This window comes from Myotis yumanensis, unplaced genomic scaffold (assembly GCF_028538775.1).
Source record: "Myotis yumanensis isolate MYYU_CA2020_CCGP unplaced genomic scaffold, mMyoYum1.0.hap1 SCAF_25, whole genome shotgun sequence".
Classification (NCBI taxonomy): Eukaryota; Metazoa; Chordata; class Mammalia; order Chiroptera; family Vespertilionidae; genus Myotis; species Myotis yumanensis.
In genome coordinates, this window is record NW_027223776.1 from 2,024,631 (window position 1) to 2,096,719 (window position 72,089).

The following is a 72,089-nucleotide window of genomic DNA, read 5'->3' on the forward strand; positions in this document are numbered from 1 at the left end:
ATTTTGATATCATAGCCATTGTGATGTCTGAGCCATTGCAACGTCAGAGTTACTATAAAGTCATGGCCACGCTGATGGCATAGCCATTGTAGCTAGATAACCACTGTGATCTCACGGCCATTGGAATGTCATAGCCACTATGATGTCATAGAAACTGTGATGTCATAGCCATTGTGACATCGCAGCGACTATAACATCATATCTACCGTAAGGTCAAAGCCACTGTAGTTTCATAGACATTGTTATGTCATCGCCGTTGACTTCATAACCATCATGAAGTCAGAGACATTGTGATGGCATAGCCACTATAATGTCACGGCCATCGTAACGTGATAGGCCCCACAATGTCATAGAGATAGTATAGTCATTTCCACTGTCCCGTAAGAGCCATTGTGACGTCATAGCCATTGTTATGTCATAGGCATTCTGACGTCATAGCCATTGAAACCTCATAGCCACATTAATGTCATCGCCATTGAAACGGCGTCACCTTTGTAATATCATATACATTGTAAAGTCATCGCATTTGTAATATCCTAGCCATTGGGTCGGCATACTCATTGTCATCATAGCCATCGTCATCATGGCCATGAAAACATCAGACCTGTGGTAACGTCATAGCTACTATGACGTCATAACCACAATAATGTCATAGCCTTTGTAAAGTCATAGTCACAATAACATCACAGACATTGTACCGTTATAGCCATTGTGTCCTCATTGCCATTGTGACATCATAGCCACCGTAACATCATAGCCCTTGTGATGTCATAGTCATTGTGAAGTCATGCCATTTGTGACTTCATAGCAATTGCGATGTCATTGCCATCATCACGTTACAGCAACCGTGACGTCCTGGCCACGATAATGTCACAGCCAATGTAATATCTTTGGCACTACCATGCAATAGACATAGTAAAGTCATTCCCACTGTGTTGTCATAGCCATTGTGACGTCCTAGCCATTGTGATGTCACAGCAATTGGAACATCGGAGCCCTTGTGATATCATAGGCATTGTGAAGGCCTGTCAATTGTGACTTCATACCATTTGTGATGTCATAGCCACTAGCACATCATATCTACTGGAAAGTCATGGCTCTTGCAATATCATAGCTACTGTAGTGTCATAGGCAATGAAACCTCGGATCCATAGTAATGGCCTGGCCACTCTAGTGCCATATCCATTGTGCCTTCAGACCCATTGTGATATCAGAGCCATTGTAACCTCATAGCCACTATCCCGTCACAGCCATTGAGACGGCGTAGCATGTGTAAGGTCACAGACATCGGAAAGTAATAATATTTGTAATATCGTAGCCATTGTGTCGGCGTAGCCATTTTCAATATAGCCATCGTCACGTCGTAGCCATCATAACATCAGAGCCAAAGTAACTTCGTAGCCACTGGGACGTCCTACCCACTATAATGTCATAGCTTTTATAACGTCATAGTCATGATACTATCACAGCCATTGCAACGCCATAGGAATTGAGACGTTGTAGCAGTTGTGACATAGCAATTTTAACATCATGGCTGTTGTGACATCACATAAACGTGAAGCCATATCAAGTGTGACTTCGTAGCAATTGTGATTTCACGGCCATTATCAAGTCATAGCCATAGTGATGGCGGCGCCATTGTGACGTCATACCCACTTTAATTTCATAGCCATTGAAAAGTCACAGCTACTACAATGCCACAGGAATTGCATCGTCATAGCCACGGTCATGTCCCAGCCATTGTGACGTCACGGGCACCTTAATGACACAGACATATATAAGTCATTGCAAATTTAACGCCATAGCCATTTTGATGTCATAGCCGTTGTGATGTCTGAGCCATTGCAACGTCAGAGTCACTATAAAGTCATGGCCACGCTGATGGCATAGCCATTGTAGCTAGATAGCCACTGTGATCTCACGGCCATTGGAATGTCATAGCCACTGTGATGTCATAGAAACTGTGATGTCATAGCCATTGTGACATCACAGCGACTATAACATCATATCTACCGTAAGGTCAAAGCCACTGTAGTTTCATAGACATTGTTATGTCATCGCCGTTGACTTCATAACCATCATGAAGTCAGAGACATTGTGATGGCATAGCCACTATAATGTCACGGCCATCGTAATGTGATAGGCCCCACAATGCCATAGAGATAGTATAGTCATTTCCACTGTCCCGTAAGAGCCATTGTGACGTCATAGCCATTGTTATGTCATAGGCATTGTGACGTCATAGCCAATGAAACCTCATAGCCACATTAATGTCATCGCCATTGAAACGGCGTCACCTTTGTAATGTCATATACATTGTAAAGTCATCGCATTTGTAATATCCCAGCCATTGGGTCGGCATACTCATTGTCATCATAGCCATCGTCATCATGGCCATGTAAACATCAGAGCCGTGGTAACGTCATCGCTACTATGACGTCATAACCACAATAATGTCATAGCCTTTGTAAAGTCATAGTCACAATAACATCACAGACATTGTACCGTTATAGCCATTGTGTCCTCATTGCCATTGTGACATCATAGCCACCGTAACATCATAGCCCTTGTGATGTCATAGTCATTGTGAAGTCATGCCATTTGTGACTTCATAGCGATTGCGATGTCATTGCCATCATCACGTTACAGCAACCGTGACGTCCTGGCCACTATAATGTCACAGCCAATGTAATATCTTTGGCACTACCATGCAATAGACATAGTAAAGTCATTCCCACTGTGTTGTCATAGCCATTGTGACGTCCTAGCCATTGTGATGTCACAGCAATTGGAACATCGGAGCCCTTGTGATATCATAGGCATTGTGAAGGCCTGTCAGTTGTCACTTCATACCATTTGTGATGTCATAGCCACTAGCACATCATATCTACTGGAAAGTCATGGCTCTTGCAATATCATAGCTACTGTAGTGTCATAGGCAATGAAACCTCGGATCCATAGTAATGGCTTAGCCACTCTAGTGCCATATCCATTGTGCCTTCAGACCCATTGTGATATCAGAGCCATTGTAACCTCATAGCCACTATCCCGTCACAGCCATTGAGACGGCGTAGCATTTGTAAGGTCACAGACATCGGAAAGTAATAATATTTGTAATATCGTAGCCATTGTGTCGGCGTAGCCATTTTCAATATAGCCATCGTCACGTCGTAGCCATCATAACATCAGAGCCAAAGTAAATTCGTAGCCACTGGGACGTCCTACCCACTATAATGTCATAGCTTTTATAACGTCATAGTCATGATACTATCACAGCCATTGCAACGCCATAGGAATTGAGACGTTGTAGCAGTTGTGACATAGCAATTTTAACATCATGGCTGTTGTGACATCACATAAACGTGAAGCCATATCAAGTGTGACTTCGTAGCAATTGTGATGTCACGGCCATTATCAAGTCATAGCCATAGTGATGGCGGCGCCATTGTGACGTCATACCCACTTTAATTTCATAGCCATTGAAAAGTCACAGCTACTACAATGCCACAGGAATTGCATCGTCATAGCCACGGTCATGTCCCAGCCATTGTGACGTCACGGGCACCTTAATGACACAGACATATATAAGTCATTGCAAATTTAACGCCATAGCCATTTTGATGCCATAGCCATTTTGATATCATAGCCATTGTGATGTCTGAGCCATTGCAACGTCAGAGTTACTATAAAGTCATGGCCACGCTGATGGCATAGCCATTGTAGCTAGATAGCCACTGTGATCTCACGGCCATTGGAATGTCATAGCCACTATGATGTCATAGAAACTGTGATGTCATAGCCATTGTGACATCGCAGCGACTATAACATCATATCTACCGTAAGGTCAAAGCCACTGTAGTTTCATAGACATTGTTATGTCATCGCCGTTGACTTCATAACCATCATGAAGTCAGAGACATTGTGATGGCATAGCCACTATAATGTCACGGCCATCGTAACGTGATAGGCCCCACAATGTCATAGAGATAGTATAGTCATTTCCACTGTCCCGTAAGAGCCATTGTGACGTCATAGCCATTGTTATGTCATAGGCATTGTGACGTCATAGCCAATGAAACCTCATAGCCACATTAATGTCATCGCCATTGAAACGGCGTCACCTTTGTAATGTCATATACATTGTAAAGTCATCGCATTTGTAATATCCCAGCCATTGGGTCGGCATACTCATTGTCATCATAGCCATCGTCATCATGGCCATGTAAACATCAGAGCCGTGGTAACGTCATCGCTACTATGACGTCATAACCACAATAATGTCATAGCCTTTGTAAAGTCATAGTCACAATAACATCACAGACATTGTACCGTTATAGCCATTGTGTCCTCATTGCCATTGTGACATCATAGCCACCGTAACATCATAGCCCTTGTGATGTCATAGTCATTGTGAAGTCATGCCATTTGTGACTTCATAGCAATTGCGATGTCATTGCCATCATCACGTTACAGCAACCGTGACGTCCTGGCCACGATAATGTCACAGCCAATGTAATATCTTTGGCACTACCATGCAATAGACATAGTAAAGTCATTCCCACTGTGTTGTCATAGCCATTGTGACGTCCTAGCCATTGTGATGTCACAGCAATTGGAACATCGGAGCCCTTGTGATATCATAGGCATTGTGAAGGCCTGTCAATTGTGACTTCATACCATTTGTGATGTCATAGCCACTAGCACATCATATCTACTGGAAAGTCATGGCTCTTGCAATATCATAGCTACTGTAGTGTCATAGGCAATGAAACCTCGGATCCATAGTAATGGCCTGGCCACTCTAGTGCCATATCCATTGTGCCTTCAGACCCATTGTGATATCAGAGCCATTGTAACCTCATAGCCACTATCCCGTCACAGCCATTGAGACGGCGTAGCATGTGTAAGGTCACAGACATCGGAAAGTAATAATATTTGTAATATCGTAGCCATTGTGTCGGCGTAGCCATTTTCAATATAGCCATCGTCACGTCGTAGCCATCATAACATCAGAGCCAAAGTAACTTCGTAGCCACTGGGACGTCCTACCCACTATAATGTCATAGCTTTTATAACGTCATAGTCATGATAATATCACAGCCATTGCAACGCCATAGGAATTGTGACATTGTAGCAGTTGTGACATAGCAATTTTAACATCATGGCTGTTGTGACATCACATAAACGTGAAGCCATATCAAGTGTGACTTCGTAGCAATTGTGATGTCACGGCCATTATCAAGTCATAGCCATAGTGATGACGGCGCCATTGTGACGTCATACCCACTTTAATTTCATAGCCATTGAAAAGTCACAGCTACTACAATGCCACAGGAATTGCATCGTCATAGCCACGGTCATGTCCCAGCCATTGTGACGTCACGGGCACCTTAATGACACAGACATATATAAGTCATTGCAAATTTAACGCCATAGCCATTTTGATGTCATAGCCGTTGTGATGTCTGAGCCATTGCAACGTCAGAGTCACTATAAAGTCATGGCCACGCTGATGGCATAGCCATTGTAGCTAGATAGCCACTGTGATCTCACGGCCATTGGAATGTCATAGCCACTGTGATGTCATAGAAACTGTGATGTCATAGCCATTGTGACATCACAGCGACTATAACATCATATCTACCGTAAGGTCAAAGCCACTGTAGTTTCATTGACATTGTTATGTCATCGCTGTTGACTTCATAACCATCATGATGTCAGAGACATTGTGATGGCATAGCCACTATAATGTCACGGCTATCGTAACGTGATAGGCCGTACAATGTCATAGAGATAGTATTGTCATTTCCACTGTCCCGTAAGAGCCATTGTGACGTCATAGCCATTGTTATGTCATAGGCATTGTGACGTCATAGCCATTGAAACCTCATAGCCACATTAATGTCATCGCCATTGAAACGGCGTCACCTTTGTAATATCATATACATTGTAAAGTCATCGCATTTGTAATATCCTAGCCATTGGGTCGGCATACTCATTGTCATCATAGCCATCGTCATCATGGCCATGAAAACATCAGAGCCGTGGTAACGTCATAGCTACTATGACGTCATAACCACAATAATGTCATAGCCTTTGTAAAGTCATAGTCACAATAACATCACAGACATTGTACCGTTATAGCCATTGTGTCCTCATTGCCATTGTGACATCATAGCCACCGTAACATCATAGCCCTTGTGATGTCATAGTCATTGTGAAGTCATGCCATTTGTGACTTCATAGCAATTGCGATGTCATTGCCATCATGACGTTACAGCAACCGTGACGTCCTGGCCACGATAATGTCACAGCCAATGTAATATCTTAGGCACTACCATGCAATAGACATAGTAAAGTCATTCCCACTGTATTGTCATTGCCATTGTGACGTCCTAGCCATTGTGACGTCATACCCACTTTAATTTCATTGCCATTGAACAGTGCCACAGGAATTGCATCGTCATAGCCACGATAACGTCGCAGCCATTGTAATGTCATAGGCATTTTGATGCCATAGCCATTGTTACATCAGAGTCATTTTAACATCATTGCCTCTGAAAGCCTAAATGATGCGAGAACTCCAGGGACAACACAGGCGGATTCATTTTCTATTTTTCTCTTTTTTTGTTTTTGGAATTGAATGTGTTTGAGGAGACATCGGTTAATAAAACAGAATGTAATGCAAAGGATAAAATGGAAGGTGTAAATTCATAAGAAGCTTTGTTTTGTGGATAAAAAGGTTCCGCATGCTAACCTGACCCACTCCCGGAAAGCCAGGCCTGGCCTTTCAAACTCAGACAACTAAAGTGATCAACCAGGATGTTGTGAAATTAAAAAGTCTTTTTAAAGTAGAAAGCAGGGTATAGTGAGTGGGTTGTCACGCCCTGGGCCGGGTGTCTTTCCTCAGAGAGATCATCTTTGAACTTACTGGTATCTGAGCCTATTGTCTTTCTATGCCTCTAGGATCACATTTCTTTGGACTCGTGAAAGCCATGGTAACAAGTCACTTTCCTTTTCCCAATGCCCTCAGGGCACAGCCCAAGGTCCCAGGGTAGAGTCCATAAATTCCGTCATTCCTAGTGTTGTATATTAAAAAAAAAAAAAAAGTAAGGGACACATGAATAAACAAGTGGAAAATCAATTTTCTCCTTCTCCGTCTCCCTCTCCCTTCCCCTCTCTTTTTAAACAACAACAGCAAAATGGCCCTAACTGGTTTTGCTCAGTGCTTAGAGTGTTAGCCTGTGGACCACGAAGCCTCCCGGGTTCGATTTGGGTCAAGGGCACATGCCTGGGTTGCGGGCTAGATCCCCAGTTTGGGACTGCAGGATGCAGCTGACCGGTGATTCTCTCTCATCGTGGATGTTCTATCACTCTCTCCTTCTCCCTTCTTCTCTGAAATCAATAAAGATATATTTAAAAACACACACACACACACACACACACACACACACCAAAAACACAAAGGTATTGATCCACCTCTGTATAGTAAAAAGTGTACTGGTACAATGTTTTGTACTTGCATTTTGTGCTATCCAAATGGGGAAGTTAACATGCCGGATTTGTGGTGGCGGGGAGAGTATAAAAGAGAGGGATTGACCTTTGCCATTTCAAAATGGCGGCTGCCGCCCTAACTGGTTTGGCTCAGTGGACAGAGCACCATCCTGCGGACTAAAGGGTCCCAGGTTCGATTCCGGTCAAGGGCATATACCTTGGTTGTGGGCACATCCCCAGTAGGAGGGGTGCTCGAGGCAGCTGATTGAGGTTTCTCTATCTTTGAGGTTTCTAATTTTCTATCCCTCTCCCTTCCACTCTATTAAAAAATCAATCAATAATATTTAAGAAACAAAATGGCGGCTGCCAAGTTACTGGAGCCAAAAGAGCAGGAAGTATGCCACGGTCACCCCCATCACGGGACAGTGCATGAACACTAAGGTAGAGATCCACCTCATGCACCGAATCCACCTGCCAGATAGTGAGATCGTCCACAACTTCAACGAGCTCTCCAGCATGGTCCAATTGATTGATGAGCAGATGATCTGGGAGCAGCAGCAGCAGCAGCAGCAGCAGCAGCAGCAAGAACACGGGACTGAGAAGAGCCAGGGCCATGGCTGGCAGGGCCCTGCCCAGCCCTGTGTCAGGGAGTCCAGGGCTGCAGCTTCAGAGGAGTAGCCTGTTCCATCTGTTCTGTGTGAGGGCGTGGGCTCAAGAAATCAGTTAAAAAAAAAAAAAAAAACCGGAGTCAACCAAGATGGCGGCGTAGGTAAACACCGGAGACCGCTGCCGCAAACAACCATTTCAAAAATACAACTAAAAGACTGAACGGACATCACCCAGAACCACAGGAAGGCTGGCTGAAGAGAGACTCTACAACTAGAAGGAAAGAGAACAGCAAATCGAGGCTCAGAGGCGGCGCAGTGTGGAAAATACAAAGGTACCGAGGTGCGCGCGAAAGCGGGCTGGTGGCTGAGGGCGCGGTTGTCGTTTTCTGTCGGGAGTGAGTCTCAGACTCTGGGCTCCAGATCCGGGCGAGTCTCTAGGGACCCAGACTCAAACGGGAGAAGCGGGATTACCCGGCATCAGTTGGAACCTGAGGGCAGCTTTCTCTCCGAGGTTTGCAGCGGCTGCCGGGGTTCTGAGAAGCAGAGCCTCTGGGAACGGGACTGAGCGTGGCCATAACTGCTCCCTCCGCCCGCCCTGTTGATCCCGCCCCGCCCAAAGCCTGCGCACAGCCATTTGCCGATCGCCTCAGGCAAAGGCTGGATTAGCGCCTCCCCAGAAGACAGACGTTTTCCGCACAGCTGATTCCTATAGCCAGTCGGCCTGAGGGTCAAATCCCCCTAGTGTTAACTACAACAATTAAGGCTTGGCTAGAACAAGACTGCGCACAGAGACCACAAGGGGGTGCACCAAGAAAGCATAAAAGATGCGGAGACAAAAAAACATGACAGAAATGGAGGATATGGAGCTAAGAATCGCAATTTTGAGGGCTTGCCATAAATTTGTGCAGAACCTCACGAAAACTAATGAGACCCTCGATGCTACGATAAAGAAATTAGAAAGTAAGCATACACGGACTGAAATAAAGAATATTATACCCAATAGCAGACCAGAGGAGTACAATAATCAAACCAAAGATTCGACAAAAAACACCCAATTGGAAAAGCAAAATGAAAAAAGAATCCGAAAGTGTGAAGATAGTGTAAGGAGCCTCTGGGACAGCTTTAAGCGGTCTAATATCAGAGTCATTGGAGTGCCAGAAGATGAGAGACAGCAAGATATTGAAAACCTATTTCAAGAAATAATGGCAGAAAACTTCCCCCACCTGGTGAAAGAAATGGACTTACAGGTCCAAGAAGCGCAGAGAACCCCAAACAAAAGGAATCCAAAGAGGACCACACCAAGACACATCATCATTAAAATGCCAAGAGCAAAAGACAAAGAGAAAATCTTAAAAGCAGCAAGAGAAAGAGGCTCAATTACCTACAAGGGAATACCCATACGACTGTCAGCTGATTTCTCAACAGAAACTTTGCAGGCCAGAAGGGAATGGCAAGAAATTTTCAAAGTGCTGAATACCAAGAACCTACAACCAAGATTACTTTATCCAGCAAAGCTATCATTCAGAATTGAAGGTCAGATAAAGAGCTTCACAGATAAGGAAAAGCTAAAGGAGTTCATCACCGCCAAACCAGTATTATATGAAATGCTGAAAGGTATCCTTTAAGAAGAGGAAGAAGAAGAAAAAGGTAAAGATACAAATTATGAACAACAAACATGCATCTATCAACAAATGAATCTAAGAATCAAGTGAATAAATAACCTGATGTACAGAATGAACTGGTGATTATAATAGAATCAGGGACATAGAAAGGGAATAGACTGACTATTCTTGGGGGAAAAAGGGGTGTGGGAGATGCGGGAAGTGACTGGACAAAAATCATGCACCTATGGATGAACACAGTGGGTGGGGAGTGAGGGTGGAGGGTGGGGTGGGAGCTGGAAGGAGGGGAGTTATGGGGGGAAAAAAGAGGAACAAATGTAATAATCTGAACAATAAAGATTTAATTTAAAAAAAAAAAAAAAAAAAAAAAAAAAACCTCCTTAGAAATGTCATTGATACAGCAGCGCAGGGGAGTGGGCCTTCTATGTGCCACATTTCCCCCACTCCAACCTGCAGCATGTGTTTCTATAGCGTGGAAACTATTACTGTTAACTTACCTATCTTCGTCTTCGCCAGTCGCCGCCCTGGAGTCTCCATCCTGTTCAATGAGAACCACTTCGTGTTCATCTGGCTGGAGGCAAAATACGTCATCCTGTTCGGCAGAGTCCAGAACACCTTCCAGAATGTGGAGGCACCATCCCCACAGGCCTTCCTGGAGATGCTATTGAACATACAGTCTGGACCTCCGGGGAGGAGCAGCTTGCATGCACTTTGAAGATTTGACCTTCTGACCTGGTTTAAAAAAAAAAAAAAACTCCTTAGAAATGACATTGATACAATAGTCTGGGGAGTGGCCCTTCTGTATGCCACATTTCCCGCACCCCACAGCTGGGCGGGGATTCTGCACTGTGCTCTTCCCTGTTCACTCACTGTTACTGAGGGAATCCTGGTTAGTTTTTTTTCCTCTGCTAGTATGCTTAAATTCATCGTGTCGCCAGGTCTGATCTGAGGTCATGTCTAGGAAGGGGCGCACGCACACACACTCCATGGGGAGAGCAGCTTCCCCAGAAGAGACTGGTGAGAGGAACCCTTACCTGCACGCATGGGGGACACCATGCACGATATGTCCCGCCTCTGCCTCTCTGCCTTGCCTTACCCTGAGGACTGGGCGAGGCGAGGAGGGGGTCTCACGGACAGGAGCTCAAGCTGGCAGGAGAAGGGGTGGCCTTTTGCCAGCAGAGGGGGTGTGAGTTTGGTGGTGGTCTCCGGGTGGGGCAGGTGGATGCATGGGCCAAGATGACGCCGTAGCCCCACAAAGAACACAAACCCACCCCAGACACACTCACACACCCAATGGGCCTGTCAACACATGACACGGCGCAGCCACAGCCCAGGTTGTGGAGCGCTTGGCTGGGGAGAACACTGTGGAGTCCCGAGTGGCACCACCAGGGCATGTGTCCCCATGGCGCGACCCCACCCATGACTTGGCCTTGGCTCAAGCCACAACCCAGGCAAAGCCGGAGTGGGGAAGGGGACACTGTCACTACAATGGGCCCCACGACCACAACTCTCTTTTCCCGTTGGCCGCGTGCGGCGCGAGGAAGCTCCTGAGAGAGAAAACCATTGCTTCGGGGCCTCTCCCTTCTCTCAAGGGGAGCACAGACACCGTCGTCTACACTTCTGTGGACGCAGGGCCCTAGGAACAGCCCTTCGAGGAAACCCCAGCCGCGCAAGACACCCCGGGATGCGTTTGATTGGCAAGCGATGCTCCCACAGGCATAGCCCCGGTAGGAATCCTGGCCCGCAAGTGCGTTTAAAGTGTGTAGATAATCAATGTGTCCTGCAATTCACATTAATTCTCGCAGCTAGCTGCGTTCTTCATCGGTGCACATCCCAAGTGATCCACCGCTAAGAGTCGTAACGTTTTGGTTTTTGGTTTTCACTCCCTGGCATGGCAACCTTCTCTTCTCCACCCCCCATCCCACTGGTGGGGGGCGGGGGCGCCTCAGGCAGCCGTCTAAGAATGAGACAAACAAGATCAGACTCTGCAGGTAGGGAAGGAATGACCATGGGGTGGTCCGAAGCCACGGCCCCCAAGGGGCCCGGGAGTAGGGGAGGGAAAAGGGGGGGAAAGGGCACGGGGACGTTTCCCCTGACCCTCCCCATGGGCTGAAAGCCCCTGACCCAAGGCGGACGGGCGATCCCCAGGGGTCTTTAAACCTCCGCACCCGTACGTACGTGCTAGGTACCTGGAATAGGGGGAGCGAACGGGGTGGGGAACCAAGTTCCAATGTGCGCCTCCACCCCGGATGCCTCGACCCTTCACCCAATGGTTTCCGCAACCTGCACACAGGTGGGTACAGAGCCCTGACGGGGCCTGCCCATGACTTGGCCGCCCGCTGACCTGGCAACGTGGATCATCCCCCCCAACGCCCCTTCAGCGCCGACCAACCACCGTCGTTTCCACCACCTGGCGGACGCCAACCCGGGAAACTCCACACGACACATGTCAACACGCTCCCGGGGCCGAACCCCCCTTCTCTCCCTCCACCACAGCGTCCCGTCCCCGCACCCCTGGCCCAGGCCCCTCGCCACCTTGGGGTGAGGGGCTGCGACAGGAAGCGGGGTGCAGGCTGGGGCACGGGGCATGGCCTGTGGGGCGGGGGAAGCAGGACACCCTGAACGCGCGTGCGCACACCCGTCCGCACTGCGGGTGGTGGATGGCGGACGAGAGACACGGGGCAGATGGTTGTGCTCCTGACGGGAAAGACAGGATGACCCGCGCCCAGGGCAGGCGGTGGGAAGGGGCCACTGTGGCCCCGTTCCCGAGACGAGCCTGGGGGGGAACATCCACAATGCGTGCCCTTGTCTTCTTGCGGCCAGGGGTGAGGGCGAAAATGAACCACAAGGTGGAGGGCATGGGCAACGGGGGCACCCCAAGGCCCCCTCCGAGTCCCTGCTCGCTCCTTCTCTCATGACCTGTGGGAGCCAGGCAGCAGCCGGCGCCGCCCTGAACCAGCCTGGGCCTCAAAAACCACAGGGGTTAAGCCAGAGGACAGCGACCCAACTGACCAAACACGTAAGGACTTAGGCTCAGTCGCCCCTTTCTCCGTTAATGATCCTTCCACAGGTTCACCTATGGAAACCTTGTTACGACTTTTACTTCCTCTAGAGAGTCAGGTTCCACCGCCTTCTCAGCACTCCACCAGGGCCGTGGGCCGACCCCCGCCGGGCCCATCCGCGGGCTTCACTAAACCATCCAATTGGTAGTGGCAACGGGCGGTGTGTACAAAGGGCAGGGACTTGATCAACGCAAGCTTATGACCCGCACTTACTGGGAATTCCTCATTCATGGGGAATAATTGCAATCCCCGCTCCCCATCACAAATGGGGTTCAACGGTAACCCGCGCCTGCCAGCATAGGGTAGGCACATACTGAGCCAGTCAGTGTAGAGCCGTGCAGGCGGGACATCTAAGGGCATCACAAACCAGTTATTGCTCAATCTCGGGTGGCTGAACACCACTTGTCCCTCTAAGAAGTTGGGGGACGCCGACCGCTCGGGGGTCGTGTAACTAGTTAGCATGCCAGAGTCTCGTTCGTTATGGGAATTAACCAGACAAATCGCTCCACCAACTAAGAACGGCCATGCACCACCACCCACGGAATCGAGAAAGAGCTCTCAATCTGTCAATCCTGTCTGAGTCCGGGCTGGGTGAAGTTTCCCGTGTTGAGTCAAATTAAGCCGCAGGCTCCACTCCTGCTGGTGCCCTTCCGTCAATTCCTTTAAGTTTCAGCTTTGCAACCATACACCCCCCAGAACCCAAAGACTTTGGTTTCCCGGAAGCTGCCCGGAGGGTCATGGGAATAACGCCGCCACATCGCCAGTCGGCATGGTTTATGGTCGGAACTATGACGGTATCTGATCGTGTTCAACCTCTGACTTTAGTTCTTGATTAATGAAAACATTCTTGGCAAATGCTTTCGCTCTGGTGCATCTTGCGCCAGTCCAATTTCACCTCCAGTGGCACAATACGAATGCCCCCAGCCGTCCCTCTTAATCATGGCCTCACTTCTGAAAACCAACAAAATAGAACCGCGGTCCTATTCCATTATTCCTAGCTGCGGTATGCAGGCAGCTCGGGCCTGCTTTGAACACTCTAATTTTTTCCAAGTAAACACTTCAGGCCCCCCAGGACACTCAGCTAAGAGCATCCAGGGAGCTCCAAGAGGCAAAGGGGCAGGGACAGGCAGTGGCTTGCTTGGCGAAAGACCGCCCACCCGCTCGCTCCCAAGATCCAACTACGAGATTTTAAACTGCATCAACTTTAATATACGCTATTGCAGCTGGAATTACCGCGGCTGCTGGCGACAGACTTGCCCTCCATTGGATCCTCGTTAAAGGATTTAAAGTGGACTCATTCCAATTACAGGGCCTTGGAAGACTCCTGTATTGTTATTTTTCGTCACTACCTCCCCGGGTCGGGAGTGGGTATTTTGCGTGCCTGCTGCCTTCCATGGATGTGGTACCTGTTTCTCAGGGTCCCTCTCTGGAATCAAACTCTGAATCCCCATCACCCGTGGTCACCATGGTAGGCATGGCGACTACCATCGAAAGTTGATAGGGCAGACGTTCAAATGGGCAGTCACTGCCACAGAGGCGGGGCAGGGGGTGCGATCAGCCCAAGGTTATCTAGATTCAGCAAAGACGCCCGCACCCACCCCCACGGCCCTCGAGGGACAGAGGGGAGGCTGTCCGGGTTGGTTTTGATCTGATAACTGCACGCACCTCCTCCCTCGAGGGGGGTCAGCACCCATCAGCATGTATTAGCTCTAGAATTACCAGTTATCCACGTAGGAGAGGAGCAAGTGACCAAAGAAACCATAACGGATTTAATGAGCCATTTGCAGTTTCACTGTACCGGCGTGCGTACTTAGACATGCATGGCTTAGTCTTTGAGACAAGCATATGGTCCTGGCAGGGTCAACCAGGTAGGAGAGCGCGGGGAGCCAGAAGACCGTGCCCCCGCGGTGCGTTTTCCAGGCGCAGACGGACGTGCAGAGTGCTGGAGGAAGCGAGCAATAGCGAGTGAGCGGGTGAGGGCTTGCAGAGCCTTGGGCAACAAGGTGAGAGGTGGGGCCCGCTCCACAGGGTACCAAACCGAGCAAGGGGCAGACCACTTCCCAGCGGCAGCGAGGTGAAAGCACCACCTGCACCCCTGGATGAGGGCGCAGCGCATGCAGCAGCGCCATGGAGGGGCACAGGTGCGGGGCATCCCCCCGGAGGGCCCAATGGCGGGCGAGAGTGGTGCTGGACATGGCACCCAGGCAGACACACCTGACAGCCGGGACACGCACACACGGACAAGGGACATCCCGGGCCAGAGCCTGGGGGCCCCTCCCAGGGTGGCGCGTGGACGGAGATCACGATGGCTGGTTGTGACTCGGTCAGCACTCGGGCATGCCCTTCTGAACTGGGCCGCGCAGCGGGAGACGGACCCTCGCGCGCCCACACAATGATGATGCCACAACAGCGGGAGGTGGCGGGCACAGAGCAGGGCAGCGGCCGGCCCAGGAGGCGACACGCGACTGCAGGCATGGCCCCGTAAGGGCATCGGCTAGGCAGATGGGACCAACAGATGGACACGGAGATGAGGCTACTGCCCCCGGGCAGCGAGGCGCAGGAGGGGGAGGTGCAGCAGTGACTGCACGAGTGGGCTGAGCTGGACTCAGGGCCACCCGGTGAGGTGAGTTGAGGACACGGTTCGCTTGGTGAGAAAGAATGGAAGGAGAAAAAGGACGATGCCGGGAAATGAGTCAGTTCGCCGCACTGGGACAAACGTGGGTATCACCGACGGGGCCCCTCCAGGCCCAAGGGACATCCCGCAGAGACCCAGGAAATGCTGACTGGCTTCCACCGGAAACAACCTTCAACCAACCTCACAGGTGGTTCCAGGCCCCGCTGCCCACTGGCTACAGCCACCACCGCCTGTGATGCTCAGCCGAGAGGACCTAGAGTCCCCTCTTTCTCCCAGGCATGCACAGCAGAGGACAGACATCAAGGCAAGGTATCAGACCTGGACACCGGGTAAACAAACACGGGGATCCCACCACCAAAGACACACAAGGCGGCCCCGCATCGCCCGGGACGATCCTCCCAAGTGCACAACTTCCAAGCCTCCTCCCGCCACAGCCAAGGCCCACCCCAACGAGGAAAGGCCATACAAGCGACCCTCAGCAACCACAGGGCAACCACTGCGGCTTCTCTCTAGCCGCCAATAGGTTTATCAGCCTGGTCCGACCCAGACAGGGACTCGAATCAAGGCGTGCGAGCAGGAACGCTGGGGATGGGAAAGGCCTCCGCGGTCCCCCAACCCCTTTGACACGCAACTGGAGACAATCTGGCCCAGTGCAGGGGATGCGCATGCAGCAACGCCCGCATGCACGCTCATGTAATGCAGCACTTCTGCGACAGATGCCAGCCCCGCCCGGCAGGACCCTCCCCAGACTCGAAGGGTGAAGGTGCAGGCCATGGTAAGGCACAGCAGCGTCGCCACTAGGCCCCTCGAAGCCTGTGTGAGAGGGGCCCAAGAGCCCAAACACAGAGGCTGCTAACACAACTCGCTTCCAGATTAGGGGCGGCAGCTGGGGGGTCCGGTACCCCAGGGCACCCTCTCGGATCGCTAGAGAAGGCTTTCTCACTGAGGATGCGTTGTGCCCCAACCCCAGCAGAAACACCTTATCGGGCCGGCGGAGCCATGTGGAGACACTTCCGAGGGAACAGGGGGGAAGAGGGGAGACCCGACTGGGACAGGGTCAAGCACACGATGGACACACAACAAGCGCTCGCAAGAGGGGCCGTGGAGTGAGAGAGTGCAGCAGTAGTGAGCCCGTGCTGTCTCTGGGCTTCGTCCTCTTGCCTCACTGGGGGCCTCGTCCATAGTTAACTAAAAGAGAGCCCATTGTGTTGCGTCGGGAACACTGGCATGTTGTAAGAGAGAGAAAAAAAAACACTACAGTAACAGAAGAACAGGCGGCAGGACAAAATTAACTCTCACGGTCAGCCAGCGGCCGGCACCGCTGACTCGGCCCCATCACAGTCGCCAGCGTAGCACACGTTGCGCGGGCCCGGTCCCCCTTCCACGAGGGGGACAGACGTGCCTTCCCCTTATCCAGCCAGACTCCCCCGGGACTCCCCTCCAGAGCACCCCCCGCAGCAGCAGCCTGGCTGTGCACTCGCGGGGAGCTGGAAAGGACACCACCAGCTCAGCCTCGGGCACCTGCAGGACATCCAGGAGAGCTCCAGGGGCACCCACCAAGGGCCAAGGCGAAACAGCGACAACACGCCCAACAGGGAGGCGCGTGAGGAGTGATGATGGACGACGGCCCCTCCCCGCTGTGGGGAGGGGCGCCTGCGACAACGGAGGCCAGGAAAGGCGAGCGGAGGGTGTCCACTGCGTAAGAGAGACCACCAGCGTGACAAGGTCGGGCGGGTTCCTTACCCCTTCCCTTCCACGCACCGCTGACTATCAGGGAGGAGAGGAGAGGGGCCAGTGGGTAGAGCGAGAAGAGTGATCCCATTCACCAAGGAATGTCTGTCTCTCGGCTGGCACAGCTTAGGCCCACCCGGAAGAGCGCGACATCACCACATCAATCAATCTGCTACAAAAACGGGGCGGGGAGCGAGGCAGACCCCCAGCGAGCATAAGGGAAACGGGGCGGGGAAAACCATCCAGAACACGAGACTGCACTTCAGCCTCGCCATGTAAAGCCCTTCATTCTCTTATCATGCGGAGGGGGAGAGCACAGTCCTCGGGGACGGGGTCTGAGACGTACAGCAGCAGCCAGCGCTCGCAGGCCCTATGCTTATGGCTTTTGCTCGTGCAGCAGGGACGGGGTAGTCATGCTTCTGGTCGCTGCTGAGAAGCTCCCGGGCACACCCCTTGTTGTCCAATCACCCAAGGACAGCGTGTCCACAGTCATCTCGTGGTACAAAATGCCAACTTTAGGCAAAACATGGATGGTGCCGTTGATGGGGGCCTCTGTCTTCAGATCACGCTGGACTCCCGGAAGCGAGTCGCAGTCACCAGAGACCCCACGGGACACCATCACCACCAAAGAAGGGCGGGGGGGGGGGTGCAAAAGTAAGCGACGGAGCTATATGGTTGACCCCCCAAAGCACGTAAATAGCGTGCCATGGACAGGTGGCAGCAAGAGAAGAGGGCCGGGCCGTCCACGGCCTCTCTCACCACTTTGCACGTGCGGGCAATGCCCTGTCAAACGTGCTTCCGAATCGGGACTTTGAAAAAATTCTGCGGGCACCTAGAACCACTGTGTCGCCGGAAGGCCTGGACACAGAGTTGGCCCAAGCTCGCTCACAGAAAAATGAAGAACCATATCTGACGACAGGGACCACGTGTGCACTCGGACCAACCTGCCTCGTCCTCCGCCATCCTCCACGCACCGCCCATGCCGGCCCCCACCTACGGAGCTCCACGACTCAGATAACGGCCACAAAGTAGAGCCCGGTGACCGAGGCTCACTCGGCACACGCCTGCCCGGTGCAGCCCGGTCGACCGCTTAATGACGCGCATGCTCCGGCCTCCAAAACGGGATTTTGAAAAATTTGGTGGAGGGCACCTCTGATGGACAGAGGGACGAACTCACAGGAGCGACGTGGACACATGGCCGGGTCGGCCGGCACCTCGCGCAGGCATGTGCCTGTGTCAAAATCAATAGAAGCCGGAGGTGGGGCGGGGGGGCGCCTCCGGCAGAACGGCCTCCTGGTGCAAGCCAACCTCTCCAGCTACCCCCGCGGCGCCACAGTCAGTCCCATGGAGGGGCGAGAGCGAGTGCCGAGCCACCCTATCGCACAGGCGTCAGGCACTCACTCCTTCAATGGCCCCGCCGCAGGTCCAATCTCCAGATAACTGGACAGGCACCAACAGAGCAGCGCAAGCCAACCTCTGCGGCTAAGCCCGAGGAGGCGAAGGCGGCTGCGGCGGCCCTGGACAGTCCCCACGGAGGGGTAAGAGAGTGCTGGTCAAACTGTCCTAGCGGTCCACCACCGCATCGGCGGCAGCCGCTCACTCCTTCAGCATTGCTGCAGGTCCAATCTCTGGAGAATGGGCCGGGCACCTATGGACCCGCACTGCCGGGACGATCCCGACAGCGCCGCTGGCACTCTGGAAGTAGGCCTCAGGCATTGCAGCAGCTTCCCCACCCTAGATGCTCCTCAAGGAAGAAACGATATAAAAGCGGCCGCCAGGTGGCTCCCGACAAGGAGCGCAAACCTCAGCGGAACAGATCTGGAGCTCAGGATAGCAAGGGCTTTCCGCCGCCCGCCCGGAGGGCCGATCAGGTCCCGGGCCCCCAACCCCAACCCCGTCCAGGACAGCACGGCATCACCGAACGCGGGGGTGGGGGGGTGGTGCCTAGGATAATCTTTTTCAGAGGATGGAGGGAACAAACACGGGGGTGGGCCAGGCCATTCAAAAGTGAAAGACTTCCTCGAAGTCACACACCACCACCACCACCTCCCACCCACCCCTCCCACACACACCCCGCAGGCCCAAGACGTCCCGGCGCCTGCCTCCCTCTCCCTCTCTCCCTTCCCGGAAGACATAACAAAAACTTTTTATTAAATATTTTATTGATGTTTTACAGAGAGGAAGGGAGAGGGATAGAGAGAAATATCCACGAGAGAAATATTGATCTGCTAGCTGCCTCCTGCACACCTCCTACTGGGGATGTGCCCGAAACCAAGGTACATGCCCTTGACCGGAATCAAACCTGGGACACTCACACACACACACACACACACACACACCCTCCCCCGCTCCTCCCCCACCCCCCCGGAATCCGCAGGCCAACGCTCCATCAACTGAGCCAAGCCAGTTAGGGCATAAAAACATTTTTGCTGCCTGGGAGCTGAAAAATAAATGAGGCAGTACTCATGGATCGGATCATCTCATCCTCTCTCTCTCTTTCTCTCTCTCTCTCTCTCTCTCTCTCTCTCTCTCTCTCTCTCTCGTTGAAACTATTGGGGAGACACCGGTTCATAAAACCATATGGGTTTTAAAATAAAATAAAAAATGAATAAATCAGATATGAATAAATAGGAATCTTTGTATGGAACTAAACAAAAAACAGCAACAACAAAAACATTCAGGTTATTCAAGTGGACAACTCAAGAAAATATCATCTGAATACATACATACATACATACATACATACATACCACATCCAGTATTCAAGTGGCAAGCGTCATCGGAGCGCATTCCGCCCATGGAGCCCAGTGCATCAAGTCCCTCCGTCCTCATAGATTTTTTTCTCCGTCCGCCTGCCCTCCTCTTTTCTTTCTTCTCTTTTGCGGCCCACAACTTCCACACACCACCCAACATCCATGGATTTCAGCACAGGTAGGAGTGAAAGGGTGAGGGCTATGCCTTCCATCTTAAACCATATCCTCCATGTTAGGGCAGTAGCCACATGCTCAGATCTCCTTCTTCCCGGAAGCCCAGGCCTCTGCTGGCAATGCCCGGGATATCTTTAAACTAACCAATGTCAGTCAAGGGATGTGGGGGCCATAAAAATTACCGCATCCTATGTAACAAGACCCAGCTTGTGCCTGCCCAATCGGCAGGGCTCACAGTCCCCTCACTCCACCCCCTTTTAAAACCCTGTTTTTTCTCATGGAGGCCTATTCCCCTTCTTGCCATTGCATAGGAAGAAGCTGGGAGCCAGACCAAGGTCTGTAATAATAATAATAAAGGACTCTCTGCTTTTGCATCGGAATTGGCTGGATCTGTGTTTGTCTGTTGGGGGTCTTGAAATCTGGGCATAATATTAGGGGGCTCGCCGGGATCCGAAACACCATTGAGGGACCCCCAGTCCGGATGGCCTGACTGACCACGGTAGGTGTCTCTGACCTTGTGTGTTTTGTATCTGTCCTGTGTGAGCTCACTTCTGAAATCTGTAATCGCCTCCAATGATCTAAATGGACGCACAGGGGGACCAAGGGCAAGAGGAGTCAGGGGACACCTCATACACACACACACACACACACACACACACACACACACACACTGTCTCCGTGTCATTTCTTCTTCGCCGACTCAGTACGCACGTTTGGGAACCCCTGCACCTGCTGGGCTTCGGCCCCCACAACACGCGCCGCTGTGAAGATGTCTCCTACACAGCCATGCTTCAGTGTAGCCGAAGTGCAGACGCGGTTTACCAAGTCTACCAGAGAAGCCCTGAACAACAAAAATATCAAGCCATTGTTGAATACCTTCAGCCAGTTACCTGGAACTGAAGACGAAAAGAAATGTACCCTTGACCAAGCTTTCAGAGGTGTCCTGCAAGAAGAAATGATCAATCACTCGTCGTGTGAAAATGTTTTAGCTATTATTTCTCTTGCTATTGGGGGAGTCACTGAAGGGATTTGCACCACGGCGACACCTGCTGTCTTGTTGGCAGACACTTTGGAATGTCTGCCTTTGGATCAGTGTGACACAATATTCTCATTTGTGGAAAAAAATGTTGCTACTTGGAAGTCTGTTGGGAAAACTTATTTACTATGTATGTGCAATGACCTCTTAAGGAGATTATCCAAAGCCCCACACACACTTTTCCGTGCACGGATTCAACTCTTTTTGGCCAGGCTTTTCCCTTTACCTGAGAGATCCGGTCGTAACTTGCAGGGTCAGTTTAATCTGGAAAATGTCACTGTTTTCAATACCAATGAGCAGGAAAGCACCTTGGGTCAGAAGCACGCTGAAGACGGAGAAGAAGGAATGGACCTAGACGAAGGTGACGTGGGTGATGATGAAGCTCCAACAACTTGCTCCATCCCAATGGATTACAGCCTGTACCGCAAATTCTGGTCCCTTCAGGATAACTTCAGGAACCCTGGGCAATGCTATGAGAAGATGGCATGGAAAACTTTCCGCAGGTACTCAGAAAAAGTCCTGGCTGTTTTCAAGAATTACAAGTTAGATAATACTCAGGACTCAAGAAAAAAGATGGGAGAATTAAGGGCAGGAGGAGAGCATGTATATGCTGCAAAATTTTTAACAAGTGAAAAGTTGCTGGGTTTACAGCTGAGTGACAGTAACTTTCGCCGACAGAGTCTCCTGCAGTATCTCCTTTTATTCCAATATCTCAAGGGACAGGTGAAATCCAAAAGTTCCAACCATGTTTTAACTGATGAGCAGTCACTCTGGATTGAAGGCATCACAAAATCAGTTTATCAACTGCTCTCTGAAAACCCACCCGATGGAGAGAGGTTTTCAAAAATGGTAGAGCATATATTATCCACGGAAGAAAACTGGAACTGTGCTAGGGTGAGGGACTGCGCCATGGAAGGGTTACAGAATGTTACAGAATGTGCTGGGAGGGGGGACTGATATATGAGGAAGAATTGTGTTGCCAGGATATGAGAATTGTGTATGTACTGGGAGGAGGGACTGACATATGGAGGGGGGTTTCAGGGTTAGGAACCATGAAAGAAAAATTGCTAGATTGTCTTAGACCAGTCAGGTGTGACTCTGTTTACCCCCCTTTGTGCTTATGAACTTTCTGTGAGCTTCTAAGGTAACACTGTTTTGCTATAAAAATCATAATGCACACTTGCTCTTTGCCACATGCCGCGAGGCTTCCCAGAGGGGGAAGGTACGGGCTGTGGTCAGCTGGCCAGCTTAATAAAAAGGCTTTCAAATTTAAATTCTGAGTCGGTGGTCTATCTCGTTGAGCCAACCCATAACATTTGGAGGCCCGCAGCAAGATACCCGGCAGGGAGGAGAGGGACCCCTTGTTTAGGGCTGGAGGCTCTCCCCTGGCAGGGGTGAGAGGGACCCCCTATTCAAGGCAGGAGGCTCTCCCCCAGAAGGGAGGAGAGGGACCCCCTATTTAAGGCAGGAGGCTCTCCCCCACTTGTCGCCGGGTACTCAGCGAGATACCCCACACCTGTGGAGAACGACTACCAAGGAGGCCTCCAGTCCACCCAAAACTTTCAATTCGGAAACTGAGCCACCTGGACTCTTGAGAGAGGTAAGGGACCGGTCGTTAAACAGGAATTGGGACGTCCCACGGAAGGACCTACACGGAGGGCTGGACGCAGCGGTACTCCTGGTCCTGACCCGCGGCCACGATGGTGGCCGGGGTCCCTGGTTCGTGCGGCTGTAGGCTGCACTGGGTTTGTCTGTCTGGTATTTGTTTGTCTTGGTATTTGTGGTCAAAAAGTTGTCTGCTTCTGTGTACACCCTGCTGCAATGTTTTTTGAAAATTTTCAGGACTTCAAGGAGCAAGCTGCAGGTTCCGGGCAACCTTAGGTTGCATTTGGCTAATTTATTTTGTCTTTGTTCTTTGTTGTCTTTGTCTTTGTCATCTTTGTCAGTCATCTTTGTCGACCCCCTATCAGTCAGGCCCACTCCGGGTGAGTGGAAGGGGAGCTTGATCACCTCCCGGGAAGCTACAGAGCTCCCTCAGGAATTAGGAAATTGTTAGGAATTGGATGGATTGTTTAAACTCTGAGTGAATGTCTGGTGAAAGTGTGTGAGTGTGGAGGGAGGGGGCCTGCCCTCTCCTCTCCTTTATGTGGCTCCACAACTTCGGTTACGGAGTCTGAGTGGGCCCCAACCTGGGGTTCCGCGATTCGTCATATGGCATAACGGTGACTCACCCCCATGTGGAGGTGACCAGGCCCGGGGTTTATACGGGTGCACCTTAGCTACGACGAATCTAAGCTCCCAAGGGACTCGGCCAGGCGGGCATCTGCATGAGGATCTGTGAAAACAGGTCACCCCTTCCCTTGTCTGTCTCTCGCCACCGATCATCATGGGTTCGGGGCAAAGTTTGTTTGTGTGGGACTGGCCAAATTACTACAGAGAAGGGAGACTGGATACAGCTCCAGCCTGGGCTTGTCAATTAAGAAAGTGTAAATCATTACTGGTCTGTGTGAAGTAAGAGCTACTTTGATTTATTCTGCTTTCTGTTGATACGCTTGGCTGAACGTTTGGGCTGGCCCCTTGGCAATCTGCAAAGTCTCTTGGCAGCTGCGAGAATTATTTTTCTAAGAGTCTTTTGCTCACTGTTAAGGAGAATTAGCCCACTTAGTTAATAAAGATTTCTGTCTATAAGCTGCTCTTACCTAGGTTGTAATTTACTGTATTAAACTGAAGTTCTAGGGTAAATTTAAAGGTTATAATGTTAATGCTTTTGATTTACAGCGATTCTGTGAATGGGAGTGGCCCACTTTCCAGGAGGGGTGGCCGGATGCAGGGTCTTTTGATCTGACCACTGCCTACCGGGTCCATTACGTCATACACGGCCGCCCAGGGCATCCTAATCAAATTCCTTATATTCAGGTTTGGGTTGACATATTGTCCAAGAAACCCCGGTAAATGAGGGCTTGCCTCCCAAGGGAAAAATTGGGACAGACAGACAATTCTTTTGGCCGGGCCCCAGAAGGGAAAGGCTCCCCCGGTCCTTCAGGGAGAGCAGGAAGAACCCATTAGCCGGCCGCCCCCTATGGTCCCCTGGCGCCATATCTGGGTGAGCCCCGGCCTCAAGCCCAGGCCACGCCACCAGCTCTTGACCCGGAGCCCCTGCCTCCCCCGATGCCAATTGTCTTCCCTCCGGACCCACTTACGGGAGGAGTTTTGTCATCCTTCAACCCCTTCAGTCCGTCCCATACTAGACAGGGACAGTGTATGGGGAGAGAGAGGAGGGTGGAGAACCTGCAGGACCCTGCAACATCTGCCAGTCCTGGAGTTCCTATGTTGCCACTACGGCAGGCCGGCCCTCTAGATCTGGGGCTAGACAGGCAGCCCTCTGGGGAAGCAAGGCAGACCGAAGCGTTATTCCCAGCTCCAGACCAGATTGGGGAGTGAATGAACAAAGAAGGGGGGCTGGATGCCTGAGCTGCCTGCAGTGGCCCTGAAAAAAAAGAAGCAGCAGCAGCAGCAGCAGCAAGAAAGTGGAGAACAGCAGAAATTTACCTGACACTAGAGCTGCCTCGATGCTGCTGCCCAGTGAGAAATGAGTGTTTTACAACAAGCAATACAAGACTTGGGCCTTTGGCTTGCAGGCTACAGCAGTTAAGCCAGAAGCCAGTGACTGGTACTAGCCTTCCTACAGCCCCAGGAATAGAGCAGCAAGCCTGAGATCTATGAAAGCTGCAGATAGAGTTAGTAAAAGCTCCCTGCTTGCAAATGTACTGAAAGGGTTTAGTACCTGTTGCTGCTGGAAGAGGAGGGGCTGATATCCCCTTCCAGTACACTCCCTTCAAAGAGGCCTGGTCGCTGTTCTGCCATAAAGGGGACTGGTGGGAAGACAAGGAAAGCAGGGCCCTGTAACTAATAAACAGAGTTAAGAAAAGGGCACTCTCCCTAGACCTGGGAGCCATCAGGACTTTGAAATTCTCCAAGAGAGGAGAAGTCTGACTCAGAGACTAGCCGAAACCTCGTTGGGTTAGGAGGACTGGAGGCTGCATATTGAACTTATAGACTGCAATTTGCTAGGCAGAGGTCCAAGCCCAGTTGTATAGAGATTAAGCTACCTATGTACAGCAAAACAACTTTCTCCTGTGCCAGAATACATTTTAAGGAAATTGGACAAGCTGTATTTGTGGCTAGAAAGAACTGGCCTATGTGTAAACTGTCCTGGAAAAAGGCTATGTGGAATGAACCCAAAAAGTAAAGGGTGTCTAGCTGCCGAGAGGGCAGTTGCCCAGGTGGACAAAGAAGAATACCCATTAAATTTTGGTCTCTATTGAGAGACAGTTGACAGTTAGCAATCTGTATACTGTCTTACAGGCCTGTGTGACCATGCCCATGTCAGGGGTGGCACAAAACCTCAATTGTAGGAAACTGGGGAAGGCCTGTCTAGAACAGAGGGGGTTAATAAAGTGGTGAATACTAGCCCTCTGTTACAGGAATTACAGACCCTGTGAGGTCCTGTGACATATAAGACCCTGTAGGGAAATAAAGCTCCTTTAGTTCATTCTGAAAGAACAAATAAGAGACAGCTTGAAGACTGTGTTTCCCTCCAGGCAACCCAACTGGAACCCCTATAGTGACAGGGGAAAGGAGGCTCTCGATTGGTATCGCCAGACTCTATTAGGGGACATCCGAGCTGCTGCTTGGAGACCCACAAACCTCTCTAAGGTGACAGAGACAGTCCAGGGGCCTAACCCTGATGCACCAGAAAGTCGGAGGGCTGTCAATGTTGCATTTGTTTCCCAGTCGGCCCCAAATATTAGGAAAAAAATGACAAAAGTTAGAAGGCTTTGAGGGGAAATCAATCTCTAAGTTGGTTGAGGTGGCCCAGAAGGTTTTTGACAATCAGGAGGACCCACCAGCAGGTTTAAACACCTGGATGGCCAAGGGGCTGGAGAGACAACAAGGGCAAAGAAAAGCCTCGCGGAAGAAAAGGAGTCCAACCCAGGCTTGGGAAAAATCAATGTGCATTTTGCAGAAAGGAAGGACATTGGAAAAGGGAGTGCCCTGAACGTGCGGGAGAACCGACTCCCTCCCATGCTGGTGGAGGAGGTGGATTGGGGTTGTCGGGGCTCAGCTGGCCCGCAGGAGCCCAGAATAACCCTGACAGTGGGGGCCCAAAAGGTGGACTTCCTTGTGGAACTCATAGCACTCACTCAGGCCCTCTGGTAGGGAAAGGGAAAAAGAGTAAACATTTCAGCTTCCTGAAAACAGCTGCCTTGAACCCTGCCATACTCCTCCCTGACGAGAAGGCAGAGGCCCCTTTGCCTGACTGCGAGGAGACACTGACTACCCTCACTTCCCTCCATGAGGACCTTGTGGACCAGCCCTGCAGAATCCGGATGAGTCCCTCTACAGGGACGATGGGAGCAGCTTCGTATAGGAAGGTACCCAGTAGCGGGGGGCACATGAGGAGGAGCCAAGGGAGATCTAAGAAGCCCTGGTAAGCGCCCGGTACTGGCCCTGCCAGACCTACTCAGGGACTACAGGGATATATCTCCTCACACTGCCCTTACAGGAGGACACGGGAGCCACCTTACAGAAGTCTCCTGACCTCAGGAGGAAAGGAAAAAGCTCCTGAGATACTTAACCACCTGGCAGCCATATAGGGGCCAAAGAATTGGCTAAAAGACCAGTAGGGCCCCTAGAAGTTCTTGTAGCCCTGCCAGCACGAAGGCTCCCAGAGAAGCCTACTCATCTGCCAGAGAAGCAGAGGCTAGCTGAGAAACTAGGGCTCAGGAAGGAGGGGCTGGATGGCTAATTCTGCCAGATGGGAGGCCTATAATGCCAGAAGCCCTGGGGCGGACCATCGCTTTCCAGACCCACCAGAGCACCCACCTGGGGGAATGAAGCTATCAGAACTACTGGGAAGAGAATTTTACATCCCAGGGCTCCAGAAAATATCTCAAGAGTTGGCTAGAAGGTGCCAAGTGTGTGCCCGGGTGAACCAAGGGCCCCTGTTGTGGCCGCACCAGGACAGCGATTCCAAGGTCAGAACCCCGGGAACACTGGGAAGTGGACTTCACTGAGATACCAGGAGGACAAGGAGGGTATAAATACTTGCTGGTTTTCATTGATACCTTCTCTGGCTGGCCTGAGGCATACCCAACCAAGGCAGAGACAGCACAGGTAGTAGTTAGAAAACTCCTCAATGAAATTGTCCCCCGGTTTAGCCTGCCACTATACATGGGGTCCGACGATGGCCTGGCGTTTATCACCAAAGTTACAATCCATAGTTAAGGCCCTAAGAGTTACTTGAAAATTGCATTGTGTTTATGGACCACAAAGTTCTGGACAGGTAGAGAGGATGAATTGGATCTTAAAGGAAACATTAACTAAGTTAAAATTAGAGACTGGCGAAAACTGGGTAAGTCTCCTTCCTTTTGCTCTCCTCAGAGCTAGGTACACCCCATACATCCAAGGGCTAACTCCTTTTTGAGATAATGTTTGGGCAACCGCTCCCATTGGTGCCCAGGTTGGGGGAGGAGGAAGTCGCCCGTCTCTCTACCCGAAATTTGCTTAAGTCCTTACAGGCTTTGCAGAGCAGAGCCACGTCAGCACAACGGGTGGTGAGAGCCGTAAGGGAGGAGGACGCACCGAGAACCAGTCCAACGCAGCATGCCTTCTCTCTGGGTGACCTCGTCTGGGTGAAGCGCCACGACCCTAGCAGCCTGAAACCTAGATGGGATGGACCCTACCAGGTGGTGCTGAGCACTCCAACCGCCATCAAAGTCGCAGGAAAGAGGCACTAGAAATTGTAACCCCGTCCTCCTCATGCCTCTCACATGGTGAACTGACCAATGGGAAGCAGAAAGACATGGGAACTAAGACTCTATGTCAGTGGCCGAGACCCTGGCCAATTCTTCACCATCAAATGCCAGACTCTTCCCCAGCGGCTTGACCCCTACATTGCCAAATGCCTCCTCAATTTCATATCGTAGAGGAAGGCACTGAATCAAAGATTTGATTCGGGCATAAGACCAGTAGGGAATGTGCTAGGGTGAGGGACTGCGCCATGGAAGGGTTACAGAATGTTACAGAATGTGCTGGGAGGGGGGACTGATATATGAGGAAGAATTGTGTTGCCAGGATATGAGAATTGTGTATGTACTGGGAGGAGGGACTGACATATGGAGGGGGGTTTCAGGGTTAGGAACCATGAAAGAAAAATTGCTAGATTGTCTTAGACCAGTCAGGTGTGACTCTGTTTACCCCCCTTTGTGCTTATGAACTTTCTGTGAGCTTCTAAGGTAACACTGTTTTGCTATAAAAATCATAATGCACACTTGCTCTTTGCCACATGCCGCGAGGCTTCCCAGAGGGGGAAGGTACGGGCTGTGGTCAGCTGGCCAGCTTAATAAAAAGGCTTTCAAATTTAAATTCTGAGTCGGTGGTCTATCTCGTTGAGCCAACCCATAACAGAACAAGTGGAAAAATGAAGGCTGCCCAAGTTTTGTGAAGGAAAGAACATCAGATACTAAGCCGACGAGAGCAGTACGAAAGAGAACCGCACCAGAGGACTTCCTGGACTTCCTGTGAAAAGGGCCCAGCACAAAGATTCTGAAGAGAAACGAGGCGATAACAAGCCTTTGGGATCTCTGCCCGGATAATATGGAAGCTTGTAAATCAGCCTCCAGAGGCTATATGCCAACTTTGGAGGAATTCTTTGCAGAAGCCATTGAACGGGCAGACCCGGAAAGCATGATTGAAAACGAATATAAGGTGGTGAACCATCCAAATTATGGTTGGAGAGCCCTGAGACTGTTAGCACGGAGAAGCCGTCACTTCTTCCAGTCAAACAAACAACAGTTCAAAAGTTTGCCAGAATATCTTGAACACATGGTACAAAAGCTAGCAAAGGAATCACCACCTCCTTCTGAAGACAGAAAAACGGGTGAGGGTGAAGATGACGAAGATCATGATGCTGTACCAAAGGGAAATGAAGGCCCTGATGCTCGCCGAGACAAACCTGTGACAGGGCAAAAATAGAGATGTTTGCCAACAAATTGGGTGAACAATGGAACATTCTGGCTCCTTCCACATCATCCCAATATAAAAGTAGAAGAGAAAACAAGCAAACAAAAAAACCCACAAAAACAAAAAAGTGTACCAAAACAAAAAACCCTCCTAAAAAGAAGAAATCCCCCCCAAAAACCAAAATAATAATAATAATAATAATAATAAACCAATAAAAACAAACAAACAGAAAAACCCCACAGGAAAAGCTCCTCAGAAAGGACATTGATCCAGCCTTTCAAGGGGCGGAGGCTTCTGCAAGCCCATGTGGCCAATCGTGGACTTGGTCTCTGAGCCAGGGCCTGAACATCCATCCTGAGAGGGAGTGGGGGGTAAAGCTAGGAGGGGGTCGGGGGCGGGGGGGGGGGGGGAGGGCGGGGGGTTGGAAGTCCACCAGATGGCCCAGCCCAGGCGGGGCCGGGGAGCCTGCCCTGCCCTCTGCTGGTTGAGAGGCGCCAATGCAAGGCCCCCTCCTGCAGCCTCCTCTGGGGAGGGCAGAGCCAGGTGACTGGACTTCCCCAGATCTGGCTGGACAAGAGGGGGGAAGGACAAGCAGGGGACGCTGTCTGCGACAAGGCAGGGACTGAAGGGTGCTCATGGATGCTGAAGGACCATTCAGATCAAGAAGTGTCTATGTGTGACTGCGGATTTACACACACAGACGCGCAGGCACCACCGGGCACACGCACACACACACACACGCACCCCCAAAACAACACAAAGGTATTAATCTACTTTGTGTAGTAAAAAGTATACTTGTACAATGTTTTGGACTTGCATTTTGTGCTATCCAAACGGGGAAGTAAACATGCCGGATTTGGGGCGGCGGGGAGAGGATAAAAGAGAGGGATTGACATTTGCCGTTTCAAAACGGCGGCTGCCACCCTAACTGGTTTGGCTCAGTGGATAGAGCATCGGCCTGCGGACTAAAGGGTCCCAGGTTCGATTCTGGTCAAGGGCATATACCTTGGTTGTGGGCACATCCCCAGTAGGAGGTGTGCGGGAGGCAGCTGATTGAGGTTTCTCTATCTTTGAGGTTTCTAAATCTCTATCCCTCTCCATTCCACTCTGTTAAAAAATCAATGAAATATATTTAAAAAACAAAATGGCGGCTGCCAAGTGACTGGACCCAAAGAGCTGGAAGTATGCCACGGTCACCCACAACACGGGACAGTGCATGAACTCTAAGGTAGAGATCCACCTCATGCACCGCATCCACCTGCCAGATGGCGAGATCTTCCGCAACTTCAAAGAGCTCTCCCGTGTTGTCCAGGAGATTGACAAGCAGGTGATCCGGGAGCAGCAAGAGCAGCAAGAACATGGGACCGAGGAAAGCAAGGGCCACCCCTGGCAGAAGTCTGGTTGACTGGGGCAGGGAGCGGCCTAGGTCCCAGCCTCGGTCCCTGCCCCCGCCTCTGCCCCCGCCGCGGCCTCGGCCGCCACCTTGGTCGTCTCGCTCACTCCGGTCCAGCCTAATGATGTCGTCCAGTGACATGTGGATTTTGTCGGCCATGGCGGGCCCTGAATCAGCCTTGGATCGAGCCCGTACGGAGGCAGGCTGGTCCTTCAATTCCCACGCGGCGCGGGGGCTGTCCCAGATGTTGGGGTCCAGGCCCAGGGGTTACCAAGGGTGTGGACGAGTCGTTGAAGAAGAAATGACACCGAGACAGCGTTCAGTGGATCAGCAGCCCAGCCAGGCTCTAGCCAGGTGCTCTAGCGGCTTCTATGTCCCGGGACCGGGTCTTGGCGAGACCTCTCTCCTGAAAGCACCCTTGAAGAACGAGGACGACGACCACGACAAGCCTAGGGCTGAGAAGCTCTGCAAAAAAGGCCCTGAGTTCTTTTATAGCCCCAGAGCTGGTGGGAGGAGCCAAATCAGCTGCCTGCTTGACCAATCAGCCGCCCCCAGGACCAAAGTCACTGGTTGGGCCTCAAGTTGAGGGGAGGAGGCTTGCATTGGCGCTCCAGAACCAGGAGAGGGCGCCACTGGCCCGCCCAAGCGATTCACGGGGCTTGGGAGAGGACTTGGGAGACAGGGCAGGTGCCCAAGGAGGCCTGCAGGGCTCGGTCTCCACGTCTTGCAGGACGGCATAGCTGTTGTTTCTCCGTGGAAGAAGGGACAATACATACATAGACAGGCTCTGGTGGGCCCAGGCTGCCCCAAAAGGAAACAAAGCCACGGAAAATCTCCTAGGCGTGCCTCACTCGGCAGATATCTTGTTAGCGGTACCTTGTGCTCCCAGTGTATGTGTGTGTGTGTGTGTGTGGCAGGGGGACGCGGGGGGCGGGAGGGGTTTGGAGGAGGGAGGGATAGGTGTGTGGGTGTGGGTATGGGAGTTTGTGTGTGCGCGCGCGAGCGTGTGCGTCTGTGCATGTACATCCGCCGTCACGCACGGACACTCCTTGCTTTGGACGGTCCGCCGCCATCCATGAACACCCTTCAGGCCCTGCCTTCTCAATGATAACGCCACCTGCATGTCCTTCCCACCTCGGGTCTAGCCAGAAATGGGGAAGTCCAGTCACCTGTCTGTGCTTTCCCCACAGGAGGTTGCAAGAGGGGGGCTTGCATTGACACTTCTGGACCAGCAGAGGGTGGGGCGGGCTCTTCGGCCCCTGCCCCAGTCCACCCAAATTCTGTAATCCACAGCCAAATATTATGTCCTGGCCTGTCCATCTGATCGACACCCCGCCCACGCCCACCCCCCAACGCCCCACCCCCAACCCTCCCCCCACCCCGCTCAATCTGTGGATGGATGGTCCGGCCCCCGCTCAGAGACCAAGTCCAGGCCTGGCCACCTGGGCTTGCCAAAGCCTCAGAAATTGGAAAGGCGGGATCAACCTATTTTTCTGAGGAGGGTATTTTGTTGTTGTTTTATCGGAGGGAACGAGTTATTTTGTTTGTTTGCTTATTTGTTTGTATGTTTGTTTTTCCCACACCTTTTCGGGTGATTATGGCCAAGGTGAAAACAGCAACCGGTAAAATGAATCCCGAAAATGACTCGGTACAAAACAGGTCTTTTTCAGAGTTATTGAATAAAATAAAAGTTAACGAAAATTCTTTCTAGGAGTTTTAAATCCTATTTCCAAACAGAAGAAACAACTCCATCATTGGTCCCAGGTCCCTGGCCTTCCTCGAGCACACTGACTTGCTGGTGCTTTAGCTGGTGTCCATCATCGCATCGTCATCGTCTAGCAGGGCATCCATCTCCTCGTCGTCCTTCTGGCCGTCCAAGTCCTTGGTGTCCTTCATCGCGCTGTCAGCATCCAGCTGGGAGTCCAACTCCTCGGTGTCCCTCATGGAGCTGTAAGCCTCCTTCTGGGAGTCCAACTTTTTGGTGTCCCTCATGGCATGGTAAGCGCCCAGGTGGGCGTCCATCCTTTTGGTGTCCCTCATTGAGTTGTAAGCGCCCTTTTGGGCGTCCAACTGCTGGGTGCCCCTCATCGCGCTGTAAGTGTCCTGTTTGGCGTCCAATTGCTTGGGACCATCATAGAGTTGTAAGCGGCAGCTGGGAGTCCAACTCCTCGGCCGAGATGTTTCGCTTTGAATCACGGCCAGTGCGCCTGCCTGGACGCCGCTTGCCTCCGTGGGCGCGTTCCTGAGTGCCGCCGCCGCCGCCGAAGCCTCCAGATCCTCGGTTTGTAGTCACCCAGCCTCTGTTGACACTCGGTACCGGCCTGGACTGCGTGTCCATCTGCGAGGTAGGATCTGGATGTGGAGGGGACGGCCATTAAAAGGGATGCCATTGTACTGTTTCCTGGCTTCCAGGGCATCTGCCTTGCACTCAAAGTGCACGTGGGCTGTTCCCAGGCTGCGGCCAGAGAGGTCGTAATGGGCAACGGCCTGCTTCAGAGGCCCGCAAACAGCTGCTGGATGTCCGCGTTGGACACTCCGAAGTCCAGGTTGGACAACAGCAGCTTCCCCCAGATGGTCAGGCCGGTATCCGTGCCGAAGGCCCTGCAGAAGCGGTCGTGTTGCCACTCGTGGGGAAGCTGTCTCGGCCTTCTGTAGGGCGCAGGGCGGTTCCTGCCTAGGCCGAGGGCCGCCCTGTTCCGGAACGACCCGCCGCCCCAGCTCTCAGGGGCGGTGGCCTGCGCTCCGCCACCGAGGCCTCCCTGGGAGCTGGCCCTGCCTGGGTCCCGGCCGTGGTACCTGCCCCCGCCATTGCCTTGGCCCTGGCCGTGGCCCTGGCCGTGGCCTCCCTGGCAGCCGGCCCGGCCGAGGTAACTGCCCCAGCCACGGCCGTGGCTGTGGCCGTGGCTGTGGCCTCCCTGGGAGCCGGCCTGGCCTCGGTCTCAGCCTCGGTCCCTGCCCCCGCCCCCGCCCCCGCAGCGGCCGTGGCCCCCGCCTTGGCCGTCGCGCTGGCTCCGGTCCAGCCTAATGATATCATCCAGTGACATGTGGATTTTGTCGGCCATGGCGGGCCCCGAATCAGCCTCGGATCGAGCCCGTGCGGAGGGACGCCGGTCCTTCACTTCCCGCGTGGTGCCGGGGCTGTCCCAGATGTTGGGGTCCAGGCCCAGGAGTTACCAAGGGTGTGGACGAGTCGGTGAAGAAGAAATGACACCGAGACAGTGTTCAGTGGATCAGCAGCCCAGCCAGGCTCTAGCCAGGTGCTCTAGCGGCTTCTATGTCCCGGGACCGGATCTTGGCGAGACCTCTCTCCTGAAAGCTCCCTTGGAGAACGAGGACTACGATCATGATCATGACAAGCCTAGGGCTGAGAAGCTCTACAAAGAAGGCCCTGCGTTCTTTTATAGCCCCAGAGCTGGTGGGAGGAGCCAAATCAGCTGCCTGCTTGACCAATCAGCCGCCCCCAGGACCAAAGTCACTGGTTGGGCCTCAAGTTGAGGGGAGGAGGCTTGCATTGGCGCTCCAGAACCAGGAGAGGGCGCCACTGGCCCGCCCAAGCGATTCACGGGGCTTGGGAGAGGACTTGGGAGACAGGGCAGGTGCCCAAGGAGGCCTGCAGGGCTCCGTTTCCACGCCTTGTGGGACAGCATCGCCGTTTTTTCTCGGTGGAAGTGGGGAGAATACATACTTAGACCGGCTCTGGTGGGCCCAGGACTGGCCATTGGAAACAAAGCCACGGAAAATCTCCTAGGCGTGCCTCACTCGGTAGATATCTTGTGCTCCCGTGTGTGTGTGTGTGTGTGTGTGTGTGTGTGTGTGTGTGTGGCAGGGGGACGCAGGGGGCGGGAGGGTTAGAGGGGGGAGGGATAGGTGTGTGGGTGTGGGTGTGGGAGTTTGTGTGTGCGTGCAAGTATGTGCGTCTGTGCGTGTATATCCACAGTCACGCACGGACACTCCTTGCTTTGAATGGTCCTTCACCATCCATGAACACCCTTCAGCCCCTGCCTTCTCAATGACAACGCCCCTTGCATGTCCTTCCCACCTCGGGTCTAGCCAGAAATGGGGAAGTCTAGTCACCTGTCTGTGCTTTCCCCACAGGAGGTTGCAGGAGGGGGGCTTGCATTGACGTTTCTCGATCAGCAGAGGGCTGGACGGGATCTTTGGCGCAGGCCAAGGCCCCAGTCAACCCAATCTCTGTAATCCACAGCCGAAGACTATATCTGGCTCAGGCAATCTTGTGGGCCCTCCCCACCCCTCACCCCGACCCTGCTCACTCTCTGGATGGATGGATGGTCAGGCCCCCGCCCACAGACCAAGTCCGGGCCTGGCCATCTGGGCTTGCCGAAGCCTGGGAAAGTTGAAAGGCCCGATCAAGAGTTTTTCATGGAGGTTTATTTTTATTTTTATTTTTTTAAGGAGTGTTTTTGTTTTTTGTTTTTCCATCTGGCATGATGTGGAAGGTGTCATTCCAGGCCCCCAAATCCAAGAATGTGGGGGGAGGAAGCTGACCTGAATCCAGTTCCTCAAGCTGGTTTGCCTCCTCTGTTGGTGTGTTGTGACCTCTTCACACTACAAAACTGTTCACTATTTACTAGGAGCAATGTCAGAGTCATCCTTCAGCACTCCAGCCATGTGTTCGCTATGAGTCTTAAATCGTCGCTTTTTGTGTAGTGGGCAGGCTTTTTCCTTCTCTGGATAGGGGCCACTTTCTTTGGTCTGGATTCCTGCATGGAAGAAATACCCTGTCGCTTCAGATATTCTTCTGAATATTTCGCTTCCATCTCCAATTTTCTCCTCACCCATTGAATCCACAGTGATACTCCTCCACAGTTTCTGAAACCCTTCGTCCACAGAAAATTGATAGCTTTTATCATTGAAGAAAAGAATTTTCTTCTTTTCTGGACGATTTACAAAGAATATCTGGTCTCCTAAAGCCTTGACAGCTTTCTGGGAATTGGGCAGTACTTCCTCTATGTCTTCTAGAAGAATTCCTCCTAAGCCTCACTGGTTATGCTTATCTATGAGCAGAAGCAGAGCCTTCTTATCTTGTACTCAATGGAATACTACCTTGCGGTGAAAAATAAAAAGAAGAAGAAGAAGGAATTCTTGCCATTTTACAACAGCATGGGTGGAACTGGAGAGCATTATGCAAAGTGAAATCAGCCAGTCAGAGAAAAATGAATACCATGTGATCTCACTCATTTGTGGAATATAGAGAACAACATGGACTGATGAACAGGGACAGGTCCATAGACATCTGTACCACCACTCTGTGCTGGGGCCTCGGCAGCATGGCCACCACCAGGCAGTTCAGGGCTATCCCAGTATCTTTATATTTCTATCTACCTATCTACCTATCTGTCTATCCATCTATCTATCTATCTATCCCAAATCATGTTCATGTTCAATTTGTAACAAGGAAGTTGGGGCTTCGCGCAACATGAGGAGCTGTATTAAAGGGTCGCAGCATTAGGACAGTTGAGACCCCTGGTCTAAGGTTTATTTCTACCTCAATTTCTGGCCTCTACCCAGCCTGGCCCTGGTTTGGGCTTGGGCAGGGGGCAAACTACTGATGTGTTTCTCTCACATGGATTATGTCTCTTTCCCCCCTCTCCCCCACTCTCTCTAAACATCAAGGGGAATATTTCCTCAGGTGAGGTTTAAAAAAAAAAATCGAACAAAGGTCGGTCATGAGGTCAGAAGGTCCAGTATTCAAAGTGCATGCAAGCTGCTCCTCCTGGGGTGTCCGGGCTGAATGTTTCAGAGCATCTCCAGGAAGGCCTGCGGGTATGGTGCCTCCACATGCTGGAAGGTGTTCTGTACTCTGCCTAACAGGATGATGTATTTCATCTCCAGCCAGATGAACCGGAAGTGGTTCTCACCGAACAGGATGAAGACTCCCCAGTTCCCGTCCTCCCCTAAGCCGCATTGGTGAATCCCGTCGGAGGTCTCTCTGGATCCACCGGATGCTGAACCTGTCCTTCTGAATCTGCATGTGGCAGCTGTGGGAAAAGCTGTACAAGTCGTCCATGTAGTCCACCGTGGCTGATTTCCTCTGCGTCAGGTGAATTCGAAACGAAGGCTCGAATTGCATTGGGCCGTCCACATGTGTGTTAAGGCGAGGCCCATACATCGAACCGGTAATGCATAAGCCATCATCCACCACTACATTCCGCAGTCTTCTATAGCCATAATCTAGCTGTCACAAACCCAAAAGGTTTCTGTATGGGAACATCTTGGCGTAGACTTCTCTATAAGACATACCACCGATCTTCTCCGGTTTCTGCAAGTTTCCAGGAATGCCCAAGTCCTGGTGACAGCGCTGTCTCCAGATGCTGTCGGTGTGCAGGATGTCCCGGAACATCTTGGCATAGACTTCTCTATAAGACATACCACCTGATTCATCTGGATGTGGTAATTCTCTACCAAACTTCTATTTGGGAAGGCATGAATGGGAAATAACCCAGAATCCTAGATGTTTAAGACTGGAAGGAACTCATCTAGGCTAACTCCCTCCCTTTATAGATAGAGAAACAAAGGCTCAGGGAGAGGAGAGGACATGATGAAACCCAGATTGCACAGCTTGTCTCTGAGGTAGGATAGAAGCCGAGTCACCTGCCTCCCATGCAAGGCCCATTCCTCCCCCCAGAGCCACCAGGAGCCAGGTGTGCACCTGTAGGCAACCCTGCAGCACACCCTGGGGTGCCCCCACAGGGACACCGCCTATCTGGCTTCTCCCCTTGCTTCCTCCTTGCATGTCTCTGCTGTGCTTAAAGTAACACACACAGACCTCTGGAGCTCTGAGACCCCTGTGAAAATGGGCAAGCCTGCTATTATTCTGTGAAATGGGATTATTTTCTGTCTTTTCTACTGAAGATCAATGAGCTGCTAGCCATCAAGGGATTCTTTTGTTTTTGAAGAAAACTTGGAGTAGGGTTCTGAGAGAGTAGTTACATCACAATTAATTCCTACCAATGTTAAACCCAAGAATTAGATCCCAGAATTTTATAAAGAGTGGCAATGCTTTTGCTCTTTCTACTTCTAAACATTTTTTTTAAAAAAAATAGCATACACACTTGCATGCAATGCAAATAACCATACACTTGACACTTGGTCCTCATAGTGACTCTGGTAGGAGACAGTAGAGTAGGGGTCATTATCCCCAACTTACAGAAGAGGAGCTTGGTTCAGGGAAGCTACCTGTCTGCCTAAAGTCAAACAGGTAATAAAATGCAATGCCAAAACAATGACCTTCTCTAAGGCTTTCTTCTTTCTTACTGTGCAATTTGGCTTTAGAATTTTCTGCTCAAATTTTGCACATCAACACCAAAAAGCAACCTTTTCTGTTACATTTGAGACATTTCAGACATGTGAGTCCCTTAAAAAGGATAAAAGCTTGACCCTTTGACTCAGGCAGCAGCCCCACAGCAGGAACTTCTCTCTGCTGGACACTAAATGACACAGGTGGGTTATGGGGGTGGGGGTGAACTTTGGGGGTGCAGAAATGAGATTAACATTTATGATGCTTTCAATTCTTCATAATGCTCTGCATCCTTTCAAAAGCAATCTGAGGTAGTTCTTAGCTTTGACAATAATTCAATCAAAAGTAAGACATTCATTTCAAAAAATATTTACTCACTCACTGGTGCAGAGAAAAAGACTCGAAAGGCTATATCATGAGTCTAGGTGTAATGATTATTAGCATTTTATGAATGGTAAAGTATCTTATCTTTTGTACAATGAATATATATAGCATTGGAAATAAGAAAACAAACAACAATGGTCTCACTTACATGTAGAATTTATAAAGAGCTGAATTCATGAAAACATGGAGCAGAATGGTGGTTGCCAGAGATTGGGCCTGGAGGAAATGGGGGCAATGCTGGTCAAGAGGTACAAACTTCCAGTTACAAGATGAGTAAGGTCTGAGGTTTTAACGTACAGCATGGTGGCCACAGTTAACAATATTAAATTGTATACCTGAAAGTTGCTAAGACAGTGTATCTTAAGTGCTCCCACTACAACAAGAAAAAAAGTAGCTATACATGTATCGACACATCATGTGCACACATTAGACTTACACAACAGTTGCATGTCCATTACTAATATATATCTCAATAAAGTTGGCAGGTGGAGAGAGAGAAAAAAACAAACAATTATGATTATTTGATTTTTAAAACATTTTCTTCATTCTGAAAAAGTGGGGGAAGGGGTTACCTCTACAGGGGATTGAGAGCTCTATCACTGTGAACCAAGTAAATAGAAAATGCAAACAATACTCTAAGCCTCAGACTGGAAACTTTGCTTTGCTTCTCTACCTGACTACTCTCAGCCCCCAAGGATTTAAAACAATATGCCAGGACATCAATGTTGTACAAATATTTTCGAGGAAGAATATATATCTATATATCTATATATCATCTATATATCTATATATCTATATATCTATATCTATATATCTATATCTATATCTATACCTATATCTATACCTATACCTATATCTATATATATCAGATTCAACATATAAAATCAAATGAAAAATTGCATAAATCCTTAAATCATTTTCAAGCTCATTGGTATCAATCTGATACCCTTACCCTCACCCTCATCCCCACTGCCTGGGGCAATTGTCAGTCTTCCTTGCTCTCAGAGACTCTTCTATTCAAAACTTTGGGAAGCCCTAAGGCAAAGAGCACCATCTGATCCCCACCCAGGAGCCCCCTCGCCGCTTTGAAAGAGCAACAACCTCATTAATAATATCACTTTTATGTTAGCTTTTTTTTAAGTCAAATTTTTCTTCATCTACTCTATCTTCTAAAATTCTTTACAAAACAGGTGGCAGCAAACATGTTGCCAGGGAAACCCAAAAGCCACAGGAGCATCCTTGGCTCTGCTTTCCTTGCTGGTGGGGCAGGGGAAGGGAGGGGGGCAGGGGGCCGGTGGAGAGAGAAGTGTCTGGCCTGGCACCCTGGGCTCTGAGGGATACCTCTGGGCTGCCTCACATTTCTTCAGGACAGCATATTGCTCTGCACAAGGTGCTAATTCAGCCATTCCATAGGTATTTACTGAGTGAAGCCTGAGAAAGGCCTCTTAGGGGACAGTGTGATCATTCGCAAGCCAATGAGCAGGGCTAACGGATCAGATGTGGACAATCCATCTTTCATTAGACCTCAAACCACCTCTAGGATACAGCAGCCAGGCCCCTGCGGCACCCACTCAGAGCAGCTGGGCCCGATCAGGCAGGGGCTGTGGAACAGGGGTGCTGTCTGGGAGAGGCTAAGGCAGTCCCGGATCCACACCAGAATCTCTGAAACCCTTGCACCTGACTTTGAGCTAACACCTCTAAATGCTTCCAACGGTGTCTGGTGTTATGCCCAGAGTTCGGGGTCCCCAAGAATCAACCACCAGGGAGCCTCCTACGATGCAAAAGCAGAGAGTCTTTATTCAAACTAGTTTGCTGCCCCACCCCGTCAGCCACATTTGCGGATGCTGCAGCAAGAGGCCGAGAGAGCCCCGATTCCCAAGAGAACAAAGGTGGGCTTAGGTAAGTGACGTGGGTTGCAGAGACTGGTCACTTTGGTCAGGGTCTTTCAGCAGGGTCTTACAGCACAGTGGTCAGGAAGTGACCAACACATTCTAAGGTTTGAGCCATCCCTCACTACGTCCTGATTGGTCAACAGCAATGAATAGGGAACAATTTATGGTATAGCCTTGTTAGGACCTTGGCTGCATTCTTTAGCTTCATTGGTACAATCAGGCAGTGGTTGGGGGAGTTAGGACATTTCTGGCATACCTGTGGTCACTCCCTGGGGGGGGGGGAGGTGTCAGGCTGAAGATCCAGCTCTACAAGTATGGGGATAGTCAGTTCTGCTTTGTTCTTTCACTGGCACCTACTGAGAACTCAATCGTCAGTTTTGCTGGTACTATTCCAGCTTGCCCTTCCTCAAGAGCATGAAAACAGTGGAAAGAACACAGGTGTTAGATTCAGAAAGACAAGATTTGAGTCCCAGCTATGCCACTTACTACCCATGTGACTAAGGGATGTGATCATTCCAAGCCTCAGTTTCACATTTGTAACATGGGGTCAAGGGCAGTATCCCATCCTCACGCGAGGCTTTGAGAGAATTAAGGACACATTTTATGCAAAGAGAAGTGTCTGGCCCATAAGTGCTCCATAACAGTCAGTACTGCTACTGGTTTGCTTCACCCCTTCCCCACCCCTCTTGAAGGGTCCTGGAATCTGAATTCACATGGAAGTCACAGTAGAGCAGAAAAACTACAGGGGTGAGGGAATGAGGGGAGTGTGGGGAGGGGGAGGGGAGATAGGAAAGGGAAGGCTGAAGAACTTCCAGCAAAGTCCCTAGTTCCTTTCAGCCACCTTCCTCTGGCTGCACCATCCAACTGACAGCTGGGGCCACTATTCCCTAGTTAGGGAGGCTGCCAAGACAGGGACAGGAAGCTGGACAGCGGTTTGAATCCATCCAATCTTTCTGTGTTTGTCTGTCTGTCTGAACCCCACTGGGCTTCCTCTGCACGTCCCTGCCAGGCTGAGGGGATCAGAAGGCTGACAGTATGACTCACAGCTGTTCTTATCTGGGCTTCCATCCTCACCCAGAGCCCAAAGGCCTGGAGGGAGGCCGCTGGTCACCACCCAACATTCAATGAAAATGAGGACTTTTGACTAACCAGGGGATTTATGAAGGGAAGAGGGAGAAAAGGAAAGAGGGGGTTGGCAGGGTGGGTGCAGAGAGAGGCCCACTTCCTACACGCTGGAGGAGCCCATGACTTAGTGCTGGAGCAGTTGGCTTTCCACTTTAGAGAATGACAGCTAGCACTCCTGTCATTTATAACTCACCGTGAGACAGGTCTGCGTGTAGGAAGAGAATTCCAAAAACAAATCTGCTTATTTTCCAAGTACAAATTATCAGCCGCAAATCCCCTTCCCAACACCCCACCAGTGTGGCCAGTGGTCCTAGCGCGCTGCCTAAGTCACCTGAGCAATCTGGGGCTGTCCCTCTGTAGCCAGGTCCCGCCAGCAGCCAGCACCAACCCGGGCTCAGGCCGCAAAATCCCCAGGAAACCCCAGCGCCCAGCGGAGCCTCCGCCGACCCAGGCACCTTGGCTTCCTGGAGCCTCCGGCCCCTGGGCAGCGGAGCTGGCCCTTAAGTAGGTGGGGAATTGACCAAGGAAGCTTGCCGGCTGCCAAAATGCAGTTCACGTGTTAGAATTCATAAGACTAAAAAGCACCATTCAACCCCAACGCCTTCATTGAACCGAGAAAGAAACAGACCCCGAGAAGGAGCGAAAGTTGCCCAAGGTAACACAGTGAGTGGGCAAAAAAGTTCAGACTAACACCCGGGAGGGCTCCGAGTGGCAGCCGGACAGGGAGTGCGTCCCGCCGCCTTCAGAATCCTCTAACCCGCGGCCGAAGTCAGGTGTGTAACCCTCAACCCCGGTTACCTTCTGCCAACCGGGGAGCAGGAGCCTCCTCTTCCCTGCCGGGCGCTGGCGGCTCTTCCTGGCTCGCCAGGCCTGAGGGGCTTCCAGGTGTAGCCCTACAACTGACAGCACAGGGCAGAGTGCTGGCCCCTCCCACAGGCGCTGGCACTGGCAGGGGTGGCGGGCGGTGCTGGGGCTCCCTGGAACACCCAATGGAGCAGATCCTGCTCCCTCCGCCCTCGCCCTCGCCTCCCAAGGGCCCCAGCTCCCTTCCTGCCATTTGCCCACCTTTTCCAGCCTCTTATCAGTTTGCTGCTCCTTCTGAGCCCTCAGGGTCCTCCTGCCCGGCCTTCTCCAGGGCACATGAACCCCGAAAAAGCTTTTTTTTTCTGCGCAGAGTGCAGCGCTGTTATGTTGTGACCACTGTGCGTTAAGGGACTTGGAGCAGGAGAGCGGGGAGCACTCCACTCATTTGGGGTCAGCCACCCAGCAGGGACAACTGCGCTGAGTGGTGTGGAGCCTGGTGACCCCAACAAGATGCTTCACCTGCTCTGGGCACCAGTTTGCTCACGAGTAAATAGGTAACAAATAACTCCCAGGTTGTTGAGAGGATTCAATGAGGTGATGCTTTACGTTTCTAATAAACACCGGGATCAATGGTGAGTGCAGTTGTAGGGCCTGAGCCCCCCCAAGGGGTCGGCAGTGAGGACTGGCAGGATGCTGGAAGGTGCTGGCTGGTGTGAGGCATACCTATAAATGCAATGTGATATTACAACCAACTTAAAAAAATTACTGATGATGTGGCAGACCAGGCAAACTTCTGAAATTAGTGAACATTAAGGCCTTCTCCAATCTTCCCAGTTGGTGCTTTCCATCCAACTAAAGGTGGCCCAGGTCAGCGTTGGATTCTTCCACAGATCTTCCTTCTCCCAGACTTACAAATGCAGCATCCCAAGGGCCTCTTTCAGTGCTGGGGGCAGGACTGCTAACCTGCTTAGGAATCCATGCACTGTGTTAACATGGGTACTCTAGCTTTCACCCAAACTTGTGGAGTCTGCTGTGTCCCTGTGCAGGGTGAGCACTCAGCATGCAGAAGGGGATCAAGCCGCTTGTCTTGCCTTTGGTGAGACAAATTTGCAAATAATTTCTACTTAGGGTAATGAGTACTTTGAAACTACAAAGTGTTTAATAGTCACACTGGACGAATAGGACAAGAAAAGTTTAATTAAGGTGTGGCCAAGGTAAGTCTTGGGAGGGGGGGGCTATAACTTAGGTGGGATGGAAGCAGGAGAGAGCAGTGGGTGCAGGCAGGCAGGGAAGGCATGGAAAGATGCCTGTCATATATAGTGGCTGTGTGACAGGCAGGCAGAGATGAAGCTAAGGTGATCCATACAGACGGGGTGGCATGCCTGCGGGAAGCAGCTGTATCCTGTTGGTGATGGCTGCTGGTGAGAGATTTTAAGCAGAGGGGTAGCATGGCCTCATTTGCTTTGGTATCTCACTTTCAGTGTTGATAGCACCTTCCTTTGTTATCTCCTGTGCTATACCAGCACGGCCAAGGGTGATCCCGAGTGGGGGGTGGTGGTGCAAGAATTGAGAAAAGACAGATAAGAGAATGATAGCTGGGTCTTGGTGGGACGCTGCCTCCCTGGTGAGGAGACAACGACCATGCCCACAAGCCCGGTCTTTATTTTATAGCAGATGCCATGAGGTAAAGTAGGGTTGTGATCAAGCTGTTTACAGCATTCTCCTGAGTTTCAACCATACTCAACTATATGCACATGAACTCTAGCACAAGGCACATGGAGCCACGTGTTCGCACTATAGGTTCAATCTGACAACCACAGCTGTTGGCTATGATTGTGCTGGGAGGGCCTTGCCCTCCAGCTGGGACTTGCACGTGGCAATGAGAGGACCCTGTCCTTTCATTAGTCTGAGGCTTGAACATGGCCAAAACACTGTAGCCGCGCCCCACATATCCCCCTTTACTTTTGTTTTTAAACACGCCCATTTACACTATCCAAAAAACTCTAAACAAATTATTCAGCATCATCAAAACATCAAAACAAACCCCTGGCTGTTAACAAAACCATAAACAGCAATGTTAACAAGAGAACAAAATTCTGGCTACTAACAAAGCAATCCCAATGAAAATCAAACTACAAACATGTTAACGTTTTCAGGATATCTTACTCAAAGTCCTTAGATTTAGCTCCACAAGATTTTACGGAAAACTGACAGTTCAACAATGCTAGCATAGCTTCCACTTGCTTTTCTAACATCTTCTTGGCCTCAGTTGCCATCTTGTTCAGCTGACTCCATGCTGATATCTCTGTCACTAGCGTAGTAAGATGACGCTGATGCAAAGATGTCCTTGATGCAAAACCAGTCCCCTGGTCAGGCTGTTTGGACGGTTGACCTCGACACTGAGTCTGCACCAGTCCCAGTGAAATCATCCCTGTCCACGCAGGTGGAAGTCTGGTCCCTTCTCAGCCTCTTTTTTTATCCGCAGCTGCATGGAAAGGAGCAACCCTCAGTCCTGCAGAGCTGGAGACTTCCCACTCTGAGTCTGGCATCTCACACAGACTCAAAGTCCCAGGGAGCTATCAGTTCACACATGCAAAGATAACCAAAGCCTAGAAACAATGCAGCTGCTGCAAGAGCTTGCAATCTAAGTCTAAAACAAAATTACTTCCTTAAACAGCATCAACCACAGCCATCTTCTGCTTTACAGTAGCTTAAACAAAACCTAGGAGATTGCCACTTTATTTTGTATTTCCTAATTATTTTCTTACTGCTTATTTTCTACCACTTATTTCTCTATTTCTACTTTCTTTCTATTGTTACTTTATTTCTACCACTTTTTTTTTACTTATTTCTCTACCTCTAACTATGAGCTACAGTGGGGCCTTGACTTACCAGTTTCCTGACTAAGGAGTTTTTTGAGATACCAGATGTCTCTCGCAGGTTTTTTTGCTTTGAGTTGACAGAGTAATTTGAGTTAACGAGCTCCTTAACGAGCATGGTCTCCGAAAGAATTAAACTTGTAAGTCAAGGCCCCACTTATAGGTCGGCTTGGCTGCCCCTGCCTAAACCTTCCTGGGTTGCAACCCTCCGCTGGCTTCTATATTCCTACAACTTATTTCCTACTCTCTATTTCTATGGCTTATTTTCAACTGCTTACTTTTCTGTTGATCTCATCATTTCTACAACTTATTTTTAAACCAATAAATATAGCAAAACCAAACTTAGTCCTCGGTTTTGGCTGCACAAGATTTTATAGAAGACTGGCAGCTAACCAATGTTAACATAGCCATAAACATGGCTGAAGGAGTAGCTTCCACTCCTTGTTTTTCTGCTATTTGCTGGGCTTCAGTTTTAGCTTCTTCAACTGACCCCATGTTGGCACCTCAGCCCCTAGTGTAGCCTTTGTTTTCTTTTTCTTCCTCTTTGCTGTCATCGGGGCAACTCTCAGTCCCTTGAACAGAGGGACAAGGAGCTTCTCTGAGTCCATGGTGGTGTCGCATGTACCGTTCTGGCACCCAAATTGGCTGCACTGCTCCTTCTGGAAAGACACAAACACAACCTCTTCCCCACATCATTACTGGATCTGATCCGAACCATCGTCCAGTTTGTAAGTCTTTCCACCGGGCTAACCCAGAGGAGGCTATTGTGCTGGAGGCCTGATTCCTTTCAGCTGCTGTACAACCCTCTGCATCACAATTCAAAAAGTTTAAGACATATATAGCATGACTGAGTTTATTTTGAGGTGACACGTAACATCCGTCTCCTACCCCCTTTATTTTTAGTAATTGCATCTTAAAAGTAGGATTGGCTCTTTCCACTACTGCTTGCCCTTGAGGGTCATAAGTAATACCAGTTTTATGACAAATTTGATACTGTTGACAAAACTGCTGAAAAGTGGAACTAGCGTATGCGGGTCCATTGTCTGTTTTCAGCTCTAAGGGAGAACCTAGCACCGCAAAGGCGGCTAAGCAATGATTGATTACATGCTTGGCGCTTTCTCCTGTTTGGGGAGTCGCAAAAATAAAGGGAGATCAGGTACCTATGGAAACATGTGCCCATCTCTGCGTACCAAATTCTGGAGCATGGGTGACATCCATTTGCCAGATTTGATTAGGTTAAGACTCCTAGGATTAACCCCTAATGATTGTACAGGCCAATGAATTATACACTGATCACACTGCTTAACAATTTGATGAACTTGCTCCCGAGAAATACGGAATTGTTTACACAGGGCAGCATTTTGATGATGCAAAGCATGGGAGGGCTGTGCAAGAGAAAATGGTGTCTTCTCCTGCACCACAGCAAGGAGGCGATCAATAGCCTCATAGCCATAGCTAACGGACCGGGGAGACCTGAATGAGACCAAATATGGCCAATAAAGCAGGGAAATTGTCGTTCTCTAGTGACTTTTTGAAGGCTGAAAAATAAATTAAAAAGTCCCTCTGAATTAGTATGCCCTATAGTAGCTGTCTCTATAATTTTGGCCATACTTACCACGTAGGCACTATCACTATACCAGTTGATAGGCTCTGTAGCAAAATCTATCAAAGCATAGACAAGGGCTTGTATTTCTACCCATTGTGCTGAAGTAGAAGGGGTTTGACAGACCTTGGCACCTCTGTTGCAGTAATATCCAGTTTTTCCAGAACTAGATCCATCTGTAAAAATGGTTAATGCTTGAGGTATAGGTTGTGATTTTATTATCATTGGGAAGATGAAGATAGTAACTGAAAGAAATTGTAAAATTTTATTTGCTGGATAGTGGCTATCAATCTGTCCACAGTAATTAGCAACTGAAACTTGCCAACTTGTTGACCGTTGCCAGAGCCACTCTTGCTGTATGGTTCAGGGTCTCAGCCCACCAGCTGGCCCAATCCAAGACGGCCTCAAGCAATCAACTGAGGCACTGAATCATGAAAGGGAGTGAATACCTTAGTTGGAGAATGAGCCAGGTGTAGCCATTCAATGACTCTAGCATCTTGCCAAATAACCCCAGTGGGTGTATGTATAGTGGGAAAAATTAAAACTTGTAAAGGAAGGGAGTAATCAATTCTAGTAAGCTGTGCCAAATTTAGGGCACCCTCGACTTTATGTAGGGCTGTCCTGGCTTTCTCTGTCAAACAGTGTGGGGCTGTTGGAGATGGATTGCCCCTGAGTACATGAAATAAAGAGCTTATGTCGGCTGTAGTTGGTTTTAAAACAGGTCGAACCCAATTAATGTCTCCTAATAATTTTTGGAAGTCATTTAAGTAAAGTGTCAGTCTGAATTTGAATTTTCTGAGGTCTTATTTTTTGTCCTTCAATAATGCTACCAAGGTAAGAAAAAGGAAATGTTATTTCAACCTTTTAAGGTGTTATGCATAATCCAGCATAGCACAAGGAATCCTGCAAATCTATATAAATGGTATTTAAGAGCATCTCATGTTTATGAGCTAAGAGAATATCATCCATATAATGAATAATATAAGCCTCAGGATATTTTTCCCTTATAGGATGTATGGCAGCAGCTACAAAATCCTGACATAAGGTAGGTCTATTAGCATGCCTTGAGGCAATATTTTCCACTGATACCTTTTCATGGGTCCATTGAAATTTATTGTAGGGACATTAAATGCAAATCTTTTGCTATCCTCAGGGTGGAGAGGAATAGTAAAAAAAAAACCCAAAAAACAGTCTTTTAGATCTAATGCCAATAAATGATATTGCAATGGGATACCTGTGGGGGATATTAACCCTGACTGAAGGGATCCCATCATCTCCATGGTCTTATTAACTGCCCTCAGGTGTTGCAATAGTCTCCATTCACCAGACTTCTTCTTTATCACAAATATGGGTGTGTTCCATGGACTGTGAGTGGGTTCAATATGCCCTGCCTCAAGTTGTACTTGAACCAATTCTTGTGCAGCTTTTAATTTTTCTCCTAATAGGGGCCATTGATCAAACCAGATAGGGGTATCTGTAAACCAGGTAATTTTAGCTGCTCTACACTGGATCAGAGAAATGAGCAAGGCCCCTGTTGAAAATCCTGGTAACCCAATTCATTCCTCTCCCTTTTAACAGACATTGGGATAGACAAAAGCCTTTCTTGCTGCTTCTTTCCCTGCCTCTTTTGGGGGTGAAATTCTTGACCAGAAGTAGAAATAGAACTAGGACTTGTTTTTAAAACTTCCCATTTGTTCTAACATCTCTCGACCCCATATATTGACAGGTAAATATTGCAATACATAAGGTTTAAAATAACCTGTATTTCCATCTGGATCTTCCCATCGAAGGAGTTGAGCACTCTGTAGAGGTTGAATAATATGCCCTACTCCGTGCAATTCAGAAGCTGCGGGATTTAAGGGCCAAGCCTGAGGCCAGTGTCTAAAGGCAATGACTGATACATCAGCTCCGGTGTTTATAATCCCTTTAAAAGGCTTCCTATTAACTTTTAGTCCTAATTCAGGCCGATCTTGCTTAACTATTCTTGCCCAGTATACAGCGTCATTGGATCCAAACCCCACTGCACCACGGGGTCGACCGGTTAAAGGCCGCCCTTCTACATAATTCGGCAGAAGGAAAATTTGTGCCATTTTTGTTTCTGGTAATACCTGAATTACAGTATTGATTGTTTGTGCTATTACTTTAATTTCTTCAGTATAGTCCTGGCCTGTTACCCCAGGGAGAACTTGAAATCCTTTTAATGTTAAACTGCTTCTCCCTAAAATTAGTCCCATCTTGCCTGCAAGAAGGGGACCATGCACTCCCGTAGTAATGGCCTGAGGCCCCATTTCAGGTGTTAGTACACATCTGGAGGTAGGATAGAGGTCCATTCCTGCGCTTCCCAGGGTGGTAAGAGAGACCACCAAAAGGACAGGTTCAGCATCCAGTGTGTCAAGAGAGACCACCAAAAGGATTCACCATCGCGGCTTAGGGAAGAACGGGGTCGAGTGCTGTTGGTGGAGGACTTTCTGCTTTATAACCGCCTGACCTACTTCCGAGTCTACCTCCTGCTGAGCCATGCGGAAGACCTCATTAGGCCAGGCCTCTTCCAATGCATATACTATCACGAAAGCCTAAAGATTGTCATGCTCAGCTTCCATGGGAAGTATGCCAGGGTCACCCACATCACCGGACAGGCCATGAACACTAAGTCAGAGATCCACCTCATGCGCCGCATCCACCAGCCAGATGGCGAGATCTTCCGCAACTTCAACGAGCTCTCCCGCGTGGTCCAGGAGATTGACGAGCAGGTGATCCGGGAGCAGCAGCAGGAGCAGCAAGAAGACGGGACGGAGGAAAGCCAGGGCCATGGCTGGCAGAGCCCTGCCCAGCCCAGCGTCTGGGAGTCCAGGGCTGCAGCTTCGGAGGAGCAGCCTGTTTCGTTTGTTCTGCCTGAGGGCGTGGGCTCAAGAGACCAGAATTACCCCCGAACCTGCAGGATGTGTTTCTATGGCGTGGAAGCTACTAATGTTACCTCACCTACGTTCGTCTGAGCCACATGCCGCCCTGGAGTCTTCATCTTGTTCGATGAGAACCACTTCGGGTTCATCTGGCTGGAGGCAAAATACTTCATCCTGTTCGGCAGTGTCCAGAACAACTTCCAGAATGTGGAGGCACCATCCCAGGGGATCTTCCTGGAGATGCTGTTGCACATGAAGTCCGGGCCCCCTGAGAGGAACAGCTTGCATGCACTTTGAAGATTTGACCTTCTGACCTTGTTAAAAAAAACAAAAACCCTCCTTTTAAAATAAAATAAAATAAAAACTCCTAAAAAATAAAAAATAGCTCATTTAATTAAAAACTTCGTTTCAAAAATAAACTCATTGAAAAAAATTCAAAAACCCCTTAAAAAAAAACCCTCCTTAAAAACAAACAAACAAACAAAAAATCACCTCCTTACAAATGACATTGATTCACCCTTTCAAGGTGCAGATGATTCGCAAGCCCATGTGACCCGGCCGGGACTTGGTCTCTGGGCAGGGGCCTGACCATCCATCCTGAAGACATAAAAACGGGTGAAGGTGAATATGAGGAAGATCATGATGCTGTACCGAAAGGAAATGAAGGCCCTGGTGCTCGCCGAGACAAACCTGTGACAGGGGAAATATAGAGATATTTGCCAACAAATTGGGTGAACAATGGAACATTCTGGCTCCTTCCACATCATCCCATATATAAAAGCAGAAGAAAAAACAAACAAAAAAACCTCACAGAAACAAAAAAAGCGTACAAAAACAAAAAACCCTCCTAAAAAAAAATCCCCCCCAAAAACCAAAATAATAATAATAATAATAACAATAATAAACCAATAAAACAAACAAACAGAAAACCCCACAGGAAATCCTCCTTAGAAATGACATTCATCCAGCCTTTCAATGGGCAGAGGCTTCTGCAAGCCCATGTGGCCTAGCGTGGACATGGTCTCTGAGCTGGGCCTGACCATCCATCCTGAGAGGGAGTGGGGGTATGGCTGGTGGGGGGGGGGGCGGGGGGGGGGTTGGAAGTTCAACAGATGGCCCAGCCCAGGCGGGGCCTGAGAGCCCGTCCCGCCCTCTGCTGGTTGAGAAGCGTCAATGCAAGCGCCCCCTCCTGCAGCCTCCTCTGGAGAAGGTAGAGCCAGGTGACTAGACTTCCCCAGTTCTGGTTAGACCCGAGGCGGGAAGGACATGCAGGGGGCTCTGTCTTTGAGAAGGCAGGGGCTGAAGGGTGCTCATGGATGCCGACGGACCATTCAATGCCAGAAGTGTCCATGCGTGACTGCAGATGTACACGCACAGACACACGCCCGCGCGCCCACGCGCACACACACACACTCCCAAACGCACACCCACACCCACACACCTAGTCCCCCCCCCCCCCCCACACACACACGGGAGTACAAGGTCCGCTAACAAGATATCTGCTGAGTGACGCACGCCTAGGAGATTTACTGTGGCTTTATTCCTTGTGGCTTGTCCCAGGCCCACCGGAGCCTGTCTAAATAGGTATTGTCCCCTCTTCAACCCAGAAAATGGCGATGCCTCTCCGCAAGGCCTGGAGATGGAGCTCTGTGGCCTTCTTGGGCACCTGCCCCATCTTCCAAGCCCTCCCCAAGCCCCGGAATCTCATCAGTGGGCCAGTGGCGCCCTCTACTGGTCCTGGAGCGCCAATGAAAGCCTCCTCCCCACCGCCCCCCCCAGCCCCACCTCCTTCCTCAGCCTCCTCTGGAGAAGACAGAGCCAGGTGTCTGGACCTCCCAGGTGTGCATAGACCCCAGGGGTGGGGGAAGATCCAGCCGGGGGCGCTGTCTGCAAGAAGGCAGGTGTGTGGGTGTGTCTGTGGCAGGAGGGAGGACGGGGCGGGGGAAGAAGAGGGGTTCTCTCAGATGCCATCCCACAATGGAAATCCAACAGTTTGCCTGAGTGGCCGTGAATATACACACATGGAGCACAATGTCGTGCACCGTGATTTCTGCCGAGTAACCCGCTTCTAGGAGATTCACTGTGGCTTTTTGCAGGGTGGCTCGGGCCTGTGGCTGAGATTTGATGCTCAGCTGAGATTCTGATCACACCTACAGTACAACTGACCTCCTTGGCTTCAATGGTTTTGAAAAACCGACGTCATAGGGCACATCTGAAGGAAGGCATCCTATTCATTTCCTAGAGTCGCCATATCCCTTTGCCACTAAATAGGTGGGTTATAAGAACAGAGAGGAATCCCCTAAGAGTTCAGATGCCAGGAGTCACAAATCAAGTTCCCCGTGGGACCCCAGGGAGCGACCCCATGCATGACTCGGCCTTGGCTCGAGCCACAACCCAGGCAGGGCCGGAGCGGGGAAGGGGACACCGTCACCACAATGGGACCCACGACCACCTTCCTCTTTTCCTGTTGGCAGCGTGGGGCGCGAGGAAGCTCCTGAGAGGGAAAACCGTGGCCTCGGGGCCTCGCCCGTCTCTCACGGGGGGCACAGACACCGTCGTCTACATTTAGGGGGACGGAGGGCCCAGGAACGGGCCCTGCAAGGAAACCCCCAGCCGCGCACACAGCCGGGGGCGCACGACACCCCGGGGGACGATTGATCGGCAAGAGATACTCATTCAGGCGTAGCCCCAGGAGGAACCCTGGCCCGAAAGTGCGTTCGAACTGTTGATGATCAATGTGTCCTGCAGCCGAAACCGGTTTGGCTCAGTGGATAGAGCGTTGGCCTGCGGACTGAAGGGTCCCAGGTTCAATTCCGGTCAAGGGCATGTACCTGGCTTGCGGGCACATCCCCAGTGGGGGGTGTGCAGGAGGCAGCTGATCGATGTTTCTCTCCCATCGATGTTTCTGACTATCTATCTCTCTCCCTTCCTCTCTGTGAAAAATCAATAAAATATATTTAAAAAAAAAAAAAAAAATGTGTCCTGCAATTCACATGAATCCTCGCAGCTAGCTGCATTCTTCATCGAAATACGAGCAAAGTGATCCATCACTAAGAGTTGTAACGTTTTGGTTTTTGGTTTTCGCTCCCTGGCATGGCAACTTTTTCTTCTCCCCTTCCACCCCCACATCCCACTGGTTGTGGGCGGGGGCGCCTCAGGCAGCCGTCTAAGCGCGAGACAAACAAGACCAGACTCTGCAGGTCTGGAAGGTATGACCTTGGGGTGGTCCAAAGCAATGGCCCCAAAGGGGCGTGCTCGGATGCCCCACAGAGGCCCGGGGGTAGGGAAGGGAAAGGGGTGGAAAAGGGCGCGGGGACCTTCCCGCCTGGCCCTACCCACGGGCCGGAAACCCCCAACCCAAGGAGGATGGGCGACCCCCAAGGGTCTTTAAACCTCCGCGCCGGGAAGCGATAGGTACCTGGAAAGGGGGAAGCGAAAGGTCAGAGCGGACGGGGTGGGGAACCGCGTTCCAACGGGCGCCTCCACCCCCGAGGCCTCGACCCCTCAACCTAATGGTTCCCACAACCTGCACAGGCGTAGGGCACAGAGCCCCCCAGGCGCTGCCTGCCCATGACGAGGCCTCCCACTGACCCGGCAACGGGCACCATCCCCCCCCCCCCCCCACGCCCCTTCAGCGCCGACCAACCACCTTCATTTCCACCCCCTGGCAGACTCCAAGCAGGGAAACCTCGCGCAACACACCTCAACACGCGTCCTGGGGCCGTTCCCCCCTTCTCTCCCTCCACCACCGCGTCCCATCCCCGCACCGATGGCCCAGGCTCCTCACCACGTTGGGGTTAGGGGCTGCGACGGGAAGCAGGGTGCAGGCTGGGGCACGGGGCGAGGCCTGTGGGGAGGGGGGAGGCAGGACACCCGGAACGTGCGGGGCGGCGGACGGCGGAGGAGAGGCACGAGGCAGATGGTTGTGCTCCTGACTGGAAGGACAGTATGACCCGTGTCCAGGGCAGGCGTGGGAAGGGGCCACCGCGGCCCCGTTCCCGAGATGCAAGGTTTGGGGTGGGGGTGGGGGCGCCCACAACGCGTGCCCTTGTCTTCTTGCGGCCGGGGGTGAGGGCAACAATGAACCACAAGATGGCAGGCGTGGGCAACGGGGGCACCCCGAGGCCCCCTCCGAGTCCCCGCTTGCTCCTTCTCTCGAGAACGGTGGGGGCAAGGCCGCAGCAGTTGCCACCCCAACCCGGACCACACCGCAAAAACCATGGGGGTTAAGCCAGAGGAAACCGACCCGACCAACCGAATGCAGAAGGACTTGGGCTCAATCGCCCCTTTCCCGTTAATGATCCTTCCACAGGTTCACCTATGGAAACCTTGTTAGAATTTTACTTCCTCTAGATAGTTAAGTTTGACTGCCTTCTCAGCAATCCACCAGGGCCATGGGCCCACCCCGGCGAGGCCAATCCGAGGGCCTCACTAAACCATCCAATCGGTAGTAGCGACGGGTGGTGTGTACAAAGGGCAGGGACTTAATCAACCCAAGCTTATGACCCGCACTTACTGGGAATTCCTCATTCATGGGGAATAATTGCAATCCCCGATCCCCATCACGAATGGGGTTCAACAGGTTACCCGCACCTGCCGGCATAGGGTAGGTGCACACTGAGCCAGTCAGTGCAGCGCCGTGCAGCCCTGGACATCTAAGGGCATCACAGACCTGTAATTTCTCAATCTCAGATGGCTGAATACCACTTGTCCCTCTAAGTTGGGGGACTCATCTAAGTTGGGGTTGAGTAACTAGTTAGCTAGCATGCCAGAGTCTCTTTTGTTATCCGAAATAACCAGACAAATCGCTCCACCAAGTAAGAACAGCCATGCACCATCACCCACAGAATCAAGAAAGAACTCCCAATCTGTCAATCCTGTCTGTGTCAGGGCCGGGTGAGGTTTCCCCAGGTTGAGTCAAATTAAGCCGCAGGCTACACTCCTGGTGGAGCCCTTCTGTCAATTCCTTTAAGTTTAAGCTTTGCAACCATACTCCCCCCAGAACCCAAAGACTTTGGTTTCCCAGAAGCTGCCGGGCAGGTCGCAGGAATAACCCAGTCGGCATCGTTTATGGTCGGAACTACGACGGTATCTGATTGTCTTCGCACCTCATCTTTTGTTCTTGATTAATGAAAACATTCTTGGCAAATGCTTTCGCTCTGGTCCGACTTACACCAGTCCAAGAATTTCACCTCCAGCGGCGCAATACAAATGCCCCTGGCCGTCCCTCTTAATCATGGCCTCACTTCTGAAAACCAACAAAATAGAACCGCGGTCCTATTCCATTATTCCTAGCTGTGGTATCAAGGCAGCTTGGGACTGTTTTGAACACTCTTTTTCAAAGTAAACGCTTCGGGCCCTGCGGGACACTCAGCTAAGAGCATCGAGGGGTGCCGAGAGGCAAAGGGGGGGGGGGACGGGTGGTGTCTCGCCGGGCCATTCGAAAGTGAAAGACTTCCTCTAAGTCACACACCACCACCACCACCCACCCATCCCACACTCACACACCCCACAGGCCCAAGACGTCCCAGCTTCTGCCTCACTCTCTCCCTCTATCCCTTCCTGGAAGACATAACAAAAACATTTTATTAAATATTTTATTGATGTTTTACAGAGAGGAAGGGAGAGGGATAGAGAGAAACATCCGCAAGAGAAACATCGATCAGCTAGCTGCCTCCTGCACACCTTCTCCTGGAGATGTGCCCGAAATCAAGGTACATGCCCTTGACGGGAATCAAACCTGGGACACACACACACACACACACACACAGCCGTCCCTGCCCCTCCCCCCCCCCCCAGTCCGAAGGCCAACGCTCCATCCACTGAGCCAAACCAGTTAGGGCACAAAAAATTTTTGCCGCCTGGGAGCTGAAACCTAAATGAGGCAGTACTCAAGGATCGGATCCTCGTATCTTCTCTCTCTCTCTCTCTCTTGTTGAAATTATTGGGGAGACACCGGTTCATAAAACCATACGGGTTTTAAAATAAAATGAAAAATGAATAAATCAAATGTGAATAAACAGGAATTTTTGTATGGAACTAAACAAAAAATAACAACAACAAAAACATTCAGGTTATTCGAGTAGACAACTCAAGAAAATATCATCTGAATACATACATACAGACATACATACCACATCCAGCGTGCAAGCGGGAAGCATCATCGGAGAGCATTCGGCCCATGGAGCCCAGTGCATCAAGTACCTCCTTCCTCATGGATTTTTTCTCCACATGCCCGCCCTCCTCTTTTATTTCTTCTCTTTTGCGGCCCACAACCTCCACACCCCACCCAGCATCCATGACTTTCAGCACAGGTAGGAGTGAAAGGGTGAGAGCTATGCCCTCCATCTTACCCCATATCCTCCATGTTGGGGCAGTAACCATGTGCTCAGACCCCTTCTTTCCGGAAGCCCAGGCGTCTGCTGGCCACGCCAGGGATTTATTTAAACTCACCAATGACAATTGAGGGATGTGCGGGCCATAAAAATTACCACATCCTATGTAACTAGACCCAGCTTGCGCCTGGCCAATCTGCAGGGCCCACAGTCCCCTCACTCCACCCCCTATTAAAACCCTGTTTGTTTGTTTTTTCTCACGGAGGCTCTCCCCCTTCTTGTTGTTGCGTGGGAAGAAGCTGGGAGCCAGACCCGGGTCTGTAATAATAATAAAGGACTCTCTGCTTTTGCATCAGAGCCGCTTGACAGTAATATTGAAAAATACTGAATATTTAACTTGCCCGCTAAAAGTGTAAGGTTGGTCTGTTGGGGATCTTGAAATCTGGGCATAACATTTGGGGGCTCGTTGCGATCCCCAACACCATCAAGGGACCCCCAGTCCAGAGGGTCTGACTGACAGCGGTAGGTGTCTATGTCATTGTGTGTTTTGTATCTGTCCTGTGTGAGCTCACTTCTGAAATCTGCAATCGCCTGCAATAATATAAGTAGACGCACAGGGAAATCAAGGGCAGTAGGATTTGGGGGACGCCTGGACCCTCCATCTGGAGGGGTGTAGTTTTGCTTCTGTGGAGTAGGAAAGGTCTGTAGGAACCCCCTCAATCTGAGACAGGCTGGTCGCTCCCGCTGGTTGGTGTGCAGCCACTGGTTGGCGTGCAGACATCGTTTTCGGTTTTTGCTTCCATGGAGTTGGAATATTATTTTGGTTTCACTTCCATGGAGTTAGAAGGCTGTATTTTCGGGCCCTCTTAGTTTTCTGTGTTTGTATGTTTGTTTGTTTTTTCCTGTGGGCTTACTGGACGGATGTTATGGGATGGAATTGGACTGCTCCTTTGGGTATTGTGATTGATCATTTCAAGGAGATTGGGGGAGGCTGTAGAGCTCCCTCAGGAGTTGGGAAGTTGTTATTGTTTAAACTCTGAATGAATGTCTGGTGAAAGTATGTGAGTGTGGAGGGAGGGGGCCTGCCTTCTCCCCTCCTTTGTGTGGCTCCAGGATTTAGGTAAGGTGGGCATCTGAGTAATGATCTGTGAAAACAGGTCACCCCCTTCCCAAGTAAATGCTTCTGGGATTTCTGTGCACATGTAAGGAGAAAAGCTGGCTTAAACCTAACGTGCGCACCAATCGATTTTGGATAAAGTTTTGAGCTGGAATCTCCTTGCAGATGTGGAGGATACATCACAATACTAATCATTTACCCTTGGAAAAAATATATGCTACCTAGATTCTAGCAGCAGGATTTGCATTTCCATAATAAAGAACAGTTTTTACAAGGGAAAAAATGGTCCTTTGTTAATTAAGAAAACTTTTCTTAATGGAGGAAGGAGATAGTCCCTCCTGCCTGTAGCATCTGTAAAAACCAGGTAGGCCAGAACCTGCTTTGCAAGGCTCAAATTTGGTTTTCCAGAGCCGCTTGACAGTAATATTGAAAAATACTGAATATTTAACTTGCCCACTAAAAGTGTAAGGTTCGGATTGAATCGGGAAAATTTGTGTAATTGTGGTAACTAAATGCCTTTGCTTATTGGTACAGCCACGATCTTGGTCTGCATGACTTGGCATCTGCCAGGTCAGCCACATGAATTGCCGCTCTGCTGGGGGCCACCATCTTGAAACAGCAAAGGCCCCTCTCTCTGATTTAGTCAGGGCTGGAGCCTTAAGGCAGAGTTTTTCTGCAGAAATGTGGATGGCGCAGGAAGTGTGCTTGCCTAGCAGGTTTGTTTTTAAGCTAATCTCTTAAATCTAGAACACCCTGCTTTCCTTAAACTAAAGACAATTAAAGGTTATGTCAAAGACTTTAAAGGGGACTGATAGCAGCAATCCAATCTCTAAAGTCAGATAGAAACTGTGGTTTCAAACTGATCTTAAAGGGCATATTTTTCCTTTGCCTGGGAGGGACAGTGCAGCTGTCCCAGGGTCAGGAGGGCTCCAGCTAACTTGCAACTAGGTGTTCAGGAGACCCTGGATATGCCTAAGTTTAACCTAGGTTCTAGATTATGTGTTTACCCACAGCTATGGTTTGGATTGCGTGCTATCTCTGCTTCTGTAAATTGATCTGTCCTTATTTCTTAAATATGTATCTTTGTTTTTTAAAATTGTTTAGTGATATTTCTGTGTCTCTTAAAATAAACACTTTGAATGTATTGTTAATCTGAGGAATGTTAATTACTTACATATCACCTAGAAATTAAGGCTAAAAGTTCTAACTAACTGGAAAGCATGGCTTTGGTGTGATGGAAGGAAAAAGAAATGTTGAATAAATAATAGGCCAGTAAGCTGGAACTGGTCACTGGTGTTGGATTGTGAGAAGGCCTGGACACTGCCTAACTTCTCCTTCCTTGGTACCCCTGAAACATCAGAGGGTACTTCTGGCCTTGATTTTCTTGGTTTTTGGTTTTGGATTTGTTTGTTTGTTTGTGATGAAAACCGTTTCTATCTGAATGAGACATAGGTCAAGAATCCTGTCCTGTGATATGGGAAAGAAAGGCCTCCACATCTGTTCCTGTCAGGCCCCCATCAGGGGACCTGGGGGCGATGTACCTTTTATCTGCTCAAGAGCCCAAGACTGTAAAGATACTTGTTAACTGAAAAGGTGTAAGTATAAATGTATATTTGATGTTTGTAAACATCTCTGTCTGTTTGTTTGCTGGGAACTTTGATTTGCTATGTGATATTCTGTGCTGGGTTGGGATTTTGGAATTCTGGGGTAAATTTAAAAGGTATTAGTGGTTTTTCTAGTCTGATTGGGACATCTTAGGGTGGGGCTCACAGTTCCTCAAGGCAAAGATTTAATGGGCCCTTCCCCCTGCCTGTGCTGAATTAGATAATACGGGCCAGTGTCATTTGGCTTGCTGATAAAAGGAACACAATGGACCCTGGAATCTGTAAAGATGTGTGGGAATGAAGCTGGTCAAATGTACTGAAAGGGTTTGGTACCTGTTGCTGCTAGCAAAGGAGGGGCTGATATCTCCTTCTAGCGATCTCCCTTGAAAGAGGCCTGGTTGCTCCTCTGCCAAAAAGGGCCCAAGTAACGCAGGTAGTAACCAGGGCTATTGGGGCAAATTGGAAATTACATCGTGCTTATAGACCCCAGAGTTCAGGGCAGGTAGAAAGGAACCATGGAAACTGGCGGGGACTTGGTGGCTATCCTATCATATTTAGCAGGCCACCCTCTATCATTCCTAACCTTAAAGCTGACTTTCTTGCTGCAGGAACTACCTCATTCCTTGAGAGGGCTCCAGAAGGCGCACGAGGACACTCCTAAGTCCAGGTTGTACAACAGCAGCTTCCCCCAGGTCATCATGCCAGCGCCCATGCAGAAGGCTCTGCAGAAGTCGTCGTGTTGCCACTCCTCGGGAAGCGGACATGGCCTGCTGTAGGGCACCGGTTCCTGCCTCGGCAGAGGGCCGCCCTGTTCCGGAACGGCCCGCCGCCCCGGCTCTCTGGTGCGGCGGCCTGCGCACTGCCACAGCGGCCTCCCTGGGAGCCAGCCCGGCCTCGGTCCCAGCCTCGGTCCCAGCCTCGGTCCCTGCCCCTGCCACTGCCCCCGCCATGGCTGCGGCACTGGCCATGGCCGCTCCGCTGGCTCTGCTCCAGCCTAATGATGTCGTCCAGTGACTTGTGGATTTTGTCGGCCATGGCGGCCCCGAATCAGCCTCAGATCACGCCTGTGCGGAGGCTCGCCGGTCCTTCACATCCCGTGGGGCGCCAGAGCTGTTCCTGTACGGGCACCAGATGTTGGGGTCCAGGCCCAGGGGTTCCCAAGGGTGTGGACGAGTCGGTGAAGAAGAAATGACACCGAGACAGCGTTCAGTGGATCAGCAGCCCAGCCAGGCTCTAGCCAGGTGTTCTAGCGGCTTCTATATCCCGGGACCGGGTCTTGGCGAGACCTCTCCCCTGAAAGCTCCCTAGGAAAACGAGGACGATGACCACGACAACAAGTCTAGGGCTGAGAAGCTCTGCAAAGAAGGCCCTGCCTTCTTTTACAGCCACAGACCTGGTGGGAGGAGCCAAATCAGCGGCCCGCTCGACCAATCAGCCGCCCCCAGGACTGAAGTCACCTGTTGGGCATCAAGTTTAGGGGAGGAGGCTTGCATTGGCGCTCCAGGACCAGTAGAGGGCGCCACTGGCCCTCCCAAGCGATCCACGGGGCTTGGGGAGGACTTGGGAGACAGGGCAGGTGCCCAAGTAGGCCCGCAGTGCTCCGTTTCCATGCCTTGCGGGACGGCATCGCCGTTTTTTCTCGGTTGAAGATGGGACAATACATACTTAGACAAGCTCCGGTGGGCCCAGGACAGGCTAAAAGGAAACAAAGCCACCGAAAATCTCCTAGGCTTGCCTCACTCAGCAGATATCTTGTTAGCGGACCTTGTGCTCCCATGTGTGTGGCTGGGGGAAGCGGGGATAAGGCGGGTTTGGGGGATAGGTGTGTGGGTGTGGGTGTGGGAGTGTATGTGCGCGAGCGCCTGCTTCTGTGCATGTACATCGGAAGTCACGCACGGACACTCCGTGCTTTGAACGGTCCTTCGGCTTCCATGAATACCCTTCAGCGCCTGCCTTCTCAAAGACAACACCACCTGCATGTCCTTCAGGCCTCAGGTCTCGCCAGAAATGGGGAAGTCCAGTCAACTGTCTGTGCTTTCCCAACAGGAGGTTGCAGGAAGGGGGCTTGCATTGACACTTCTCGACCAGAAGAGGGCGGGACGGGCTCTTTGTCCCAGACCCCTGCCCGAGTCCACCCAAATTCTGTAATCCACAGCCAAAGATTACGCCCACCCCACCCCCACACATCCCCATCCCACACACATCCGGCTCACTCTGTGGATGGATGTTCAGGCCCCTGCCCAGAGACCAAGTCCAGGCCTGGCCATCTGGGCTTGCCAAAGCCTCAGAAATTTGAAAGGCTGGATCAACCTTTTTTCTGAGGAGGGTTTGTTGTTGTTGTTGTTTTATCAGAGGGAACGAGGTTTTTTGTTTGTTTGTTTGTTTTTCCTACACCCGTTTCTGTAGATTATAGCCAAGGTGAAAAGAGCAACTAGTAAAATGAATCCCAAAAATGACTCGGTACAAAACAGGTCTTTTTCAGAATTATTTCATCAAATAAAAGTTAACGAAAACTCTTTACAGGAGTTTTAAATCCTATTTCAAAACTGAAGAAACAACTCCATCATTGGCCATAGGCCCCTGGCAATCCTCGCACACACTGACTTGCTGGTACTTTAGCTGGTGTCCATCATCGCATCGTAATCGTCCACCAGGGGATCCATCTCCTCGTTGTCCCTCATGGAGCTGCAAGCATTCTTCTGGACGTCCAGCTCCTCAGTTTCCCTCATCGAATTGTAAGCACCCTTCTGGGATCCAACTGCTTGGTGCCCCTCATTGGGTGTAAGAGTCCTACTTGGCGTCCAACTGCTTGGTGCCCCTCATGGAGTTGTAAGCGTCCAGCCCGGGGTTATCCCGCCCCTTACCCCCTTCCCCCGCCCCATTCTCCCTCTCTGGATGGATGGGATGGTCATGCCCCAGCCCAAAAGCTGGACCGATGTCATTTCGAAGGAGATTGTATGTTTGTTTGTTTTTAAGATTTTTTTTGAAGGAGGATTTTTTAAAGGAGATTTATTTTCTTTATTTTTTTATTTTTCAATTTTAAAATTAGTGTTTTTGGCTTTGGTTTTGTTTTTTGTTTTTTTTTTAAACCAGGTCAGAATGTCAACTCTTCAAAGTGCATGCAAGCTGCTCCTCCTAAGTGGCCCAGACTGAATATTCGAGAGCATCTCCAGGAAGGCCTGCAGGGACGGTGCCTCCACATTCTGGAAGGATTTCTGGACTCTGCCAAACAGGGTGAGGTTTTTCATCTCCAGCCAGATGAACCTGAGTGGTTCTCATCGACCAGGATAAAGACTCCAGGGCAGCGCCTGGCGAAGACGAACATAGGGAAGTTAACATTAATGGTTTCTACTATCGCTATAGAAACACATCCTGTGGGTTCGGAGGTAATTCTTGTCTTCTGAGCCCACACCCACAGGCAGAACAAACGGAACCGGCTGTTCCTCCAAAACTGCAGCTCTGGACTCCCGGAGGCTAGGCTGGGAAGGGTCCTGCCAGCCATGGCCCTGGCTTTCCTCAGTCCCGTGTTCTTGCTGCTGCTGCTGCTCCCAGATCACCTGCTCGCCAATCTACTGGACCACGCTGGAGAGCTCATTGAAGTTTCGGAAGATTTCAACATCTGGCTGGTGGATGCGGCGAATGAGGTGGATCTCTACCTTAGTGTTGATGCACTGTCCCGTGATGTGGGTGACCCTGGCATACTTCCCACCATGTTGGCCCCAGGAACTTGGGAGATGCCATTTTGTTTTTTAAATATATTTTATTGATTTTTGTTCAAAGTGGAAAAAAGAGGTGTAGAGAATTAGAAACCTCAAAGGTAGAGAAATCTCAATCAGCTGCCTCTGGCACATCTCCTACTGGGGATGTGCCCACAACCAAGGTATATGCCCTTGACCAGAATCGAACCTGTGAACCTTTAGTCCGCAGGATGGTGCTCGGTCCACTAAGCCAAAACAGTTAGGGCGGTACCCGCCATTTTGAAACAGCAAAGGTCAATCCCTCTCTTTAACCCTCTCTCTTCCTCCCCACATCCCAGGTTTTAACTTCCCCGTTAGGATAGAAGAAAATGCAAGTGCAAAACATTGTAGAAGTATACGTTTTACTACACGGAGATGGATTAATATCTTTGTGTCCTTCGTGTGTGTGTGTGTGTGTGTGTGTGTGTGTGTCTGTGTCTGTGTGTGTGTGTGTTTTAAAATATATATTTATTGATTTGGGAGAGGAAGGGAGAGGGAGAGAGTGATAGTACATCCACGATGAGAGAGGATCACCGGTCAGCTGCCTCCTGCACACCCCACACTGGGGATCTAGCCTGCAACCCAGGCATGTGTCCTTGACCAGAATCGAATCCGGGAGGCTTGTCGTCCAAAGGCTTACACTCTATTCACTGAGCCAAACCGGCAAGGGCCCTTTTGCTTTTGTTGTTTAAAAAGAGATTGGAAGGGAGAGGGAGAGAAAGAGGGAGAAGCAGAGGGAGAGGGAGAGAGAGAGGTAAAGGGAGAGGGAGAGGGTGAGGAAATTGATTTTCCACTTGTTTATTCATGTGTCCCTTGCTTTTTAAAAATAATACAAAACTAGCAACGAGGGAATTTGTGGTTTCTACCCTGAGACCCTGGGCTGTGCCCTGAGGGGACTGGAAAAAAGGAAAGTGACTTGTTACCATGGCATTCACGAGTCCAAAAACATGTGATCCTAGAGGCATAGAAAGACAATAGACACAGATACCAGTAAGGTCAAAGATGACCTCTCTCAGGGAAGATACCCGGCCTAGGACATGACTACACACACACTATACACTGCTTTCTACTTTTAAAAGTCTTTAATTTCAGAACATCTTGGGTGATCACTTTAGGGGTCTGAGTTTGCAAGCCCAGGCCAGGCCTCCTGCGAGTGGGTCAGGTCAGCTTGTGGCCCCTTTTCATCCAGAATGCAAAGATTCTTATGTATTTACACCTTCCATTTTATCCTATGACATTCCATTTCATTTTATTAACAGATGTCTCCCACAATACATTCAATTCCAAAAAAAACAGCAACAACAACAGCAACAACAGCAAAAGAGAAAATGAATCCTCCATTGTTGTCCCTGGAGTACTCACCTCCTTTAGGCTTTCAGAGTTCCCGGGTTTCAAGGGTCAATGTCCACAAATAGTGTTCTGGGTACATCCACTCGGTCCTCAGTCACACCCATTCACCCCCCCAAGTCCCCTCCCTAACCCACAAACACACATAAAAAAATCTCCAGTCCCTCTTTCACTGCCAGGCCGCCCATGGGCCTTCCAGGGAAAAACCCAGGTGGTGGACGCCAGGGCATAGAGGATAGGAGATAGGGCATAGTGGGTCATGCCTAGGGTCAGATCTAGGGTCAGGGTCAGGGTAAACATAAGTGTCAGTGTCAGGTCAAGTTTAGGGTCAGGGTAAGGGTCGGGGTTATTGTTAGGTTTATTTTCAGGGTCAGATTAGGGTCACTGTCAGGGTTAGATTTAGGGTCAGGGTTAGGGTTAGGTTTAGGGTCAGTGTCAGTGTTATTGTGGGGATCAGGATGAGGGTCAAGGTCAGGGTCAGCATCAGGGTCAGGGTTAGATTCAGGGTCATCGTAAGTGCCAGGGTAAGGGTCAGCATAGGGATCATTTTCAGTATTAGTGTTAGTGTTATTGTCAAGGTCAGGTCATGGTCAGGTTTGGGTGAGGGTGAGGGAGAGGGTTTATAGGGTTAGGGATGGGGTTGTTAAGTTTAGGTTTAGGGGTTCTGCACGGAGCCCTGCAGAAGGCAAGGCTGGGCCTGCTCCAGCAGTCAACACCCAGTGGTGGGATAGGCCCAGCATCCCCGGAGTTGCAACCCTGGAGTTGGGGAAGGGGTGCAGCTGGAATGCCACTCCCACCCAAACCAGAGGCCCTGGGAGGCATCTCATCACTGGACTTGTAGGTTCTCTTGATTTTCTAGAAGGTTCCAACAACTCTGGGTTTAGAAAGCCTTCACTTTCTTCCACCTTCGAAGTTCCGTATGTTTACTTCCTGAACCCTCTCCTGCAGCACTGTCCCTCTCCTTCTCTTTTGACTTTGTACTGTCCTTCCGATCATGGCTGTCTCTTGTTGAAAGCTTTTCTGGATGTTTGCTACCACCTATGCTTCTATTTCTACGACTTTTCCCACCCTAATCATCTTCTCTGCGGCCCCTTGTAAGGGGAGAATTGGTGACATGAAGTGGTAGAAAGCTCTCTGGAGAAAAGTTCTCTCCATTTGCTGACGGTCGAGGCTGTGTTCCAGCAGCATAACCTTTGTAGCGTTTTTCGTACCACTCCCTGTATTTCCTCTCCCATTCTCGGTAATGCTCTTTTACAAATGGGTCTCTAAAGTCAACACTCCTCCCATCATAAGCTTTTCAGTCATGGGATGGTGGAACCTCTCTGTATCTCTTAAAATATTCACGTTCTGTTTCCCCTTGTGGTACAGTGCGTTTATTTGGAGACTGTCCCCTAAATGCTTGAGGGGACCTTGATCTCGAAGGATGTCGCCTATATAGTGGTGACCTTGACCTAGATCGACCACGATATCCATGAGATCTAGACCTAGACCTTGGCCGTTAATTTGGACTCTTGCCTCTGCCTCTTCTGGGGCATGGCAGTGATTCGAATAGGAAGGAGAGTGTGAGTGGCTAGGTGATTGAGAATGAGAACATGAGCGCCCTGAACCACGTGTTGATTTAGCGTAAACAGAAGGACTTCTGAAGTATGAGGAACAACTGTGGGAATATTTAGACTTAGACTCTTCTTGTAGCCGTCGCTGCTCTCTATAGAATTTTTCCCTGGACAGAAGTGGTGCTTGTGCTGCTGGGATGGTATTTGAGTGAGCAGTCTGCACTCCTGATGATACCTAAGGTGCTGATAAATTGGCAGAAGGACTCCTGGAGTATGCGAAAACACTGTAGGGATATTGAGACTCTTCTTTTAGCCATCGCTGCTCGCTGTAGAATTCTTCCCTGGACAGAAGTGGTGCTTGTGTTGTTGAATTGGTATCTGAGTGAGCAGTCTGCCCTCCTGATGATACCCAAAGTGTGGATAAGTTGTCTGGCGCTGCAGGGAACCCGGGGGGAGGGAAGCTATACCCAGCAGGTGGTGACTGTCCAAGCAAAGATGGATTTCTGAGCACAGGCACCTGGTAACCTTTCTCCTCCACAAAGGCAGTTATTGCTATTGAAGAGGTTCCCTTTGAATGTTCGAAGGCGAGGGCTGTGGCCGGCAATATTTTATGATCCGAATCCCGGAAAGGCCCATCTGGTTTTTCTGAGTGGACTGATATGGAGACCGATGCAGTTACATCAGGTACAGGCACTGGGATAGATGAATTTCCAGGTGCAGCAGGGGCTAAAGAAGACTGATTAGAAGTGAAAGAAGGTATAGAAGGAGCAGGGTGGCCTGATTTGGACGCCACTGGAATCATCGGAGGATCTTGCTGTCTTGATATTGGAGATCTCATCAGAGGCTGTAGATTCCGCTGAAGGAGTCGTCTCCAAGGCGGTATCGGCGGTGGTGGTGGGGGTAACGGTTTCCGTAGTCCTGTTTTATAACCACCAGTTCCATTTTTGAAGTTATTAACAGCCTGCCACAAGGCTTTATTGGCAACTAAAGCAACAGGAGAGACATCATGTTGATGACACGTTGGGCATGTATGGTCCTCTGATTCCAAGAGCGCTGTTCTTATACACTCATCACAGTAGCTGTTCACACAGCAGAGAATGATAGCGGCATCAGTCATGATGTCTCTGCAGATGAGACAGAGCAACTCGTCTGGGATAGGGTCGTCCTTTTCAGAGGACGAAGAGGGCTCCTCTGGGAAGAAAGGTGGCTTTTCTTTCTTCCCAATTGCATATGCCTCTGCCTCTATAGTCGGTATTGCGTATGTCTCGGTGCTGGTGAGCTTTGCACCTTTCATGGTAGGATCTGTCACTTCCATCATGAAACTTCGGGGGATTCCCGTGCTCTTTTTAATCCTAGGATGAGATTCGAAGTTTTTGTCCCTATTGGTTGGGCAATTCTTAATATAATGGCCAGGTCTACCACAGCGGAAACAGGTGTAAGATGGAGGTGGTGGACCTAGAGGCTTCTTCATGTAATTGATGGAGTCGTATGTACGGCCAGACTGCAACATCATGGCTTTAATTTTATCTTCTTCAGAAGCATTGGCTTCAGCCAGATTGGCAGTCTTTCTAAGTTGGGCCAGAGACATAGGTGCAGAAGAGTCGTCAGTGACTTTTGAAGTTCCCATCACTGGATCAGTTCCACCTATAACGTCTGTCTGGCTTGTAGATTTCACACCTCCAATAGGAATTCTTCTAACAATGAAAGACAGATTCTTAGGAATCAGAGCATTATCATCAGTGTACTCTTCCTCGGTCTGCGCTTGCTGATCTGCAGGTCGCACATGGCAGCTTTCAGCTTCTCTCTCCCCATAATCTGCGTCTTTAGGTTGTGGAGGGAGATGTGCCGCCCATCAAAGGTGACGATGGCATAGCTGAGTGTGGAAGCGAATTTATAATGAACACAAGACATGATGCCAAAGAATCCTCAGGTTGGACGAGGACACGTGGACACGCTCAGTATATGTATACTTATGAACTGAAGAGCAGAATATGGGCATACACAGAACACTCGCAAGACACCGAAGGACCGAAGGCCTTGGGTTGAACACCCCCTCCCCACAGCAGGGGCGTGAGAACCGCAATCCAGTCCCCAAACCCAGAATCACTTAATGTGCAGGAAGGCGGGCCAGGGCTGGAGGGCCCGGGGCTCCGCCAACGGGCAGGGCGTCACCCAGGCCGGATCCCCCTCGCTCAGACTCAGGGCCAGCAGGCGGTGCAGTCAGCGGCGGCGAGTCCACACGTCACAAGTCCGAGTGACCCAGCGGGGTCAGGGGTCTGTAGTGCGTCCGCACCTCCCTCGGGCCCTCTCCGTGGTTTGGGGTGACCCCGGTACCGCGAGAACACCAGAGTCGGCGAAGAAGAAATGACACGCAGACCGCGGTCGGTGAGCAGTAGCCTAGCTAGGTTCTAGTCAGGTGTCCTAGCGGCTTCTATGTCTCGGGACCAGGTCTTGGCGAGACATCTCTCCTGAAAGAACCCTTAGAGAACGAGGACGACGACCACGACCACAAGCCTAGGGCTCAGAAGCTCTGCAAACAAGTCCCTGCTTTCTTTTATAGCCCAGAGCCGGTGGGAGGAGCCAAATCAGCCGCCCGCTCGACCAATCAGCCGCCCCTAGGACTGATGTCACAGGTTGGGCCTCAAATTGAGGGGAGGAGGCTTGCATTGGCGCTGCAGGACCAGGAAGGGCGCCACAGGCCCGCCCAAGCGATTCATGGGGCTTGGGGGAGGACTTGGGAGACAGGGCAGGTGCCCAAGGAGGCCCGCAGTGCTCCGTTTCCATGCCTTGCAGGATGGAATCGCCGTTTTTTCTCGGTGGAAGAGGGGACAATACATACTTAGACAGGCTCAGGTGGGCCCAGGGCGGGCCAAAAGGAAACAAAGCCACGGAAAATCTCCTAGGCGTGCCTCACTCGGCAGATATATTGTTAGCGGGACCTTGTGCTCCCGTGTGTGTGTGTGTGTGTGTGTGTGTGTGTGTGTGGCGGGGGGACGCGGGGGGCGGGGAATGGGGGGGTTGGAGGCGGGAGGGATAGGTGTGTGGGTGTGGGTGTGGGTGTGGGAGTTTGTGTGTGCGCGCGAGCATGTGCGTCTGTGCGTGTATATCCCCAGTCATGCACAGACACTCCTTGCTTTGAATGGTCCGTCGCCATCCATGAACACCCTTCAGCCCCTGCCTTCTCAAAGACAATGCCCCCTGCATGTCCTTCCCGCCTCGGGTCTAGCCAGAAATGGGGAAGTCCAGTCACCTGTCTGTGCTTTCCCCACAGGAGGTTGCAGGAGCGGGGCTTGCATTGACGCTTCTCGACCAGCAGAGGGCGGGACGGGCTCTTAGGCCCCTGCCCCAGTCAACCCAAATTCTGTAATCCACAGCCAAATATTATGTCCTGGCCTGTTCATTTGATCGACACCCCGCCCACGCCCACCCCCTACCCCCCACGCCCCACCCCCCACCTGTAACCCTCCCCCCACCCTGCTAACTCTGTGGATGGATGGTCAGGCCCCCGCCCAGAGACCAAGTCCAGGCCTGGCCACCTGGGCTTGCCAAAGCCTCAAAAATTGGAAAGGCGGGGTCAACTTTTTTTTCTGAGGAGGGTATTTTCTTGATGTTCTTTATCAGAGGGAACGAGTTATTTTGTTTGTTTGTTTATTTGTTTGTTTGTTTTTCCCACACCTTTTTGGGTGATTATGGCCAAGGTGAAAACAGCAACCGGTAAAATGAATCCCGAAAATGACTCGGCACAAAACAGGTCTTTTTCAGAGTCATTTAATAAAATAAAAGTTAACGAAAAATCTTTCTAGGAGTTTTAAATCTTATTTCCAAACAGAAGAAACAACTCCATCATTGGCCCCAGGTCCCTGGCCATCCTCGCGCACACTGACTTGCTGGTGCTTTAGCTGATGTCCATCATTGCATCGTCATCGTCCAGCAGGGCGTCCATCTCCTCAGCGTCCTTCTGGCCGTCCAAGTCCTCGGTGTCCTTCATCACGCTGTCGGCGTCCAGCTGGGAGTCCAACTCCTCAGTGTGCCTCATGGAGCTGTAAGTGTCCTTCTGGGCGTCCACCTTTTTGGTGTCCCTCATGGCATGGTAAGCGCCCAGGTGGGCGTTTATCCTTTTGGTGTCCCTCATCGAGTTGTAAGCGTCCTTTTAGGCGTCCAGCTGCTGGGTGACCCTCATCCCGCTGTAAACGTCCTGCTTGATGTCCAACCGCTGGGGGCCCGTCGTCGAGTTGTAAGAGTCCACCTGGGCATCCAACTCCTCCGCCGAGATGAATCGCTTTGAATGACGGTCCGTGTGCCTGCCTGGACGCCGGTTGCCTCCGCGGGCGCAGGCCTGAGTGCCACCGCTACCGCCTCTGCCGCCGAAGCCTCCAGATCCTCAGTTTGTAGTCACCCAGCCTCTGTTGACACTCGGTACCGGCCTGGGATGCGTGTCTATCTGCACACGTGACCTCGCTGCCCGTTCCCAGCGCTGGGAGCGCAGTAGCCGCTGCTGGTGCGGGACCCACTGGAGAGCTGCTGCCCACAACCTGCCCAAGGACCGAGCCCAGCCTCCACACTCCTCCTGGCAGCGTGCTCTGGCGCCCGTAGGACTGGGCGAACTTTCGGAGCGTGCACATCCGCGACTCGCGGCTTCCTGGTGCTTTTGCCATCACATTCCCTGGACTCGGAGGATTCACCCCCTTCTCGCGGCAGCATCAATGAACACCGGGAAGACGCATCTTGTCTTGTTGGGGAGTGGGGGGCATTTTAATTATTTTATTTTATTTCATTTTATTTTATGTATTATGCTGTATGAAATGATTTATTAAATGCTGCTGCATAACTTTTTATCCCATACTAATAAAATTCTGCACAATATGTCGTGCTTGTGATTGGGTTTCATTGCTGACCCTGTCAGATCATGTTTGGCATCATGGCTGTGCCACAAAGCTCAGGTCCCTGACAGGAGAGTGGAGTCTGATGTTCCTTGAAATGACTGTAGTTTGGGCTCCACCTCTAGGTCCATGCCTAATCCCCTTCTCACGATCAAGGTCATCCCCACCCTAAGGGGCACTAAAAACCCTTAGGGATTCACCCTCCAAAGGTGCCCCACCCTTGTGGTCCTTCGGCAGCCTCAGTGCCCCTCTCAGAATCCCTCAGTCCATGCCCACCCCACCCCCATCCGAGGAGCCCTCCTTGACCTGGACAACTTCAGAACATGTCCAGGACCCTAACCCTGCCCTCACCAGGCTGTGAGAATGAGAGCTCTCCGCAGCTTCAAGAGGAAGGCTGCCAAGGGCTGACAGGAGTGATGAATTTACTCATAGATCAGCCGTGTCTCCACATTCCTCACTTCATGTAAGAGAGACACCAGATGTCAGCCAACAGTGCAGAAAGTCACCTGGACTAGAGGAGTGCCTTAGTAGACACAATGACATGCACACCACAGTGTGACCCTGGGATGCCCTTCAGGAATGCTTTCAACCTCAGAGGGCCGAATATGACGCACCCTAGAGAGAAACCATGTGAATGTCACCTACGAGGGAAAGGCTTTCTGTAACAATCTGGGCTTAGAAACCACAATGAAATGCACAAGGGAGAGAAGCCTTATGAGTGCGGTGAGTGTGGGAAAGCCTACCATCAGAGTTCTTTCCTTAGACAGTGTGAGACCATCCACACAGGAGAGTAACCAAATGAATGTCCCCTATGTGACAGAGCTCTCAATCAAAGATCTTACCACAGAAAAGCAGGATTGAGTCCATCCGGGCAAGCAATGCTATGAATGTCACTAGTCAAAGCTCTGGCCTGAACCAGCACCGGAGAATGCACAGGGTGAATATACCATATGTATGTCCCATGTGTGGAAAGGCTTTCCGTCAAAAGTCTGAGCTGACGACACGTTCCCACATAACACACACCAGAGACAGCCCATGTGAATGCGGGTAAGTGTGGGAATGCATTCGGTCAACATGCGAATCTCATCAGACACCAGAGTCCCTACAGGGGAGAAGAGCCCTAGGCATGTCACCTATGTGGAAAATCCTCCAGTCATGGTCCTTCCCCGAGAAAACATGAGGGAGCTCAACAAAGGAGAGAGAATCGTGAAAGACCAACACTGTTTACACATTATTCACTCGAGTGAAATGATGCAGGGTAAAATCAGGTGAAATCTTTCATTCATCAAACAACACTGGTCATGTACATGACCATTCCCAGAGTACAAACCACTGTGTCTGAAAGGCGAGGCATTCGCTGATCACTTACTTCTTACTCAACCTAAAATATCCCACACCAAGGATACAGCAATCTCAAATGGAAACACACCTACTTAGTTGTTTTTATATTAGAAAATATGAGGGCATGTTTGCTGGGGGAGTGTGTGTGTGTGTGTGTGTGTGTGTTTGCATCTGCCTGTGTGAACACTTGTAAAGAGCCCTAGAACACACAGCTGAGAAAGTAATGAAATGTCTGTGGAAATGAAAGATGTTTATAGAACTGTGACATCCATTGCGGCAAGCTAGGGTGATCTGGCAACTTTGAATGTAGAATTTTGTAAGAAATTCATCGTTCAGTTCAGCAATGCTTGCCCATCTTTGAACAATATAATCTGTTGCAAAAGAAGCAAAGTGTTGGTGTGTGAGTTTTCCTTATGCAGTTTTGAACACATACATTCAGGTTCACACAGCCCTTTCCCCAATGGCTGCTTGGAAACATGGCAGCTCCTTCCGTCTATGTTTTCTTCAACACGATCTGCTAAAGACACAGCCAAGCTCTTCTGCCTCAGGTGCTAGAAGCCTCTGCATGAGGCGACCCTGTTCAGGCAATTTCATTTGGGCATATGAAGGGCTCTCACGAAAAAATCTTGGTGCAACATCATTCTATGGCTCTGCTAAGTCCAGATACCATAGTAAAATAGAATGGAATAGAATAGAATAGAATAGAATAGAATAAATAGAGTAAATGGAGTAAATAAAGAGTAAATAAAGTAAAATAAAAGAGCGTCAGCTATCCTGAGGGAAAATTCGTAGGGAGC

At 50.5% G+C, this 72,089-nt stretch overlaps 3 pseudogenes; 1 reads left to right on the plus strand and 2 right to left on the minus strand.

Moving 5' to 3' along the window:
* Positions 1–11,426: 11,426 nt before the first annotated feature.
* LOC139000710 (5.8S ribosomal RNA) lies at positions 11,427–11,581 on the minus strand (annotated as a pseudogene).
* A 9,267-nt stretch (positions 11,582–20,848) lies between these two features.
* Positions 20,849–30,545, plus strand: LOC139000701 (THO complex subunit 1 pseudogene; annotated as a pseudogene).
* Positions 30,546–62,003: 31,458 nt separating this feature from the next.
* Positions 62,004–66,982, minus strand: LOC139000702 (E3 ubiquitin-protein ligase RBBP6 pseudogene; annotated as a pseudogene).
* Positions 66,983–72,089: the final 5,107 nt, after the last annotated feature.